Here is a 72,089-nt window from a genome sequence, read left to right as displayed (position 1 = left end):
ACAAACAATAAGAGGGTCCAAGAAAAGTTGTTGACGAAGAACCCTGATTTGAAAGAAGCCATTGCAATTGTTGAGGGAATGGAAAGTACCAGCAATTGGATTGAGGAGATGAATGACCATGAGGAGGACAAGTTGTGCATGGTACAAACACCCCAGATACGGGAAGAAGTTTTGAGGGTCAGCAATGACAGCAAAACACCGGTACCCACTCTGGAGAAAAGAAAAGAAGCCACATTTCAGCGTTGTTATCGCTGTGGAAACTCTGGACAAACAGCGAACAGCTCAAATTGTTTTGCAAGAAATTCTTTGTGTAGGAAGTGCGGGAAAAAGGGCCACTATGCTAGGGTCTGCAATAGTGACAAATGTAACGTAGATTCTGTCACTGATAATATTAACAAAATGATTTTGTGTATTGAACCTGAAATTAACCATATTGAGAACAATGGTGGAGTGGTAGATATTGGGCCAGTCGTCTTGCCTGAGTGTGCCATTAGGCTTGATGGCAGAATAGTTGCAGTTTTAGCAGACTCAGGATCTCCTTACACCATCGTGGGGGACAAGAATTGGCAAGCGATTTTTGGGGAGGACCTTCATTTCCTAATTAAGCCTGATATCAATCCTGTCAGTTATGGTGGTTCTAAGATAGAAGTAATTGGGTACAAGGTCATGAAGATTCAATTTCAGAACAAAACCACTGTGGGGAAAGTTTATGTAGCGAAGCGTGGAAATAATCTGCTAGGTTGGCGTCACCAGCGTGACATGGGAATTAAGTTAGACCCCAACTCTGAGTGCCAGGTTATGGCGGTGAATGATGAGAACAATAATTTTGAGATCCTTAAGGAGTTCCCCCAAGTGTTTAGTGACAAATTAGGATGTCTAACTAATTTCGAACACAGAATTATCCTGAAGAAAGGTGCTATTCCTACTGTGCACAAGGTGAGGAGAGTTCCTAAGTTGATGTTAGAACCACTCAGAGCAGAGTTGAATAAGCTTCTGTGCGCTGGTGTAATTGAAGAGATAGAATCGTCTGAGTGGTTGGCTCCCATTGTCCTAGCACCGAAAGACAATGGGAGACAGATCCGTATGTGTGTGGACCTTAGAGATCTTAAAAGGCATATATGGGTAGATCGCCAGCCCTTACCCAACATTTCTGAAGAGTTGTCGGGTTTGGGTGGTCCGAAGGTGTTTAGTGTGTTAGATCTGTCCTCAGCCTATCACCAAATTGTTTTGCATCCCGATTCCAGACATCTCACATCATTTGTGACGCCAGTGGGAGCCTACAGATTTTTAAGAATGCCCTTTGGGTTGGCCTCCGCGGCTGCCTGTTTACAACGGATTATGAAGAAGATCTTAGGGGAAGTCTCTGGAGTCTTATTTTTCCAAGACGATATCTTAGTCCATGGCAGTATTGTAGAAGAACACAACAAAGTTCTTAGAGAGGTGTTGAGTAAGCTAGCCCGTTCAGGTCTTACTGTGAAGAGGGAGAAGTTTAGAGTCTCTTCTGTAACTTACTTGGGCCATACTATAACCAATGAGGGAATCAAGCCCAAGTTAGAATTGGTTGATTCCATTATCCGAGCACCTCAACCCAGAGACAGGGATGGAGTAAGATCCTTTCTAGGTCTAGCAGAGTATTACTCTAAATTTTTTGCCAACTTTTCGAGTGTGACTCAACCCCTGAGATCTCTTCTAAAGAAAGGGTGTGAATTTGTTTGGACAGATGAGTGTACAGCTGCCTTCACTTTTGTGAAGGACTGTATTGGGAAGATGCCCACTTTAGGACATTTCGATACACATGCCAAAACCTTCTTCTACACAGATGCCAGTATTAAGGGGCTGGGAGCGGTTTTGATCCAAAGGGTTAACCGAGAGGAGAAAGTAATTGCCTTTGCGTCCCGATCCCTCAAAGGAGCTGAACAACAGTATTCCGTTATAGAAAGAGAGGCACTCGCGTGCATGTGGGCAGTTAAGCACTTCAGATTCTACTTGTGGGGCTTACCTTTTATAGTGAGAACAGACCACAGGCCCCTTGTTCAAATATTTTCTTCTAAGAAAGGGGAAGAATTGACTCCCAGGATAAAAAGGTGGGTTGAAGGATTAATGGAATATAATTTCTCTGTTGAATATGTGCCTGGGACAAAGAATATGGTGGCAGATTTCTTGTCTCAAATGTCGGTTGAGGGTGATGACGAGTCTGAAGATGAGGGAGAAGTTAACTGGGTGAGGGAGATAGCCGTAAGTGAAGATGAATGGAAGACTGCAACCACTCAGGATTCTGACAGACATGATCTTGCAGAGTTCATAGGGAGAGGTTGGCCTGAGTACAAGAACGTTTCCGATTCTTTAAAGGGGTACTGGAATGTAAGAGATGAACTGTCTCTAAGTGGGGGTGAATTATTCTGTGGTACCAAGTCCATACCTCCTATTAGTCTGAGGAGTAAAATGATCAATTAGGCTCATGAGGGTCACTTAGGCAGGAATATGACTAAATCAAGGTTAAGAACCGTATATTGGTGGCCAGGCTTAGATTGGGATGTTGAAGCGGTGGTGAAGGATTGTTTGACCTGTGCACGCAATGACAAAAGCAAAGTTGTGGTGAAATCTCCACTTTCCCCAGTTGCAGTTCCAGAGAAACCATGGGTGAAATTAGGACTTGACTTTATGGGTCCATTCCATCTCCTACCTGCTAATGAGTGTTATGTCATGCTCATAGTGGATTACACCTCGAAGTGGGTGGTGACTAAATGTGTGAATTCTGTGGACACCAGAACTGTGATTGAGTTTTTAAAGGAAGAATTCTCTCTGGAGGGTGTACCTAGTCATTTAATCACTGATAACGGTGTACAGTTAACTTCTCAGGAAATGAAATTCTTTTTGGATTCCTTAGCCGTTGTGCATCTGAAGGCAGCCTTGTATTTACCTCAGGCAAATGGCCTTGCTGAACGCATGAGCAGATTGGTAAAATCCTGTGTCCAGGAAGCAATTGAAACCAGAGCTTCTCTGGCGGATCTTCTGAGGGACCAGTGGTGGGCATATCATAATACCCCCAATAGTATCACTGGCATCGCCCCTTTTGAATATATGAGGGGAAGGTCTGGATGTACCAAAATTGGTCTAGAAATAAGTTTGGTCAAGGGGATCTTGACCAAGAGAAACTTAGTAGGGAGTCTGATCGTAGAGGGAGTTACCAATGTAAGTACAAATTGCGGTATGATTGCAAATATGGTGTTTCCGGTGTTAAATGGAAGGTTGGTGACATGGTGTTGCTGAAGGATGCCGGGTTCAGAACCAAGGGCAAGTCAAGCTTCAAAGGTCCTTTCTGCATTAAGGAAGTTAGGAAGAATGTGGTTGTCCTTGATAATGGAGATGTGTGGAGCATGTCCAGAATAGTGAAATGGAATGACCGGGTGGCAGAGTCCCCTGACTCAGGAGAAGATCATCTCTTGAGTGGGTCTAAGGCAACACCATGCATCAAGGCTCCTTCCAGATTTTGCTCCAAACCATTGTGGTTGAAAGATTATGTATCTTGTTAATTTGTAACTTGTGATATTATATACCTTTATGTATTGCGGATATTGTTGGTTTTCACCACACAGTTTGTTATGTTATTATTCTTTTATCCTTTTTATTCTTAAATTTTTCTTCTTTCTCTGTTTCCGTGTAATATTTTTAATGTATGTAAAGGGGATGTGTTGTGGATACCTAGGAATGTTGGGCACTGTCTGGAATTTACATATCATCCAGGTTCCAGATGAGGTCACTGGATCTTGAGAGAGACTGGACATTTGGAGAGGGTTGGACGTGTTTGCACTTGCTGTTGGTTGGTGGTATTCAATAAAGCTCATCTTACAAAACTATGGGGGTCATTCTGACTTTGGCGGGCGGCGGAGGCCGCCCACCAAAGTACCGCCGTCAGAATACCGCTGCGGTAATTCTGAGTTTCCCGCTGGGCTGGCGGGTGACCGCCAGAAGGCCGCCCGCCAGCCCAGCGGGAAACCCCCTTCCATGAGGATGCCGGCTCCGAATGGAGCCGGCGGAGTGGAAGGGGTGCGACGGGTGCAGTTGCACCCGTCGCGATTTTCAGTGTCTGCTTGGCAGACACTGAAAATCTTGGTGGGCCCCCAGGGGCCCCACGACACCTGTTACCGCCAGAACCCGGCTGGCGGTAAGGGGGTCGGAATCCCCATGGCGGCGCTGCCTGCAGCGCCGCCATGGAGGATTCCCTAGGGCAGCGGGAAACCGGCGGGACACCGCCGGTTTCCCGTTTCTGACCGCGGCTGTACCGCCGCGGTCAGAATGCCCATGGATGCACCGCCAGCCTGTTGGCGGTGCATCTGCGGTCCCCGGCCCTGGCGGTAGTCAACCGCCAGGGTCGGAATGACCCCCTATATGTCTGAGCTTAACACTAACTATGGTTTTCTAGAATGTGCATTGACTAATTACCAGTAGTTCAGATTAGTTCAAATATTTTCTTCCATTACCTTTTGGGTTTCACATTGGTATTTTCCACAATAGCTTCCAGTTTACAAAGTTTAAAGCAATGTGTCTAGAGAAGGCAATCATTGATAACTCTGATACAAAAAAGTAGAAAATGAAATCCTAGTTAAATAAGACCACAAAATATCAGATCTCGAGATTCAGAGGATCCAGAGGATCCAGACATGGATGTGCATCTAGCCATTTTAAATATAACCATGTCTCTGCAGCTCATCACACATTGCTCACTTCATTGTCTACTTTTTAAGTATTAAATTCAGCTCAAGATCCTATGTTTAGCACATCAGACTTTTAACGAACGCTCCCAAGTTGCCCACCTCTCTCATCTCACCCTGTACTCCCCCCTCCAGGTCTTTCATATCCGGATCCTTTTCCTCAGTTTGAGGTTCTTCAACAATGCAAGGCCCACTAAGTGGGAATGTTCTTTAGGATCTTGGACCCTAACCTATGGAATGGCCACTCTCTTGATAAATTTCAGTCTACCTTTCAAGTTTCTTTTTGTAAAAAAAGCTGCAAACACGCCTAATCTGTGAATTTGCTTTTGCCTAATGCTCCTCTTCATCTGCCCTCTGTTTTTGGTGTCTCCTTGCATTTGGTAGGCCTTCGGGTTAGAGGTGTGCATTATAAATAACAGAAATTAGTGTTTTGTGTTCCATGTTTTTGATGTGAAAGCAGGTGTATGTTGTCAGAAGTAATACAAACTATCAGCTAAATACACCTGAATTTTCTCCAGAGAGAAGCACTGACTAATTTTAGTCTATGACCCTTTTAAGGTTAGATTGTTGTAATGACCTATGTAGAGCATCCCTTCCATTGCCTACAAACCATAAACTCTAGATTGACTACTAAGAATCAATGGCATGCCCACAATTCCCTAAATCCCCAGTACTTACTCAACACTTCTGTTCCGATTGGCTAGTCAGATAACAACATTCTTCTCTAAATGCTAATAGCTATTGGTGCCTTCATTGGAATGCTGCCGATGGGGGAAGCCAATCATATTCTCCAGAATCCAGGCTGTTACTACCGTACAGGTAGGGGTGGGCAGAATTTTTAATTTTTCCAGTAGAATTGGAGTAATTTAGTAATTCTGCATTACTCCTGTAACACGGAAATACTAATTAATTCTGTTGTTCCACCGGTGGAATTAAATCAGCACTGTTTGGTTTTGAACAGGGCTGGAAGAGGGAGCAGTCCCTCTATGTTTAAAAACCACTGCAGATTAAACTTTAATCTTCTGTGATTTTTAAACATAGAAAAATTGCTCCCTCTTCCAGCCCTACCACTGAAATGCTCTCTATACCCCTTGGTGCACTTACATAAGTATGTAGGGGCACCAAGGGGTATGCACTGCACTGTAGTGCATTGTATGCCCCACAATGCCCTTACATACTTATGAAAGATCACTGAGCGGTATGCACTTGAGTGGATACCCTGTAGTGCCCTTACATACTTATGCAGGGCACCGAAGGGTACGCAGTGCACATTCCGGTGCCCACTCTGCCCCTTGGCGGAACTCTGCAGAATTCTGCTGAATTTTAATGTGATTCCACAGAATTCTACAGAATGAAACTCTGGCAGTTTCACCCACCCCTACATACAGGCCCTAGCTGCAATTCGAACATCAGAATACTAATAGAAGGAAAGGAGAATGAGGATGGTGTCTGAAGTAGCCATGGAAAATGTACCTTTTGGCGAGTTAGTACTTCACATATTGTCCCTTGTTCGATTCTCTGTACTTGCATACACTTCAGCCCATAAATGTGGTGATGGCTTTCATAGAGAACTTGATTGTAGTACAAATTTCTGTGTTGGGACAGACATAGAAGTATCCCATGCAGTGGATGTGTTCTCTGCATTTCAGTATAGATTCAGTACATGTGTTTTGAGAAATTAAAACATTTCTCCTTATTAGCAGCTGTCTCACGGAGGTGTTAGCTTTTTAATTATACCCCTCCTGGCTATCTTGGTAGATTGCGATTGTGTTAAAACCTTTGAGTGTTTGCATCGAATCACCTAAATAATACACCAATAGTGCACCCTTGAGGCAAAATGACATGTTAGCTCATAGTGCATTTGAAGTTGAGATAAGAACACCTTTCCAGAGAAAAATGCTTTTGCCATGGAAAGCAAATACCATGGGCCGCTTTGTATCACTTTGCGCTGATGCAGAGCCTTAGTTAATGTGGGCCCTAAACTCTATAATCGAAGTTAAAATCATCTAAAGCAACAAGACAGGATATTATGTCCAAGGTAGACCCCACAAGGTCAGATAAATCAAATTCTGGGTACTAATAATGTAATAAGTTGTGGTGAAAAACACTACAAATTGGATAAGCTTGACATCTGTAGCCACCAAGGTCCCTTGTAGCTAGGCTCAAATTGCCACATTTTCCTTCTGGTGTTCCATACACTGATTTCTCTTTTGGAACTTGAAACTCATCAGGAGCATATAGAGGTACTCCAGTAGCAACCTTCTTATCTTCACCAAATTCCATCAGTCTTCTTATTTCCAGGTACTTCAAAACCCAAATCACGGTTGTAACACAACAGTGATTGGTGGAAATCCATGAACTAAATTCCTATGAAATTTGCATGTTGCTCCATCCTTAACTTTGCAGCACTTGCTCTACCTTATGGCTAAAATGTATTCTAGAAAACATACTCTCAGGGCCTCATTTAGAAGAACTGTTGGAATCGATGCAACAGATGTCTTGCGCCTGCCTCAAACACCTTAACTACGCCATGGAAGCGCTGTATTTACAAAACAGAGCTCCATGGTGCAAATTTTCACAGATGCATCAAAAATTCTGACGTATCTGTTGGCGCTAAAGTAATGCATTGCTGGTGTTGCTTTATAAAACTGACTCAACTCCAGCAATGTGTTAGAACACAGACGAGAGTACTATTTTAAATGCCCTGCGTCAATTTTTATGCCTGGTCTGAGCAGGCGAAATAATCTTGATGCAGTTAAGTCGCATAGTGATGCAGTGAAAAGTTGTAAATTGCAGTGCATCAGTTCTGTGTGACTTCTAACATGGATATGCCTACCCTGCATACATTATATCTGAAGTGGGTATAATGTGCAGCAGGCCTTAACAAACGGACACATTGGGCTCAATTTGTAGATATGGAGCAGTCTGGAGCACTGATTGCACCACAACTGCATAAAAAATGGCACAAAGGAAGTGCAAGCTCCTTGTGTTGTTCAAAATGGTGGAAGGCCAACGCAGCTGCCTACCCTTATCAAACCCATCCATTGACTTGCCAGGTAAAATATACCACCTTAATCCTATCAGTGGAGGAGCTATTCCAAATATTCGTCTGCCAATTGTGTCCCCTGGAGTTAGAGGAATAAGCCAGTGGGTCTATGACGAGGGCTTACTAAAAGCCTAATCCCATAATGTCCAGTCTTTGACATGCACATGCCAAAAGGTTTTGCATTTCTCAGTTTTGGCCAGGTTTCTCAATGTCCCTCCTTCGTCCCATTGCAACCTGATAAGAGCAGAGTGGTAATTTTTGAGAATGTGATCACCTACAATTATATCCCCTTGTGCTTCCAGCGGGGCTGCTTTACCAAAAAGATTTTGTTGTCCATGTGGATGACTTAATGACGGTATTTCATATCCTTCTGGGGAGAGATATGGGCTGAGGGAAATCTACAGATCCTACAGGAGGTGGGTTTCTGGCAGAACTGGTTTAGGGACTTCCAGTTCTGATGCAAACGTAACAACCTCTCTGGAATCATATTGGGAACGTTAACACTAAAATCGAAGTACACCCATTATTTCGATTTCTGGGTCATATTTATTAAACGTTGATTCTGTTCTCTCGCGACATTACTGCAGTTCTGGCTGCCTAGTGCCAGTGCCATGGTGTAAGGGTGTGTGCATTGTGTCCAGAATAAATTTTGTGCAGGAAGGCTTCAGCTCCTCAGAGATAAATGAAATCAATACTCCATTACCAATGGGATGTCAATAAACCGGTCCAAATCTAAAGTTATGGTAATTAGCAACCAAATCAAAAGCCATTAAAGCTAGTATCTTCAAGTTCAGCCCCTGGACATTGTGTCCGAATATAAATATCTGAGAGTGGTGTTCGATGAAAAGGCTCATTCCAACCTCAAAAGCAACAAATCTTACAGAATAGGTACTCTGTTCTTTGTACATCTTGCTGAAGGGCCCCTTCTTAAAGATCATTGACGCTAATCTATACTCAACATTGACCTACAACACCATAAACTCAAAGTTTAATGGGATCATCTTAAATATGCCATAAAATGCTTCATCAGCTCAAATTTGCGTAGAATTTGGAATTATTAAACAGACTCTAGCCAGACAAAGAGCCTACATCAAGACTTTCTACAGGCTAAAGATTCTATGTCTAATTTAGCAAACTGTTCCTCGATGCCTGGGAGAATGTATCTAGACCCCGCCATGCACACTTTTAGTTTGGACTCCTTTTGTCACCTGTGCATACCATACACTGCCCTAAAAGAACTTATGAATGGCATAACAAGGAAGTTGTGGGTAGGGGCAGATAAGGTAATACAGTCCAAAATATCTCATGCCTGGATAGTACTACAGAATCTCAAGCTCCTAAAATCTCAGCTCTACTTTGACTCTGGTTACTCATTGTTACTAAAACAGAAGTTTACTCTTTTCACTTTGGCCAATTACCCACCTTACAGCACAGATTTCCTTGGTTAAGGACCTGCAAACGAGGCTGCTGTCGTCTATGTGGTGCTTGCCAGCAGAATATGGTTCATTTGGTTTGCATATGTCTAGCTCACATGCACAGCGGAATCGAGTTCTCGAGGGTGGCTTTTTTTAGGGGAATTTGCACTCGCCGCCATGCAATTCTTGCTTGTCTCACCCAACAGAACCTATGTTAAATTGTTGTTTTATCAAGTATTTATTAAGGATAGACTGGGAAATCAAGTAACTTTTAACCATATTGTATTTTATGTACTGCTTGTTTTGCACTTTATTTTTCTTTTTTGTATGCAATGATTTTAATTATTCATGCACAATGAACTATTCATTTATTTATACCCTCCTCCACAAAAACTAATCTTAGAGGCTTATTCCTCTTTGTATCTGGGCTACGTAATGCACTACATGTGTAAAAAGAAAGAAATAAAGATACTTCTCCAAGTTACGCCAGCCTCAGGTAAGCGCATCATTTTGGTGACAACCTATTTACTGATTTTAGTAAAGATGAATTTACGTCAATAAACATGAATGAATGTGCAGGAACGCTAATGTTCCACATATGCAACGCCTCCACGACATAAAGTAAAACAAGTTTAGTTACTTTTTTTTATTTACAAAGCCATGCAAAGCTGTGCAAATTGTTGCATCAGCGTTTGCTGGCCTGGTAAATGCCAACAGGTGTTTTGCATTGGGGCTGCACCACAAAGGTGGCGCAATCCTCACACACAATTTTAGTAATTTTGGGCCAGAATTTCTATCCTGATCCTAAATCAAGTTACATAATATCACTTTTAAACATAACCTTGGATATGAAAAGGACAAAGTAGCTAAGCCTACCCAGTAAAGAGCACGTTTAGTCTTTATTTGAAGAGACATGAAAGTTAACATGCTTTACAGGTTCAGGATTTAAACATTATGCAAATATCCATGGTCAGTTTCAAAACATAGTTTAATGTTGGCTTATTTAATGTTAGAACCTAGATTCACTATCTTGAAAGTTTTCATCTGACATGTTGACGCTGCATCTTTGCTTGCATTGGTGCAAAACTGCTCTCTACCACAGCAAATATGTTTTTAACGTCTCCCATGTGAGTGGTGCAAAGCGACACTGCAGGCCACATGGGACATTTGACATTTATGTCACTTGAATAGTTTTTGTACAGTTTATAATGGGCATACCTGAAAGTTAACGTATCCTTTTAGCTTTTGACAATTTGTTGATATATTCAGGAATAGAGCACTAGTACCGACGGGAGTTTAGCAACCTCACATGGACCAGAGGTTCACTGTGTACCAACAGGTCGGTAAATAATATAAAAAAGATCATGAAAATTACTGTAGCTATGAAGTAAAGTTATTGGTTGACTTTACAGTCAGTAGTTCTGTAAACTGAGTCCTGCCTTTATGAAGAGGTTGTGGAGCGTGGATTTGCGCAGTGTTCCAAAGAATAATGTTATCTCTCAGAATATTATCCCCCATTACGCTAGCAACTCCAACAACCCTCAATCCGTCTGCCCTCCTTGTATCGCCCACACCACCTTTTTCAGTTGAGTAAATTGTAGTGATTATCTGAAAATCTCAGGCTCCTCCCTCTGGCTATTACGTCAGTCAGATATGGGCCAAACAAAATGCTCCACTCAAAACAATATGGCGATAATAATGTTTTTCCCCTCAAAGAACATATTGGGCCAAGGCAGTGCCTAATTTGTAAATAAAAAGGTTCCGGTGCCCAAAGCCCTACTCTTAAACACGCGGCTGCTGCAATTAAATTTGTGAACACTAAACACTGGGGCGGAATCCTGAAACCGTCTCTGGCCTCTTCAATCCGCATAAAACCAGTCCCTGCCCCTTCAGCTCACTCTTACAGCTTTCTACTTTCTTCCTTTATGACGCTATTTCGTGTTTTCCCTTCCTCCGTCTTTCCCATATGTGTCTTTGCTCGCAGCAAATGCTTGAGGCAGAAGAATAAGCCCCGGCCCTAAAAAAATAAGTGCCGGTGCTCAGCACCGGAAACAACAAGCAGAAATTAAGCACCGGGCTAAGGTTGTTGGAACAGTACTGTGGGCGATGGTTCTCGGATATTAAGAATAAGTAATCGCCCTTTCTCCATAGTGTCATGTATATGTTCTCTCTTTAAATCCTAATTTTTGTCTCACCTGCTCTCTCGCTCTCTCTCTTCTCCATTTTTGCTTCTCTGTTTCTGTCGTCCTCGAATACCGCTTAAGTACTTTCTCCTTCCATTTTCCTCTCTCTCATACTTTACCTTTCCAATGTTATACTTCTCTCTCTCTGTTTCCTATCCTCTCCACCCTTTTTCTTTCTTCTCTTCCATCACTCTCCCTCTTTCTCATGTTGTATTCCTTCACTTTCTCTCTAGCTATCTCAGTGACCGCTCTTTCTTTTTGGGCTATGCTGTGAATGGAAGTGTACGAGTAAACTGTAGCCCACCTTGCTGTATAAGCAAATATATTTTAGCACTGAGGCTAAATGCATCTCGTCAGGCCTTCCTTCGTAGCCTCAGATCTCACAGTGAATCGTTGCTGCATATTAAAATGAAATACAGATCAGCATAAAAACTGCAGTCCAGTTACAACGAGGCTTATATTTCAACGACTCAGCAAAACATCCTCTTTTCTCTGAAGGTATTGAACAGACATCTGACTCATGCAGATACTGTGATGGCTGGCATTCTGTTCCATAAATTATTCCCTCAAGACGATAAAAATACTCGGTGTTATTACAGTTTGAAAAGAAACCTATAAGCAAAGCAAAACATGCAATGTTCAAATATGGGCACATGAACATATTCTGCATATTACTGAATACACTGGAAATTAATATAAATGTATATTACTAGTTTGTTCTTACCTTATGAGAATGAGTTGAGACCGACAGGCGATCGCACTAGCCCTTTAAATCTGTCTAACATAGCCCCATTGCCTTCCTTTTACCACTCCCTGGACTCTCCACTCCCATGACATTAATCGCTGACCTTTCACCTGGAAGTGAAATTTGTTTTTTCCTTGAGGCAACCTGCACTGGAACCTGCTCTCTATCTAGGTAAGTTCCATTCTCTTATTTTAGATGGATAGCCCATATTTAATGACTGTGACTCTGGAAAATAATTAGATTTTCCCTTAGTTTAGCAGCATATAGACTAAAGATATTGACACTGGAGCAACAGATATTGCTATAAGCAGAAATATCAAGATATATTTATGGATTTATTGAGTGTTTTTATACAGCTTAAACCAAGATGCCATCTTTTAGCAGCTCTTTCAGAAGACTCAAGCAGTGAAAAAACTACTGCGCTATGGTAAGCAGAACAAGCATTGTATGCATAGGGTGTCCGGGGACTGCTAGGGGTAGGGGGATGTTGGGTCGGGGGCTTGGGAAGAGAATCACAATGTGAACTTTCCATTTTCTGAATTCATAGCATATTGGGGCACAAACAGCCCCAGGCCCCACTTGTCTGTCCAAACCTCGTCTGTAGTATGGGAAGGCCAATCAGCGCTCTGGCTTTCCAGGAGATGACTCCTGTGTGTTAGTCGTGGGCTACTGATATCACTTTAGTATTCCTATTTTAAAACCTGTCGACCTGAAAAGAAAATATAAAGACCAAATGCTTCGCACAACTGTAGCTCAAAATGATCTGTATTTTTAATTGTTGCTGAGTAAGTAAAGGTTTCATTTACTGGTTGGCTATTGCGGGCCATCTGTCAAAAAGTGCCAGATGTCCTGCCTGGCAATCTCAGATTTCCCCTACCCAGTTTAGAGGTGGGGGGACTGCAGGGCTTCCACCAGCAAAGCTTCTGTTAGTTCCTTCTAAGTCCAGTGACTTAATGCCCCATCTGCCACAGGGCCATCAGATCACCCTGAGGATCTTCCTACCAAATTTAGGACTTGGTGCCCATCATTGGATTTCACTGACAATGACTGTAAATTAATCTGCAACAATATCACAACAGTATAACAGCAAAGTGATCAATATGTTCTTCCGGAAACATTTAATCGTCCGTTTTCAGTTACAGCATTACTCACTATGGGCTTCGCTAGGAATGAAGCTACCAGTGCCTAATATGTGCTTGTTGTTTTCGGTGCGTGTTTCATAGGAGAGCTTTGGGCACGGCACGTTTTTATTTACAAATTAAGCACTGGAAGCTACTGAGCTTTGAAACAGCTAACGTCCAACAACTGCTTCCTCTTTCCTGCACCCAGCGCTTGGCCCGGAGTTTGAGCAGGGAAATCAGCCCAAAAGAACAACACTGCCACAACTTTCTGAACTTTGAGTCACATTGGAGGGGCCCGCGGAGAGAGAGACCCGGTCTAGTCTCTCCGCAGGTACTTTCGGGAAGGGGAAGTGACGCAGAGAGACAGGATTGGAGGTAAGTAAGTGGGGGTGGGACTGGGGAGGGGGTTTAAAAGGGCTCTGAAGGGAGGGACTGGCCTCTTTCCGCGCCGCTCATCGCGCTGTCAGGAATTTGGTCGGTCCCTGGGGGGGAGAATCTAATTTATCAGGCAAGTTCGTTTATTCTGTATTCTGCCTTCAGTTCCATGGCAACAAGGAGTGAGGGCCGTGCTTCGCGTGCTAGGCGAAGCCGGCCGAGCCGACTTGCTCAGGCCTGGTGTCTTCAACCAGGCGTTGGTCAGCATGATGCGCCCGACGCGCAGTGTGTCAGGCCAGGTAGCTGCTGCTCTAGCTGCTTGTTTGTCCCCTGAATGGGCGAAAAAACCCAAGAAAACAGCAGGGGCGGGCGCAAAGCGCATCAACCCCCTTGAGGCCACAATTTGTAGATGAGTCAGGGTAGGGAGAGAGGGAGACAGTGGAGGATGCTGGGGTTAGGGCCCACACGGATGGGGGCCTTTTGGGCCCTAAAGGGCAGCTGATGATCACTGGGCCTGAGCAGGATGGGGATAATGGGGGCCAGGAAGAAGCAGGGCCCAGTACAGATATGGCGCCCTTGGACTTTTTCTTGCCCAGAGGTGGCATAGATATAGTTAAGAGTGGGTGGCCTCAACTGCAGAAGAAGGGCAAGAGTGCTGGCAAGACAGGGGGGGGTGGGCCAGTCAAGGCCAGGGGGCAGTAAGGAGTGGGGGCGATTGCCCCCTTTAAGGCAGGGAGTGGGCAGGCAGAGAAGGCTGGGGGAGGGCACAGAGTGGGGCAAGAGGGTGTAGAGGTGAGTGGGCCCATGCAGAGTAGATTGGACCTGGGTGATGCATGGGACCTAGAGGCTAGAATTCAGGAACAGTGGCGTATAGTGGCAGAGACAGAGGAGAGGTGGGCTCAATTGTGTAAGGACAGGGAAGGGGCATGGGTGAAGGGCAGGCAGCTAAAGAGGGCAGCTGAAGTAGTGGAGGGTCTGGGACCTCCGATGCAGGCACTAGGTCGGGGAAGCTGGGTTTGGGTACTGCAGGTAGATTTGGGGAGGGGCCAGGAGGCCTGTGCAGCCCGAGGGTCTGGCGGCACGATGAGCATGAGTGACGCACACAGCCATGAAGGGCGCGGAGGGACAATGCCAGTGCTTGAGACCTGGCAGAAAGAAGGTGATGCCAACGGGGCACAACACAGCCTCAGCACGTTGGTCAGAAGCACTAGAGGGGTCTTCGGCAGCCTTCTCTATGATGCAGAATCGGGGTCAGCGCAGAGATGGTGTGCGCCATGCAGGTCTTGCTCAAGATTCGTCGAACAATGTGCTGATGAATGGTTGTGTTGACAGCAGGTGGGAGATGGATGAGGATGATGTGGTGGAACTCGATTATGATGAGGAAAAGGATGAGTGAGAGGACGGGGAGATTCGTGAGGCAGCGGTGAGCAGCTGCAAAGGGAGGGGGAGAGGGCGCAGGAGCGGCGCAACCCCTTCTTCTTTTTCTATCTTGCAGGATCACAAGGCTGGTGGTGAACCAGAAGAGGTGCTGCAAGGGCTGGCATGTGGTCGTGGGGCACAGAAGGGTTCATGGCTTTTGGTGACGCGAGGCAAAGGTATGGGTGAATATTGGTCGGTGTGGGGGGACTGTTCAGGCTCCAGTGGGGCCAGTACAATTAGGCGGTGATTCTAACCGCGGCGGGCGGCGGTCGCCGCCCGCCATGCGGTTACCGCCAAATGACCGCACCGCGGTCACAAGACCGCGGCGGCCATTCTGGCTTTCCCGCTGTGCTGGCGGGTGACCGCCAAAAGGCCGCCCGCCAGCACAGCGGGAAAGACCCAGCAACAATGAAGCCGGCTCCGAATGGAGCCGGCGGAGTTGCTGGAGTGCGACGGGTGCAGTAGCACCTGTCGCGAATTTCAGTGTCTGCAAAGCAGACACTGAAATTCCTTTTGGGGCCCGCTTACGGAGGCCCCTGCAGTGCCCATGCCATTGGCATGGGCACTGCAGGGGCCCCCAGGGGCCCCGCGGTACCCCCTACCGCCATCCTGTTCCTGGCGGGAGACCCGCCAGGGACAGGATGGCGGTAGGGGGTGTCAGAATCCCCATGGCGGCGGAGCGCGCTCTGCCGCCATGGGGGATTCTGCAGGGCAGCGGGAAACCGGCGGGAAACCGGCGGGAGACCGCCGGTTTCCCACTTCTGACCGCGGCAGAACCGCCGCGGTCAGAATGCCCAGCGGTGCACCGCCAGCCTGTTGGCGGTGCTACCGCGGTCATTCGCCCTGGCGGTTTTTACCACCAGGGTTAGAATGACCACCTTAGTCTATTGGGGGAGGAGATTTTTCGGTTCATAATACACTTGCGGAAGGGGTCACACAGGTCAGTGACAGTACAAAGGCTAAGGGCGCCGGTGCGTCAGCTGGGAGCGAGTCAGGAGACAAGGTGGCTGGGGAGGCTCTGGGGTCTGAGGACAAGTAAGGGGGGACACAAGAAGCAGCTTCCATATATTGGTTTAGCTATGCCATTGGGCTCTCATGTAGCGACAAAACAAAGGCTAGGATATGGAAGCATGAGTATGTAGATGTCTTTAAGATCTTACATAGGGATATACAAGCCAAGGAGGGCTCTAAGGAGGAAGAGTGAGAGTTGACTCGTAGGCTGGGAGTCCCCATTACGATGGATAACTGGACCTTGGCATTTTTTATTTTTTGCGAGTATATACTGTGAAAAATTCTCAGACAGGGCCATAGAGCCCCTTAAATACATGGATATTATACGGAAAGCCCAGATGCGTTTCGGGGGTTTCGCTCGGTTGAGGAGTTTTGGGCAACAGTGAGTGTAAATCTTGCTAAGCCTTGCGGAGATGTAGATCCGAAGTTGTGGATGCAGTGGATGGTGTTGTCGCAGTCCACGGCATCTACACACACCGCAAGTGGTCTTCCAGTGGTCTAGAAGCCATTTCAGGCCCGTCCCGCCCAAGGAGACGACGGTTAGTCAACGGACCCCAGTACCCACGACAGGTGCCTGCTGGAACTTCAATAAAGGTTTTTGTTCCAGGCAGCCCTGCAAATTTAAACACAATTGCTCCAAATGCGGGGGTCGACACCCAGTCACGCAATGTTTTTCCCTCTCTAGCCCAGCTGAGAAATGGAGAGCGTCCAAGGGAAGAGGCATGCAGGGCGCTCCCGAGCCAAAGGGCTCCTATGCCAATTAGGCTGGAGGCTCTTCTACCCTGGCTATACAGCTACCTGGATAAGGCCTCGGCTTGTAGGTTAGGTTTTCCGGAAGGCTTCTGGGTAAGTTACTAGGGTCGGAGAGTGAGGAGGTGGGCAGACAATTTGCAGTCTGCCAGAGAGATGCCACAAGTAGTAAGGGATATAGGGGGTTATTCTAACTTTGGAGGAGGTGTTAATCCGTCCCAAAAGTGACGGAAAAGTGACGGATTTACCACCAGCCGTATTACGAGTCCATTATATCCTATGGAACTCGTAATACGGCTGGTGGTATATCCGTCACTTTACCGTCACTTTTGGGACGGATTAACACTCCTCCAAAGTTAGAATAACCCCCATAGTGGCTAAGGAAGTGTCTTTGGGCAGAATTGCGGGTCCTCTCTATGAATGGCCAAGTAGGGACCTTATGATCTCCCCTTTGGGCGTGGTACCAAAAAAGGTGGCAGGTGAGTTTCGCCTAATTCATCATTTGTCATGGCCAGAGGGTGCGTTGGTTAATGATTTCATTGCACCAGATGATACTAAAGTGGTATACGCATCTGTGGACGATGCCATCAAACTGGTCAGGGGGTACGGCAAAGGAGCTGAGTTGGCAAAATGTGACATCCAATCAGCTTTCAGGCTGCTGCCGATACACCCAGAGGATGTTGATCTGTTGGGTATGCAATTTGGTGGGGCAATTTATGTTGACAGAGTTCTCCTGATGGGTTGCGCCATTTCTTGTGCGCTTTTTGAGGCATTCAGTCCCTTTTTACAGTGGGTTTTTGTCAAAATAAATGGTCATCATGTGGTGACTCACTATTTGGATGATTTTCTTTTTGTAGGAACAGCAGGATCTGGGGATTATGGGAGGGCCCTGGTTTCTTTTCAGGATTTGTCTCAACAGGTTGGGGTGCCTTTGGCTCCCCAAAAAAGGGAAGGACCACATTGTGTGCTGACTTTTCTGGGCATTGAACTGGATGCAGACGTTTTGGTTGCTAGATTGGCAGCAGCTAAGGTGGCTGAAATGTTGGAGTTCTTGGGAAGTGTGCGTGTATTGCATAAGTTTGACCTACACACAGCACAGAAGCTGTTGGGTTACCTCTACTTCTCTTGCAGGGTAGTCATGGGGAGTAGGACTTTTTGTAGGCGGTTAGGTTTAGCTATATCTGGAGTGGTACTGCCACACCACAGGATACGTCTGTCGGTAGGTTTGAGAGAGGATATCAGGGTGTGGGAAACCTTTTTGACACAGTTTAATGGTGTCTCTATGTTTTTCTGTGAAGAAGGCACAGTTTGGCAGGTACAGATTTTCTCGGATGCAGCGGGAGACACAGGTTTTGGGCTTTTTTGGGACAGGTGCACAGAGTCATGGCCACAGCAATGGTTACAGCAGGGTAGGAGCATTGCTTTTTTAGATTTTTTTTCCGCTCCTGGTGCAATTGGCGGTATGGGGTCACAAGCTTGCTAATAGGGCTGTGGTTTTTCATGTTGACAACATGACAGTTCTTCAGTTAGTAAACAGGCAGAGAGCAAAAGATCTCAGGATGTTACGTCTATTGCGTCAGTTCATGCTTGGATGCTTGTCATTGAATGTTATTTTCAAAGCTGCGCACATACCTGGGGTATACAATTAGATTGCAGATTCTCGGTCTTGTTAACAGTGGCAACGTTTTCGCAGCCTGGCACCAGGAGCAGAGCAGAACAAGACTACGGTCTTGGCATACATTTGGGAGTGGGGGGGGGGGATGATGATCACTGGGCTGGCAGAGATGTCTTTAGCGGAATCCACCCGGCAGAGTTACTGACTGGCATGGTTGGATCTTCAGTCCTTTGAGAATTTTTCGGGCAATTTTTGGTTACAGACTACTAAGGAGATTGAGCTGCGCGTGTTGCGCTTTGTGCTTTTCCTGATACAAAAAGGCCTGTCGCCTGCCACCATTGGTGGTAAATTGGCAGGGGTTTCCTTTTACAGAAAGCTGTTTTTGGCTATGATCCAGCTAAGGATGATTTGTTGGGGAAGATGTTGAAAGGTTGGGGTAGGGTCAGAGTAGGTTCGGTTAGGGCGGTAAGGGAACCCATAACGTTCGAATTGTTGCTTGATTATTGCACGTTTTGCCTGTGTGTTGTGTAAATGATTACGAGTTGGCACTTTTCCATTTATGCATGGTGTGGATGTTTCTTGGCACTTTTAAAGTGTCTGAGCTTTTGAGGGTAGGACGAGTGGTAGGTGTGAAGGTTAGGGAAGTTTGTCTGCGTGGGGAGCGTTTGGGCATCTGGCTCAGGCGATCCAAGACTGATCAGTTAGGGAAAGGAAAATGGGTGTGGTTGGAGAAAGGTGGTAACGTAGTGGCATGTCCGGTTTCGGAATGGCTAAGTTTCTGGAGTGTACGCGGGGATTCAAGAGAGAAAGGGGTTGTTATGCATAAGTCTGATGCTAAGCTTACGGCTTTCCAGCTTTTGCAAGTCTTAAGGATGGCTTCACGGCAGATGGGTCGCCAAGCTCTTGATTTTGGCACGCATTCATTCCGAATTGGGGCAGCTACTGCTGCAGCACATTTAGGTTGGGACTGGGCAAAGATCAGGAGTATAGGGTGATGGAAGTCTGGATGCTGCGAGCGTTATGTGAGGCCTTAGGGTGGTGCGACCAGTCTTGCAACAGCTTGCGTCAGTGCAGGGACAATGTATGGGGTTCGGGGTCTGAGAACATTTTTAAAGACCGATATTACAGTTTGTTTTCTTTACAGGATGTGTGTCCGCTCCACGGAAGGACAAGATGGTCATATTGCTGGTCGGCCATTCGTTTATCCATTGGGCAGTTAAATTTGCAGAGAAGCAGATTTACGGATGGGCATTGGGACTGCCTAGTAACCAGCATGACGTTTTTTGGTGGGGTAAAAGTGGCATGAGGTGGGGAAATCTGCAAACTTTCATAATTTATAGTTTGCCGAATTGGGATTGTCCTGATCTGCTGTTGATTCATCTGGTGGAAAATGATCTTGTGAAATTGTCGAGGCTTACACTACTGCAACACATGCAGAGAGACTTGGAGCTGCTTAAGCAAAAGTTACACGGCACATGCTTGGTTTGGACTGATTTTGTGCCTATACGAACATGGAGAGGGGCTATCAAACAGGGAGCGGGCTTGCAAGAAACTTAATCGAGCTATGAGGGTTTTCTTTTGGGCCCATGATATTAAGGTTTTAAAGCACAAGGACATCACGGAGCAGGATGAAGCACTTTTCAGGGCAGATGGTGTGCACCTGCCTGAATTGGGAAATGCTTATTACCTGACAAATGTTAAGCTGCTGGTTGGAGACTTGTGGGGTGAGAAGATGTGGCTCAGAGATCAGGTGTAATGAAGTCAGGTTGCAGTCGTGTTCTTTTCGTGGGGCAGCAAAACGCCAATTGGGTTTGTGCTGGATGACAGTAGATGGGGGAGGGTGGAAAGTCAGATGCAGGCTTGGCCACCCTTCCAAGAGAAAAAACAAACAGGTGGAAGATCAGAGTGTGGGGGATGCACGAAGCAAGTAGGGCATGAAATGAAAAAGGGGAATGTGTGGGGGAATGGAAGCGAAAAATGCTGGGTTGAGTAAAAGGATGAGCAAGGAAATGTTAAAGGGTCGGTTTCCTAAAGTTCGGTTTTGTTGAAAGTTTAAGATGATGTATTATGTTACAATCCTGTCCTAAATAAATGACCTTTTACACTAAATGGTTTGTGTCACTGAAGTATGTCCTTATCGTTCTTCAGCAGCTCCCTCTAACCACCTGCACACTCCTTACAGAACAGACAGGTGAACTCTCATTTCCACTGCTCAGTCGGGCAATTAATATGGGAGGTCACCCTTTGTACTGCGTACACTGCTCATCCTCCACTTGGCGGGAAGTTCTGGCTCCTCCTGAAGGTTTAAAACTGACTGGAGCACTTCTTCAGGTGCTTAATTTGTGCCTGTTGTTTCTGGTGCGGAGCACCAGCACTTATTTATCTGCCTCAAGCATTTACTGCGAGCCAAAGACACATATGGGAAAGTCGGAGGAAGAGAAAAACGAAAGCGTCACAAAGGGAGAAAGCTGCAAAAGTGAGCTGGAGGGGCAGAGAGTGGCTGTTCATGGGTTGAAGAAGCCCAAGATGGTTTCAGGGTTACGCTGCCTCAGTATTCGCACATTTAATTGCAGCAGCCGCTTGTTTCAGATGAGGGCTTTGGACACCAGAATGTTTTTATTTACAAATTGAGCACTGACTTCTTCTAACATATGTTTGAAACCCGATTATCTCTTCTCAAGTGCTACTCTGCACTTCTACTCACTCATAGGTATTACTTCCACTGCCAAGCCAATATGACAAAAACGTACTCAACATAGATCCAATTCCATTAACATGCGATTTTTACTGGGTAACTAATTTTCGTAATTCTAAAGTTCTCACACTAAATTAGTATTAGAATTTTCAACCCTCAGACATTATTTGGGCTTCCTCCTCCAGACACAGTACTTTTGGAAGCTAAGCAGCCTGCAGCCTAATCCCTTTTTCCACTGCTTCACAGTGGCCATGATTTCAAAAATAGCAAAATCTTAACACATATTTCCATGACATAAATGCAAGTAGACTCTTTCATGTTGCCATTTCACACTTCACCCTGTCATATATGCCAATTAATGCACACTTCCTCTAAGTACGCTGCTGAAAGAACTGCAGATATTTCCTTGGGATTTGGAAGTCAGGCTTATTTATGTGGTTTTATCCTACTGAGGAACTTATCTCTGTTGAGCACTAAACATCTCCATTAGTGTACTGAATTTTCAATGGGCCTCTCTTTAATAGCCCCTTAAAATGTGTTATTGAAACCAGAAACTTATGTTTTATGTGACATTTGCTAGTAGCAAGTCTCAGCAGTGACTAATAATTTAGCAGAGAATACTTTACACTTTTTTCCAGCAAATAGTTTAATTTCCACAAAACTGGATTAAAGGTATGGTTGGAAAATGGCCCTCTCTGAAGGGTCACCCCAGACTTTTTGCCACCCTCCTCCTCTTTTTCTGACCCTTTTCATTGGCTTTAGGACTCTGCACTTTACCACAGCTAATCAGTGTTGAAGTGCTCTCCCTACAATTTGGTAACATCAGCCTATCCACAATTGGCATATTTAATTTACTTCTAAGTCCCTTGTAAAATGGTATACAATATACCCCGGGCCTGTAAGTGAAATGCTACTAGAGGGCCTGCAGCACAGATTGTGCCACCCACACAAGTAGCCTGTCTAAGAACCCGTTTGAGGCCTGCCATTGCAGGGCGTGTGAGTGCAGGTCAAGCCTTAAACTCCCCTTTTATTACAGATAAGTCATCCCTAAGGTAGAACCTAGGTAGCCCTAAGGGCAGGGTGCTGTATAAGTAAAAGGTAGGACATGTATTTCTAAGTTTTAAATGTCCTGGTAGTGACAAACAGTAAAATTTGTTTTTCACTGATGTGAAGCCTACTCCTCTCATAGGCTAGCATTGGGAATTCCTTAATGCACTTTTAAGGTTAATTCCTGATTAGAAAGGAGTGGCTGCATCATGTTTCATATCTTTGAAATGATAATGATAAATCCTCTTCTATGGTAAAGTTGCATTTGACATTACTAGTTTAGAAATTCCCCTTTTAGAAAGTGGGCATTCCTCTGCTCACACTGCTCTGTGTGCCTTGCAGCCTGTCTCCAATACACGTCTGGGGTGGGTGACAGCAACACTTTGTGCATTCCCTCTAGACAGCCACAAACACAGGAAGGGTGGGATGTGACAGGGAACTCATCTGCATTCATCTGCACTCTGACAGCTCTTCCTGGGCAGGTAGGGGGAGCTGACACTTACACCTGAATATGGAGTTCCCATCCCCACACAAGAGCTGATTGCCCCTTAGTGGAGCCTTGGCTAGGAAGAAAGGACCTCCATGCACTCCAAAGACCCTTCTTTGGAGTGCATAGAGGTCTTAAAAGGCACATTTGGGTATAAGTAACTAGTCTCTGATCCACACCAAATCAGACACTTCTGGACCTGTAACTGGACTATGTCAAAATAATTGCATTGCTGCTTAAAGGATTCATCTGGTGGACTGACAGACCTTGTAAGCCTGTTTTTCTCTCGTGTTGCCCTGCTGCCTGCTGGAGTCTGACTATACTGAAGGAGAGATTGACTCTGCCTCCCACCTGAAGTGTGCTCCAAAGGCTTGTTGGCTTGCTTCCTGTTGTTTGAGACTCAGAAATATCAAAGTCTCTACCCCTCCTCCTTTGCCTGGTTCACTAGAAGTGAATCCAGATACTTGCATCAGGGAAATTGATGCATCTCCTTCCTGCATGTTACAGAACAAACGCATTAACCAGGTGCAGGAGCTGAATCTGGGCACCGCCCTCAAAACCGCTGCATCACCTTGAGAGCCCTATGCTACAGAACCATGCATTGCCGTCACAGCCTTCTATGAAGATTGACACATCCCTTGACTTTCTGGAGAAACCCGGCCCATCGCACTTTGAAACCAACACATCTTGGCTCCAGAGCCTGTTTTCAGAACTGACACATCGCCTTCACTGCGTGGGACATGTTGACTCATCACAAACCCGTTCGAGGTTCCGATTGATGCATCTCACCATATATTTTGCGGTTGCAACCAGGAAAGGTGCTTCGTTCACCGGGGCCAGCGTGGGGCCTTTAGCCGGCCTATGCTCCATCAAAGTCTGCCTGAACTTTGACTTAGCCCTGGTTCAGCATGACCTAAAGTAACTCCTAAAGCGGTATTTGCTTCTAAGCACTAGAACTCTTTTATTATTCTAAAATACATAACTCAAATTCTACTTATTGGATTTTTTTTTGGTCTTTATTCAGTTATAATATTATTGTCTATTTTTCTAAACTTGTGTGATGTATTTTTGTGGTGTTTTCATGGTGTTACTGTGTGTGTGTATTGTACAAATACTTTACACATTGCCTCTTTAGATAAGCCTGACTGCTCTATGCCAAGCTACCAGAGGATGAGCACAGGTTATCTCTAAGTGTTTATCTATCTTACCATTACAGCATCCATTTTAGGACATTCTCATTCCTCACTCCTCATTCCTGCTTCTCATTCATTATCCTTACTTCTCATCCATCCTACATCATCCCTAGTTCTCATATATCATACATTATCCCTAATTCTCATCCATCATCCCTGCTTCTCTTCCATCATCCCTACTTCTCATCCATCATACATCATCAATACTTCTCATCCATCATCCCTACTTCTCATCCCTGCTTCTCATCCATCATCCTTACTGCTCATCTATCATACATCATCCCTACTTCTCCTCCATTATCCCTGCTTCTCATCCATCGTGCGTCATCCCTACTTCTCATCCATCATCTCTCATTCTTTTGCACCATCCCTACTTCTCATCCATCACACATCATCCCTACTTCTCATCCATCATCCATACTTCTCATCCATCATCCCTGCTTCTCTTCCATCATCCCTGCTTTTCATCCCTCAACCCTGCTTCTCGTTCATCATACGTATTCCCTACTTCTCATCCATCATCCCTGCGTCTCGTCCATCATCCCTACTTCTCATCCCTGCTTCTCATGCCTACTTCTCTTCCATCATCCCTGCTTCTCTTCCATCATTCCTACTTCTCATCCTTCATCCCTGCTTCTTATCCCTACTTCTCATCCATCTTCCATAATTCCTACTTCTCATGCCTCAGCCATTATCCCTGCTCCTCATCCATCATCCCAACTCTTCATTCCTCATCCCTCACTCATACCAAAACATTTTCAGTTTTGTGAAACACACCTTCACACTGATTGGCTGGCAACAGCCAATCGAGTTATGAGAGAGGCCTGCATTCTATTTCACTGAAAAACAGCCTTCTCATTGTATGTGCTGGGTGAAGGCGGAGGAGAGGAATTGGAACTGTGTGTTTTTTTTCAGGTGAATTCAAGGCTGTACAACTTTTCATTTTATTTACCTATGTGTTTTTCTGTTTACACAGGCCTTTGCAGAAAGCTCTGCTGGTTTGGGAAATACAAGGAACCCACAGCTTGGGCCATAAATCAGCTATTGGAGAAAGGGTTATACAATTCATCTACAGTTCAATGAAAACCTTCCTGCTTTCAGAAAAAAAACATATTTCAGAGATAAAAGTAGCCTCAGATTTAAACATTGTGGCCCTCATTATGACATTGGCATTGTACTGACCACCACTGTTAAAATGGTGGTAACACTGCCAACAGGCTGGCGGTAATTACCGCTAAATTATGACCACAGTGGTGAGACCTCCCATAGCCAGCCAATGTACCACACCAATTGCCAGGGCGTTAACACCACCTACAGCCAGGCGAAGCTAAGGTACCGCCCACCATATTATGACATAGCAAACCACCAGGATTTCCAGGGCAAGAGCAACACCATCAAAGACATGACGGAACCACATAACAGAAAAGGAAAGACTCACCTTCAGGGACACAGAGGACTCCGCGGCGGCCATGGAACCGGAACTCCAACTCTTCCTGATGCTCTACCAGGCCATGGCTGTCCTGGAGCATCAACGCCGACGAAGACGACAACTGTGAGTATAGCCACCTAGCACACAAGGGAGGGAGGAAAAGGAGAGTGACACACACACATGCACAAAACACACCATACACACACACAACCAGCTGCGCAGTACATCGACAGTTACAGGTCCCAGGAGCAAAGAATGCAAGGACACATACCTGTAGTACAACCACTGTAATTTGCTGCCAACAGCCACCATAATGAATAAATAAATACCTATATATACAACAATGTACAGATTGGGCCAATGGCCAGTCCGAAGTGCCAAAGGGCCACATGGCCACAGGGCATCGTCCAAGCCCCAACTTGACTCCTGACATCACCTGGACTCCACTGTTCAGGGGCATCATGTTGGAAATGGGCAGGCACCTCAGGGGGAGGGGAGGTGTGGGGGGGCACCTCAGCTGGAGTGGGTATCATGCCCACTGGTTCTGGAGGGGGCTCGTGCCCACTGGTTCTGTAGGGGAGTCTTAGGCCACAGTCTCTGGAGTGGGTATCATGCCCACTGGTTCTGGAGGGAGCTCCTTGCCCACTGACCCTGGAGGGGAGTCTTAGGCCCCAGTCTTTGGAGTGGATATCATGCCCACTGGTTCTGGAGGGGGCTGCCTGCCCATTGTCCCTGTAGGGGATTCTTAGGCCACAGTTTCTGGAGGGGGGCTACATGGCCTCTGGTGGTGGATGGGGATCCTTGCCCTTCTTGGGTTCATTCCTGTGAGGGGGCCCCCTTGCCTTTGTTATGTGACATGTGTCATTACCTCCAGGTTTAGGAGGTGCCTTCACTGACCATGTCCTTTGTCTCTTAGGTTCTGCCACCCTAGACCTCAGTTTTTGAGGCAGATGTGTGTCCTTGCTGGAAGTGGCTGCCGCCCCACTCAGGGGCCCCTTAGTGCCAGCAGCAGATTTTTGGGTTGGAGCAGTGTCAGGCTGGTTGGCTGAAGTGCTGAGCTGGGTGGTTGGGACCATGCATGTATAGGCAGGACGGGTGGGTAGGGGTAGGGAAGAAGTCAAGATGGGCATGGAAAACCTTCTTAGGGATGTTGTGGTGGGATGTGGGAGGAGGGATGGGAGTGGAGGTAGAGGGAGTGGTAGTAGGAGGAGTAGGTGTGCTGGACTTTGGTGCAAGCGCATGGACAGTTGCATTTGTGAGGTGGATGGCTGTTGGGGGTCTGAGTGCGAGTGTTTGTGTTTTTTTGGGGGGGCAGACAGGGTGGGAGAGGAAAAACAGGTCGTGTGGATGGATGTTGTGGTGGTGTCTGCCAGTGAGGTGGGTATGCTGCATGAGGTGGTGATGGTGGTGATGACTGCGCATGTGGTGTGTGAGGTGAATGTCTGCGGCTCTGCTCTTGTGGTGTCTGTGGGCAAGGGTGTACAGGTGGCAGGGTCTGGGACTGTTGATGCAGTGCATGCAAGTGTGAGAGCGGATATGACTGTGGAGGAGGGGGAGACAGTGGAGGCAAAGGATGTTGTTGTGTGTGCATCTGTCTGTTGTTTGTGTGAGTGCTTGTGGCTTGAAGTTTGGTGCCTATGTTTGTCCGTGCCACTCTTGTGTGATGTTTTGTGTGCATACGTGTCTGTATGTGTGCATGGGATGGGATGGAGTTGAGGAGACTGGGACTAGGAAGTGGTAGTTGGAGGGGGGAACGGTAGGACCAGAGACACTGGCTGCCATCAGAGAGGAGGCCAAAGCCTGAAACAATCTCTGTAGGGCCACCAAGCAACTGTGAATGCCCTCCAGGAAGGCATTGCATTGCTGCATCTCGAATGCCAGCCCCTGGATGGCATTCACTATGGTTGACTGTCCTACAGAGATGGATCTCAGGAGGTCAATAGCCTCCTCACTGAGGACAGCAGGGCTGAAAGGGCAGGGCCTGAGGTGCCTGGGGCGAAGGAGATGCCCACCCTCCTGGGTGAGCGGGCACGGCAAGTCAGTGGGGGGCTACTGGGAGGGGGGCGGTGATGGTATGGGGGTGGCGGCTCTACCTGTAGCTGAAGTGGTTCCAGAGGTGTCCGCCACCAAAAGGGAGTTCCCACTGGGGGAGGTTTCAGAGTCAGTGTTGTCACCTACTGTCCCCGCCGTGGTGCTCCCCTCGCCCTCCGTCCCACTGGTCCCCTCGACGTTGATGGACTCAGCATTCTGGGTACCGTGGGCTGCAGCTCCCTCACTCGTCAGTGCTCCTGCTCATTCGTCAGATGATCCCAATGCACACATTGACAGGATGACAGAAGAAAATAGGGGGGAAGAAAGGGAGCACTGGGTCAATTACAGCGCCAACACCACAGATGGCATATACATCACCTTCACACACAGGGACCAAGATTGAGCAGTATGCACCACACTGGCATACCATTGGCTAGGTACCACAACAGGATAAGAGCCAAACACTGCCATCTGCACCCCTCCTGGGACCTACTAAGCCCTGTCTGACATGGAAAGCCACCAAGCTAGCTATCCAGATTTTGCTATTCACCCAATAACCCTGAGCTGGACCACACAGCAATGTATGAGCTGGCATAAAGGGAGATCCACTGACTAAACCCCACCACCAGAATCCCATGCCAGGCAACAAAGATGGTTGTCACACACACTAGACTTAGGCCCTCATTACAACATTGGCGGTAAGTGCCGCTTACCGCCGTGCAGAAGACCGCCAACACACCGCTGCGGCCGCGGAAATCCGCGACAGCTATTACGACCCACTGGCTGGAATCTGCCAAAATCTAGACACCCACACAAGTCGGCCACACCAAAGGTCAGTGATAAACTGGCGATAACAAAACCTCCACCGTAACGCCAACAGGAATACGCCCACACTATCACAACCCACGAATCCACACGGTGGTCTTTCAACCGCGGTATTCCATTGGCGGTACACACCGCCGCGCTCAAAATACACACACATTTACAAAACACAACCATATTGGACAAATCGAAATACACACACCTGATACACATACACACACCACACCCACACAATCAATACAATATAATACTCACATCACCCACAAACCCCTATGACAAAAATTGAGAAAGAAGCACAGAGAGAGACACCACCATGAACAAACTAGCATCCACAGGCACACAACACCATCACTCACACAACATCCACGCACCTCACACAACACACACAAACACATCCCCTCACACGTCACAATACACACCACCTCACACATCACCCACACCACACCATGGCACCGCAAAGACACCCCAGGTTCTCCGAGGAGGAGCTCAGGGTCATGGTGGAGGAAATCGTCTGGGTAGAGCCACAGCCATTCTGGCGGTCCACCACAAACGGAGCACACACTGCCAGAAAAGATGGGAGGACATTCGCCGCTGGAGGAAGAAGACGGCAGAGGCCCAGCTGGGGATGGCCTCCCAACGTAGGAGGGGTGCCGGTCGCACCATGACCCCCCTGATGTTGCGGATCCTGGCGGTGGCATATCTGGAGTTGGATGGGCGCTTGAGGGCATCACAGCAGCCACAAGGGGGTGAGTACCGTCACATCCATCTTACTCTGCGTGCATTACGAGGTGTCTGGGTGGGGGAGGTGGCCAGTGGATTACCCTAGGCCAGGGCGAGCTTTGTAGGCAAGGACCCTTTGTGAGGCAGGCTAAGTGGCACCCCAACCCCACCAGTGGTAAGAGACATCTACACCTAGTCAGGCTCCTGTGACTTCCATGTGTGCAGCAATCGGGCATAGGCCTTGTACCCCATGTCCCTAGGATTAATTAAGGAACTCTAAGTGCATGGCGTAGTGCAGAGGGCTGCTGTGTCTGTAGTGTCCGCCAATGGTAGCGGTATTGCATGCACTGAACATGTCCTTCTTTCTTCCCCCCCACTTTTTGTGGTCTCCCTGTTCTTGTGTGCATTAGCATCATCAGGCGGAGGAGCAGTGCCACCGGAGCAGGACGGAACTGCATCCCACGTGGCACTGGCGGGCGAGACAATGGAGTCTGAAGTCACCAGTGGGACGGAGGGCGAGGGGAGCTCCACAGCGGGGACAGGAGCAGAGACCAGCGACACCGACTCCTCCTCTGATGGGAGCTCCCTTGTGGTGGTGGGCCCCTCTGTGCCCACCGCATCTACAGGTACAGCCGCCACCCCCCCTACCAGCACCGCCCTCCCAGCAGCCCCTCAGCGTGTGTCCCGTGGCCGCTCACCCAGGAGGGTGGGCCTCTCCTTCGTCCCAGGCACCTCAGGCCCTGCCCCAGTCAGTCCTGATGCCCTCAGTGAGGAGGCTATTGACCTCCTGAGATCCCTCACTGTTGGGCACTCTACCATTTTGAATGCCATCCAGAATGTAGAGAGGCAGTTGCAGCAAACAAATGCATACCTGGAGGGCATTCATTCTGGCCAGGCAGTCCAACAGCGAGCATTTCAGGCTCTGGCCTCAGCACTGATTGCAACCATTGTCCCTGTGTCCAGCCTCCCCCTCCATTCTCCTCCAACCAGACCCAATCCCCTGTACTTCAGCCTATCCCAAGCACACCATCAGACCAGCATGCACACACCTCAACACACAAGGGTGGCTCAGGCAAACATAAGCACCACACATCCAACAGGCACTCACACAAGCACCATACCCATGCAGACATACCAACATCCACTGCCTCCACTGTGTCCCCCTCCTCCACGTCTCCCACCTCCCTCCATGTCTCATCTCCACTCACATCTGCCTGCACTACATCTTCAGCCACTACCTCCATCACCAGCACGCCCATCACCACACACCGCTCACGTGCACTCACCACCCCCACTACCATTCACACATCCCCTGTGTCCTCTCCCAGTGTGTCTGTGAGCCCTCCTCCCAAAGTAAACAAATGCAGTCACACACCCACCCAACAGCCATCCACCTCACAACAGCCTCCAGCCCATGCACCTTCACCCAAAGTCAGCAAACGTACACCTCCTACATCCACTACCTCTTCCTCCACTCCCAAACCCCCTCCATCTACCCATCCCAGTGTGTCTAAAAAGCTTTTCCTATCAAATTTTGACCTCTTCCCTACACCTCCCCCCCGCCCATCCCCTAGGGCCGCCTTTCTGGGTCCCAATGCAGCACCGCAGCCGCCACATCACCGGGCACAGTGGTGTCAGCAATAGCGGGATTTTGGAGTGCGCCAAGCAACAGGGCTGCAATTGTTGCAAGGAGCGAGGGCAAGGACATTCCCCCACCTCCAAAACAGAAAAAGTTGCCCACATCCCAGAGGGAGAAGGCGAAAACACCTGCCACCAAGGGTTCAGGCAAAACAAAAGTGGAAAGTGGGAAGACAGCTTCGCCACCATCCAAGGTGGGGAAGGGCCAAAAAATCAAAGGCAGGTCCACGTCGATGCCAACCTGCATGGCGGACAAGATCGGCACCGCCACCTGCACCGCCGCCACAGACACCGCCGCCAGCACCGCAGACACTGAGCCCTTCACCAGCACCGCAGTCAGTGAGCCCGCCACCAGCACCACCGCTACTGACACCGTCCCCAGCACCGCAGTCAGTGAGGCCGCCCCCAGCACCGCAGTCAGTGAGCCCGCCACCAGCACCGCAGTCAGTGAGCCCGCCACCAGCACCGCCGCTACAGAGCCGGCCGCCAGCACCGATGCCACAGAGCCCGCCGCCAGCACCGATGCCACAGAGCCCGCCGTCAGCACCGATGCCACAGAGTCCGATGCAAGCGCCGCTGCTGCTGACACCGCCACCAGCACCGCTGCTACTGACACCGCCGCCAGCACCGATGCTACTGACACCGCCACCAGCACTGCCAGCGGCCACGCAACATCCTGAGCCAGTGGCACCACCGCAGACATGGCTGCCAACCCCAGTGGTCAGTCGTACGAGGCTGGTGGTCAGTTCCAGGAGCCTGGCCAGCTTGCATGTTGCACCACCGTCAGTGGAGTGTCACATCCATCACCTCAGTCCTTGGCAGGTTGAAGCACTCTGGCACAAAGCCCCCTCCAGAACTAGTGGAGACAGGCATCCACTACCTCAGTCCTTGGCAGGATGAAGCACTCTGGGCACAAAGCCCCCTCCAGAACCAGTGGAAAAAGGCATCCACTACCTCAGTCCTTGGCAGGATGAAGCACTCTGGGCAAAAAGCCCCCTCCAGAACCAGTGGAGAAAGGCATCCACTACCTCAGTCCTTGGCAGGATGAAGCACTCTGGGCACAAAGCCCTCTCCAGAACCAGTGGAGAAAGGCATCCACTATCTCAGTCCTTGGCAGGTTGAAGCACTCTGGGCACAAAGCCCCCTCCAGAACCAGTGGAGAAAGGCATCCACTACCTTAATCCTTGGCAGGATGAAGCACTCTGGGCACAAAGCCCCCTCCAGAACCTGTGGAGAAAGGCATCCACTACCTCAGTCCTTGGTAGGATGAAGCACTCTGGGCACAAAGCCCCCTCAAGAACCAGTGGAGAAAGGCATCCACTGTGGCTTTGCACTCCCCAGGATAAAGCAGTGGGCAACCCACCCACTGAAAAGACTTGAGAGACTGTGGCTTTGCACTCCCCAGGATAAAGCAGTGGGCAACCCACCCACTGGAGAGACTTGAGAGACTGTGGCTTTGCACTCCCCAGGATAAAGCAGTGGGCAACCCACCCACTGAAAAGACTTTAGAGACTGTGGCTTTGCACTCCCCAGGATAAAGCAGTGGGCAAACCTCCCACTGGAGAGACTTGAGAGACTGTGGCTTTGCACTCCCTAGGATAAAGCAGTGGGCAACCCACCCACTGAAAAGACTTGAGAGACTGTGGCTTTGCACTCCCCAGGATACATCAATGGGCATGGAGCCCCCTCGTGGAGCTGGCGTCGTGCACTCATCCAGCTGAGGTGCCCCCCCTTCCCTTCCCCATGTTGTGCCTGTTTTATTTCGATCTGATGCCCCAGCAGTGTTCTCTCCGTTTGCAGTCTGGTATTGAGTGTGGGCCTCGCCCATGCATTTTGGGCCCAGTGGTCAACGGTCTTTGAATGGTGCACTATCCGGACTTGTATAGTTGGTGTACATAATTGTTTATACTGTATTTAAAGTTTTGACTAATGGATTTTTATTGATTACAATCGTTTCAATCATTTCCTTTTGTCATTGCGTTCTCCCATGGGAGGTTTGGGGGTGTAAATCTATTGTTGCAGCATGTATTGGTGTGTGTGTTGTTGTGGGTGAGGGTGGTGGTGTTGCGTGTTGCCTGTGTGTGTCACTCTCTTTTCCCTCCCCCAACCCCTGTGTTGTAGGTGCAGTACTCACCGTGGTTGTCAACGCTGTCGTTCGTGCTCCTGGTAGAGGAGCAGGAAAATGATTGCAGGGAGGATTTGGAGTTCTGGCTAAATGGCGCCCTGGTTCCTCGTGGGTTGTGTAGAGGTGAGTGTTTCCCCTTCCAAGTCCTGTTTTCGCTGTGTTTTTGTTTGCGTTGAATCCGCCCCGGAAAAGGTGGCGGATTGGCCTCTCATAATAGTGTGGGCAGTACATTGTCTTCCCCCTGTCTGTTGGCGGTGACCGCCATGCTGTTTGTTTGTACCGCCATGGCGGTCGGAGTGTTAAAGTGGCTGTCTATGTTGGCGGTTTCCGCCATGGTCGTGATTCACTTTTTTTTACCGCCGGCCTGTTGGCGGTCTTACCGCCGCTTTAACACCGACCGCCAGGGTTGTAATGAAGGCCTTAGCCCCTTATGGCTGCTGTGATGCCCTCAAGTGCCCATCCAGCTATGGATAGGCCACCGCCAGTATGCAGGCCATCAGTGGGGTCAGGTTCTGACGGGCACCCCTTCCTCTTTGGGACTCCGTCCCCAACTGGGCCGCCCATTGTCCCAGGTCCTCCCACCGTTTCCTGCAGTGGGTGCTCCACCGGTTATAAACCCCCCAGGTCCGCACCTACTTGGCGATGGCATGCCACAAGCCCTTCTTCCGATGGGCGCTGACCTGCAGGGTAAACACAAACAGAGGGACACCATGAATCCGAAAATCTAGCCTGTCACACATATGGCGTTCAGACATCAATTGCCCCTCAAATGGCCCACACATTGTAGGAAAGTACCATCTTGCCTGGCATGTTACCCCCATATTTCACTGTATATATGTTGTTTTAGTCTATGTGTCACTGGGACCCTGCCAGGCAGGGCCCCAGTGCTCATAAGTAAGTGCCCTGTATTTGTTCCCTGTGTGATGCCTAACTGTCTCACTGAGGCTCTGCTAATCAGAACCTCAGTGGTTATGCTCTCTCTGCTTTCCAAATTTGTCACTAACAGGCTAGTGACTAAATTTACCAATTCACATTGGCATACTGGTACACCCATATAATTCCCTAGTATATTGTACTGAGGTACCCAGGGTATTGGGGTTCCAGGAGATCCCTATGGGCTGCAGCATTTTTTTTGCCACCCATAGGGAGCTCTGACAATTCTTACACAGGCCTGCCAGTGCAGCCTGCGTGAAATAACGTCCACGTTATTTCACAGCCATTTACCACTGCACTTAAGTAACTTATAAGTCACCTATATGTCTAACCTTCACCTGGTGAAGGTTGGGTGCAAAGTTACTTAGGGCCTCATTATGACCCTGGCGGGCGGCGGAGGCCGCCCGCCAGGATTCCGCCCTCCATTATACCGCTCCGCGGTCAGAAGACCGCAGAGGGTATTATGAGTTTTTCCCTGGGCTGGCGGGCGGTCTCCAAAAGACCGCCCGCCAGCCCAGGGAAAAACTCCCTTCCCATGAGGATGCCGGCTCGTAATCGAGCCGGCGGAGTGGGAAGGTGCGACGGGTGCTACTGCACCCGTCGCGTATTTCACTGTCTGCTACGCAGACAGTGAAATACTAGCGGGGCCCTCTTACGGGGGCCCCTGCAGTGCCCATGCCATTGGCATGGGCACTGCAGGGGCCCCCAGGGGCCCCACGACAATCCCTACCGCCATCCTGTTCCTGGCGGGCGAACCGCCAGGAACAGGATGGCGGTAGGGATTGTCAGAATCCCCTCGGCGGCGCAGCGAGCTGCGCCGCCTTGGAGGATTCTTACGGGCAGTGGAAAACCGGCGGGAGACCGCCGGTTTTCCCGTTCTGACCGCGGCCAAAGCGCCGCGGTCAGAATGCCCAAGGGGGCACCGCCGGCCTGTCGGCGGTGCTCCCGCCCCCGTTGGCCCTGGCGGTAGAGAACCGCCAGGGTCAGAATGAGGGCCTTAGTGTGTGGGCACCCTGGCACTAGGCAAGGTGCCCCCACATCGTTCAGGGCAAATTCCCCGGACTTTGTGAGTGCGGGGACACCATTACACGCGTGCACTGTACATAGGTCAATACCTATGTACAGCGTCACAATGGTAACTCCGAACATGGCCATGTAACATGTCTAAGATCATGGAATTGTTCCCCCAATGCCATCCTGGCATTGGGGGTACAATTCCATGATCCCCTGGGTCTCTAGGATAGTACTCGGGTACTGCCAAACTGCCTATCTGGGGTCTCCACTGCAGCTGCTGCTGCTGCCAACCCCTCAGACAGGTTTCTGCCCTCCTGGGGTCCAGGCAGCCCTGGCCCAGGAAGGCAGAACAAAGCATTTCCTCTGAGAGAGGGTGTAACACCCTCTCCCTTTGGAAATAAGTGTCCGGGCTGGGGAGGAGTAGCCTCCCCCAGCCTCTGGAAATGCTTTGATGGGCATTGATGGTGCCCATCTCTGCATAAGCCAGTCTACACCGGTTTAGGGATCCCCAGCCCTGCTCTGGCGTGAAACTGGACACAGGAAAGGGGAGTGACCACTCCCCTGACCTGCACCTCCCAGGGGAGGTGCCCAGAGCTCCTCCAGTGTGTCCCAGACCTCTGCCATCTTGGAAACAGAGGTGTTTGTGGCACACTGGACTGCTCTGAGTGGTCAGTGCCAGCAGGTGACGTCAGAGGCTCCTTCTGATAGGCTCTTACCTCTCTTGGTAGCCAATCCTCCTTCCTTGGTAGCCAAACGTCCTTTTCTGGCTATTTAGGGTCTCTGCTTTGGGGAATTCTTTAGATAACGAATGCAAGAGCTCACCAGAGTTCCTCTGCATCTCCCTCTTCACCTTCTGCGAAAGGATCGACCGCTGACTGCTCAGGATGCCTGCAAAACCGCAACAAAGTAGCAAGACGACTACTAGCAACCTTGTATCGCCTCATCCTGCCAGCTTTCTCGACTGTTTCAAGGTGGTGCATGCTCTGGGGGTAGCCTGCCTCCTCCCTGCACCAGGAGCTCTGAAGAAATCTCCTGTGGGTCGACGGAATCTTCCCCCTGCAACCGCGGGCAACAAAAGACTGCATCACTGGTCCTCTGAGTCCCATCTCAGCACAACAAGCGTGGTCCCTGGAACTCAGCAACTCTGTCCAAGTGACTCCCACAGTCCAGTGACTCATCAGTCCAAGTTTGGTGGAGGTAAGTCCTTGCCTCCCCACGCTAGACTGCATTGCTGGGTACCGCATGAATTGCAGCTGCTCTGGCTCCTGTGCCCTCTTCCAGGATTTCCTTCATGCACAGCCAAGCCTGGGTCCCTGACACTCCTTCCTGCAGTGCACAACCTTCTGAGTTGTCCTCCGGCGTCGTGGGACTCCCTTTTCTGACTTTGGGTGGACTCTGGTTCACTTTTCTTCCAAGTGCCTGTTCAGGTACTTCTGCAGGCGCTGCCTGCTTCTGTGAGGGCTCCCTGAGTTGCTGGGCACCCCCTCTGACTCCTCCTCCAAGTGGCGACATCCTGGTCCCTCCTGGGCCACAGCAGCACCCAAAAACCTCTACTGCAACCCTTGCAGCTAGCAAGGCTTGTTTGCGGTCTTTCTGCGTGGGAACACCTCTACAAGCTTCATCGCAACGTGTGACATCTGTCTTCCAAAGGAGAAGTCCCTAGCTCTCTTCTTTCTGGCAGAACTACAAGCTTCTTCCATCCGGGGGCAGCTTCCTTGCACCCTCAGCTGCATTTCCTGGGCTCCTGCCAACTCTCGACACTGTCGCGACTATTGTACTTGGTCCCCTTGTCTTACAGGTACTCAGGTCCGGAAATCCGCTGTTGTTGCATTGCTGGTGTTTGTTCTTCCTGCAGAATCCCCCTATCACGACTTCGGTGCTCTCTGGGGGTAGTAGGTGCACTTTACACCTACCTTTCAGGGTCTTGGGGTGGGCTATTTTTCTAACCCCCACTGTTTTCTTACAGTCCCAGCGACCCTCTACAAGCTCACATAGGTTTGGGGTCCATTTGTTGTTCGCTTTCCACTTTTGGAGTATATGGTTTGTGTTGCCCCTATACCTATGTGCTCCTATTGCAATCTACTGTAATTCTACACTGTTTGCATTACTTTTCTTGCTATTACTTACCTAAGTTTGGTTTGTGTACATATATCTTGTGTATATAACTTATCCTCATACTGAGGGTACTCACTGAGATACTTTTGGCATATTGTCATAGTGCCTTTATTTTTAGTAACTCTGTGTATTGTGTTTTCTTATGATATTGTGCATATGACACCAGTGGTATAGTAGGAGCTTTACATGTCTCCTAGTTCAGCCTAAGCTGCTTTGCCATAGCTACCTTCTATCAGCCTAAGCTGCTAGAAACACCTCTTCTACACTAATAAGGGATAACTGGACCTGGCACAAGGTGTAAGTAACTCTGGTACCCACTACAAGCCAGGCCAGCCTCCTACACAATTCACCCGCAGCCCTGCATGTACACTACCACCAGCTATACCCTCCACCCAAATGACACACTGCCAGCAAACACACACATCTCCATGCAGCTTTGTCGCCTGCAATGTCCTGATGGTGTACTCACCTGTTGGACTGGAGGCCCATACAGCTGTCCATACACTGATGGGACCCCATCCACCAGGCACTCTAACTCCTCCGAAGTGAAGGCAGAGGCCCGTTCCCCTGTCGCACGGGCCATGGCAGGTTCCAGTCACAGGTCACAGCAGCACACGCAGTGGAGATGTTGTCCTGTGGAAAGTCAGGATTCAAGTGAGGTTATAGTCAGAAAATGGCAGTCACGTCCGCGGCAGTGTACACTGTCACCGCCGGCTGTAATCCTCATTAGATACTGTAATCCATAGAGCCCCATGTTAGCCAATGAGGAATTGCATGGTGGTGCAGACCACCTTCCGCCATGACGCCCAACGCCCGTGGAGTGAGATCACTTCCACCTGTCCTTATATACAGGACAGGCGGTTGCCATGTTATAGTGCTGGTACACAATTTCAGAATAAAAACTGCGTCATTGGTGTCGATTTTACATACATAGCCATGTACAGTGTCCAGTTACCTACATGCTCTATGTAAACAGATGCGGTGGATCTATTTTTTTTGTTGTCATTCCCTTCTCACTCCTCTGTCCCTTAGGTACCTACTACTGCGGAGGAATAGGAGGAGGAGGCAAGCCCGCGTGTACAGACCCCTAGTGGACTTGGCTACACTGGAGGACAGGCACATAATACTCACCTATAGACTGGACAGGGCCACAATCACAGAGCTGTGTGCTCAATTGGATCCTGATCTGATATCTCCTATCAGTCATTCCACTGGGATCCCCCTTCTTGTGCAGGTCCTATCAGTGCTCCATTTCCTGGCAACAGGCTCTTTCCAAGTGACAGTGGGCTTGCCAGCAGGACTGTTCTCAATGGTGCTGGCAAGGGGTTTGGCTGCCTTGCTGTGGGAAAGTACCACCTTCCTTAGCATGTTACCCCCATTTGTACCTGTATGTCGGTATGTTTTTGCCTGTCTCACTGGGATCCTGCTGGTCAGGACCCCAGTGCTCATAGTTTATGGCCTAATGTGTGTGTCTGTATAGTGCTTGACTGTTCACTGAGGCACTGCTAATCAGAACCTCAGTGTTTATGCTCTCTGTACTTTTAAATTTGTCACTGTAGGCTAGTGACTTCATTTACCAATTTCAACTGGCCCACTGGACCCCCCTTATAAGTCCCAAGTATATGGTATCTAGGTACTCAGAGCATTAGGGTTCCAGGAGATCCATATGGGCTGCAGCATTTCTTTTGCCACCTATAGGGAGCTTAGACAAACCCTTGCCATTGCAGCCTGCGTGAAATAACGCACACGTTATTTCACAGCCATTTTCACTCCACTTAAGTAACTTTTAAGTCACCTATATGTCTAACCGTCACTTGCTGAAGGATAGGTGCAAAGTTACTAAGTGTGAGGTCACCCTTGCACTAGCAAAGGTGCCACCACATAGTTCAGGGCCATTTCCCGGGACTGAGTGCTGGACGCCATTATACACGTGCACTACATATATTCAGCTTCACAATGGTAACTCCAAATATGACCATGTGACATGTCTAAGATCATTGAATTGTCCCCCCATTCCAAATCTGGTATTGGGGAGCCAATTCAATGCATCCTGGGGGCTCCACCATGGACCACCAGTACTGCCAAACCAGATTGCTGAGGCTTGCACTGCAGCTACAGCTGCTGCCACCTCAGACAGGGTTCTGCCCTCCTGGGGTCTAGGCAGCCCTGTCCCATGAAGGCAGAACAAAGCATTTCCTCTGAGAGCAGGGTGTTACACCCTCTCCCCTTGGAAATAGGTGTTACAGACTGGTGAGGGGTAGCCTCCTTCAGCCTCTGGAAATGCTTTGAAGGGCACAGATGGTGCCCTCTTTGCATAAGCCAGTCTACACTGGTTCAAGCACCCCTTGTCCCCTACTCTGGCGCGACACTGGACAAAGGAAATGGGAGTGACTACTCCCCTGTCCATCACCACCCTACGGGTGATACCCAGAGCTCCTCCAGTGTGTCCCAGACTTCAGCCATCTTGCTTTGCAAGGTGTAGAGGCTCTCAGGAGGGCTCTGAGTGGCCAGTACCAGCAGGTGACATCAGAGGCCCCTCCTGATAGATCCATACCTGATAAGGTAGCCAATCCCCCTCTCAGGGCTATTTAGAGTCTCTCCTGTGGGTTCTCTTAAAATTCTGCTTGCAGGTTTCCTTCAGGAATCTTCTGCAACTACTTCATCTTCCTCTGACCTCGGATCAACTGCAGCCTACTCCAGGAACCGCTGTAACAGCAACAAAGTATCCACAAGGGATACTTTTCCTCTGCAACTTCAGCTCCAGCCAGCCACTACAACAGTTTCAATGGTGTTCACGCTCTGAGGACTCCCTGTCTTCACCCTGCACCAGAAGGACTGAAGAAATCTCCCGTGCGGTGACAGTCACTCCCCTGCTCCAGCAGGCACCTTCTAAGATGACGACCGGTACCCTTGGACTCCTTTTACAGCAACAAGCATGCTCCTAAGGACACAGAGGTTGGACCCCATCAACATAGACTGTGCTGAGGTCCTGCTGACGAAATTTGGAGGAGGTAAGACCCTACCTTCCCTGAAACTGAAGGTACCCCTGTGTACTGCGTCTTCTTCACCTCCTGAGGCCTTTGTGCACTATTTGCAAAATTCCTTTGTGCACAGCCTGGCCCAGGTCCCCAGCACTCAATCCTGCATTACTCAACTCGCTGAGTTGATCTCCGGCGGTGTGGGACCTTCCTTTGTTGTGCTGCACCAACCACGTTTTGCACCTCCTTTGTCCCTGTGTCCTGGGACTCCCATGGGTGCTGCCTGGCATCCTAAGGGCTCTCTAAAGTGCTGAGAGCTCCCTTTTCCTCCTCACACAGAGTTGAGGCCCCCAGTTCCCTCCTGGGTTCAACCAGCACCATCTTGATGCAAAACACACTTTTTTCGTAACCAAGGCTTGTTTGTGACTTCCAACACAAAATCATGTCTGCATCCATCTTCACGTCGTGGGACATCCTTTGCATCATGCAGGAACCCACTGGCATCTTCCTATGGTGCATTCCTGGAGTCTTTGACTAAGCGGGGACTCTTTATGCACCCCCTTCTGAGTTGGCAGGGGCTCCTGTCCTTCATGGAACTTCTTTCGACTTCTGGACTTGGTCCTTCTCTTTTTTCAGGTCTTCAGGTCCAGGAATCCAGCAGTTGTTCTTTGCAGACTTGGTTGGTTACTGCAATATCCCAATCATGAGGTTTAGTGTGTCCTAAGGAAACTTGCAATACTTTACTCATGCTTTTCTGTGCTCTGGGGTGGTGTAATTTACTTACATTTACTGTATTCTTACTCTCACAGCGATTCTGCTCACACTACACTTGTCTAGGGGGAAATTCGGGCTTTACATTACACTTTCTCAGTTTATGGTTTGTGTTGCCCCTAGACCTATTTTCTCCCATTGCATTCTATAGCATTTACTATTGTTTGCACTGTTCTATGACTACTTATTTGTCTAATTTTGGTGTCTAGTGTATATGTTGTGTATAATACTTACCTCCAGAAGGAGTGTTGTCTCTAAGATATGTTTGGTACTGTGTCACCCAAATAAATACCTTTATTTTTGGTAACACTAAGTATTGTCTTTACTTGTGTATAAGTACTGTGTAGCTATGGGCCAGATGTACCAAGAATGCCTTTTGCGATTCGGAAATAGCGATTTTTAAGAAATCGCTATTTCTGATTCGCAAAATGCAATGTATCACATTTGCGATTCGGTAATAGCGATTTCTTAAAAATTGCAAATGCTATTACCGAATCGCAAATTGCGATACCGGCCCCATTCGCACCTGTGGGCCTGTAGGACCATATTTGCAAATTTTTTGCATTTTCCAAAATTGTGAATTCCTAACTGGAATTCGCAATTTTTTGAAATGCAAAGTCCAGGGTGCTGGGGGCCTTAGGCCTCCTCTGCTGCACCCAAAAAATCTTTTATACAACATGTAAGGTACACACATGCCCGCATGTGTGCAGCCAAAAGGGATGTGTGCTTTACATATAAATTTTAAAAATGCATTTTAAATGCATTTTCAAAATTTACACATCGTTACCACCAAGTTTAACTTGGTGGTAAATAGCAATTCCTAAATGCCCAATTCGCATTTAGGAATTGCTTCTTACATGTGCTTTAGAATTCGCAAATAAGGAATCCTTATTTGCAATTTCTTATTTAGAGAGTCGCAATTTGTGACTCTCTAAACAGGGTCGCAATTTTAAGGAATCACTATTTTAGTGATTCCTTAAATTTGCTTTCAGAATGCCTTTGATACATTCTGAAATGGCTTTTTGCATTCGCAAATGGGAATTCGCACCGTTTGCGAATGCAATAAGCTTTGATACATCTGGCCCCAAAAGTGGTATTGCATGAGCTTTGCATGTCTCCTAGTTCAGCCTAAGCTGCTCTGCCATAGCTACCTCTATCAACCTAAGCTGCTAGAACACTACTACATTTCACTAACAAGGGATAACTGGACCTGGTATAAGGTGGAAGTACCCAAGGTACCCACTACAAACCAGGTCAGCCTCCTACACTTGCTCAAACACATGTGCAGCTACATCGCTTTCCCCCAAGTAGAAGATTTAGGCACTGTGAAGGCTGGATTCTATGCAATTGGACATATTCCAAATGTTATTGGGGTCAATGATAGAACACAAATATGATTTGTTCCCCCACCCCCGGGCCAATGAACAGGTGTTTAGGAATAGGAAGAGTTTCCACTCACTCAATGTCCAGATGGTGTGCCTTGCTGAACAGTACATCTCCTACATCACTGCCAAGTATCCTGGGTTGGTGTATGACACCTTTGACCTGAGGAATAGCAGCGTCCCATAACTGATGGCACAACTACAGAGGCACAGAGTGTGGCTTATTGGTGAGCCTGAGAGCCCAACCAATGTATATCAGTGTATGCCTTCAGGAGTCATCCTCCATGCCATTGTACAAGGCTAATGTCTTTTCCTCACATCTTGCAGGTGACTCTGGCTATCCAAACCTGTCCTGGCTCTTGAACCCTGTAAGGAATCCAAGGACAGGGGCTGAGAATATGTATAATTATACTCATGGGTGTACCAGGAGGATTATTGAAAGGACCTTTGGTCTCCTGAAGGCCAGGCTTAGGTGCCTCCATCTGACAGGTGGATCCCTCTGCTACTCCCCTAAGAAGGTCGGACAGATAGTTGTTGTATGCTGCATGTTGCACAACCTGGCCATCAGACATGTGCCCTATCTGCAGAAGGAGGAGAGTGAAAATAAAATGCTCCTGTGGCAGCAGTGGACCCAGAGGACAGTGAGGATGAGGAGGAAGAGGATGAGGATGTGGACAACAGGACATCAGTTAAACGGCAGTACTTTCAATGACACACAGGTAAGAAAGTAGAACTGACCATTCCTCTAATAAATTATTTTTCTGTGTGGCTGTAGCATGATGGCAGTCTCTTCCTTAGCATCCCAACTGACTGTCACCTATGCCTTCCCATTTTGCAGATGTTGGTGTGATTACAACTGTGTACTGATGTGATGACTACAAACTGCTACAGGCCATTTGTTGGATGGAATTACAAAGTTCTGAACAATTGCACAGGATGATACAGTTCAATACATTGCACATTTCTGTCAGATAAAGCGCTATTGCTCCAGTTGTTTTCAAGGGTGTTTATTGAAGTGAAAACTTTGAAGGAATAGTGCAATGGAATGGGGTGATGGTAGAGGAATGTCCAGTGTAGTGGCCCAATATGTTTGTAGCACAGTTCCAGTGCCCAAGGGGCCATAGGAAGGGGAGCAATGGCAGTTCAAAGTGGACAATGTGACACAGTGGAACACAAGGGGGACATTCAGGAGGGGCTCATTTCCTGGCAGTGGGCTTGGTCTTGACTAGTGTTTCTGGTGTCTGTCTGGGTCGCAGGGAACGTTTGCGGGGTGGTTCACCTTCTGCAGTGGGAGGGGTGCTGGTGGCCTGTGGGTCCTGTGGCAGGGCCTCCTGCCTACTAGCTGCTGCAGATGTGGAGGGCTGGTCAGTTGACTGGCTAGTGGAATGGGCCCGCTGGTGTGATGTGTACTCCCTCATCATGTTGGCCATACCACCCAGCAGCCCTGCTATGGAGACAATGGTGGTGTTGAGGGCCTGCAATTCTTTCTTGATCTCCTGGTGGTGCTACTCCTGCAACCGCTGGTTTTCCTGCATGATGTCTATCACCTGACCCATCTTGTCCTGGGATTGTTGGGAAGCCCCCAGGACATTTGTGAGTGCCTCCTGGACATTCGGTTCCCTGGGCCTGTCCTCCCCCTGGCGTACAGCTGCCCTCTGAGTGTCCCTGGCCCCTTGTGCCTGTGTCCCCTGAACAGTGTGCCCACTAACCCCAGGACCCTCATTGTCTTGCCTGTGAGGGGTGGACTGGGGTCCCTGTACAGGTGGGCACACTGCTGGTTGACGTGTCCTGGGGACAGAGGTCTGTGGACGTTCAGTGGCTGCTGTGGTGTTGGATACTGAAGGGGGAGGGTCTGTGGTGGACTGGGTGTGGGCTGAGGTATCCGAGTGATCAGAGGTCCCTGATGGGCCAGGGACTTCATCCAGATACAGAAGTCCAGAGTTGCGGTCATCACTGGGGGCATCTTCTGGTGAGGGACTGGGTAGCTGTGGCACCTCCTCACCGCTGAGATTGGCTGGGGCACCTGTGGGGATATAAGTGGTGTATTATGCTACATATCTGTGACATATTCTGCATTCCTAGCTTCCCCTATAATGTTGCTGATGCCATGCCACCTTTGTTTGTGTATTGTGGGATTGTTAGTTCTCCAGGCTGTGCATGCATTGGTGGTGGGTGTACATGCAGAGCTGGGAGGGATGTTCATGCAGTGGGTATGGCATGCAGGGCTTGGCATTTAGGTTAGTTAATTGTGGTGGTGCACTGTGTGGGATGGAGGGGAGTGATGGATTTCAGGGTGAGGGGTAGTGGTGGCATGCAGGTATGGGGGGATGGGTAGTAAATATTGACTCACCAGTGTCCAGTTCTCCGGCAGCTCCACTGAATACCTCAGGATGCAGGATTGCCAAGACTTGCTCCTCCCATGCTGTTAGCTGTAGGGGAGGAGGTGGGGGTCCACCGCCAGTCCTCTGGATAGCAAGCTGGTGCATTGCTGCTATGGAACGTACCTTCCCCTGTAGGTCGTTCCACCTCTTCTTGATGTCGTCCCTTGTTCGTGGATACTGTCCTACGGCGTTCACTCGGTCCACACTTCTCCTCCATAGCTCAATCTTCCTGGCAATGGAGATCTACTGGATCTGTGCTCCAAACAGCTGTGGCTCTACTCTGACTATTTCCTCCACCATGACCCGCAAGTCATCATCAGTGAAACAGCGGTGCCTTTGTGGGGGCATGGGTGTTGTGTGTGTTGCACAGAGGGTGTTGAGTACTGTGGTGGGGTGTGGGGTGTGGAGTGCGTGACGGATGAATGGGTGGTTGTGGTGTGTGTGTGTGTGTAGTTGTCTCTGTGATTTGCGTGGCTAACTATTGCAGTCTTTTCCTGTTTGCAAAGCGTTGTAGGTAATGTGGGTATGTGTTTTATTGTGCTGTTGGTGGATGGGTGTGGTGTGTGTTTTTTGTATTGGCAAATGTTGTGTTGTTTTGTATTTGGGTGGCCATTATGACCGTGCCGGTTTTTACCGCCATTGAATGTCCGCTGTGGTGATTCGTGGGTCATAATGTAGAGGGCGTTTTTTTGTTGGCATAATGGTATGGGTGTTCGTACCAATAGTTTAACACTAACCTTTGGTCTGGTGGATTTGTGCTTGTGGCAGTATTTTGTCGGTTTGGTGTGTGTGTATCATTATATGGCGGTGTATCTTTGCCTCCACGACGGTATGTTGGAGGCCGTCACTGTTGCGTTAAGCGGGATTTACCGCCAATGTCATAATGAAGGCCTGTATTTGTTACAAATAAAAATGAAAGCAGAAAAGGTTTGGATGAATTGGATTGCACTGTCACCAGAGATCACCTTAAACAGTTTCTTTCTGCATATGAAACTGAAACCAGAAAGGTTTTTAGTTGAACTGTCCATGAACTGTAGAACCCTTTCTCCAAGAGCTGATTTATGGCCCAAGCTGTGGGCTCCTTGTATTTTCCAAACCAGCAGAGATTTCTGCAGAAGTCTGTGTAAACAGAAAAACACTTAGGTAAATAAAATTAAATGGTGTACAGCCTTGAAGTCACTGAAACAAACACACAGTTGCATTTCCTCTCCTCCCTCTTCACCCAGCATGTGCAATGAGGAGGCTGTTTTTCAATAAAATAGAATGCAACTCTCTCTCATAATTCTGATCAGCTGTTGCCAACCAATCAATGGGCCTGATTCTAGCTTTGGAGGACGGTGTTAAACCGTCCCAAAAGTGGCGGATATACCACCTACCGTATTACGAGTTCCATAGGATATAATGGACTCGTAATACGGTAGGTGGTATATCCGCCACTTTTGGGACGGTTTAACACCGTCCTCCAAAGTTAGAATCAGGCCCAATGTGTCTTTCACAAAACCGAAAATGTTTTGTATGACTGAGGGATGAGGAATTAGGAGTAGGGATGATTGATGAGGAGTAGGGATGATGGACAATGGATGAGAAGTAGGAATGAGAAGCGGGGATAAGCGATGAGAAGTATAAATGATGGAAGAGAAATAGAAACGATAGAAGAGAAGTAGGGATGATGGAAAATAAGTATGGATGATTAGTAGGGATGAGGATGAGAAGTGGAGATGATGGAAGAGAAGTAAGGATGATGGATGAGAAGTAGGGAATATGGATGAGAAGTATTGATGACAGATAAAGAGGAAGGATGAGAAGAAGGGATGATGGATGAGAAGTAAGGATGATGTATGATGGATGAGAAGTAGGGATGATGGATGAGAAGTAGGGATGACGGATGAATAGTAGGGATGAGAAGCAGGGATGAGGGATAATGGTTGAGAAATAGGGATGATCGACAAGAAGTAGGGATGATGTATGATAGATGAAAAGTAGGGATGATGCATGATGGATAAGAAGTAGGGATGTTGGATGAGAAGTAGGGATGATGTACGATGGGTAAGAAGTAGGGATGATGGATGAGAAGTAGGGTGATGGATGAGAAGAAGGGGTGATGTTTGATGGATGAGAAGTAGGGTTGATGGATGAGAAGTAAGGATGATGTATGATGGATGAGAAGTAGGGATGATGGATGAGAAGTAGGGATGATGTATGATGGATGAGAAGTAGATACGATTGATGAAAAGTAGGGATGATGGAAGAGAAGCAGGGTTGATGTATGATGGATGAGAAGTAGGGATGATGGATGAGAAGCAAGGATGAGAAGCAGGGATGAGAAGAAAGGATGAGGAGTGAAGAATGAGGATGTCCTAAAATGGATGCTGTATACCCTGACCAGAGTGGTGGTTCCTACTTGTACAGGATGCATACTCTGACAACCAGAAAGCCCACTTCTAGCAAATATCTTTACCCCATCAAGGGTTTTCTGTATGCAGATTTGTACAAAGCCATATTGATATGATCTTTTCATATGTTGCATTGTGGATGTGTGAATTTCCTACTCAAGCCCAACTTTACCCTTCCATTTGCACATTGCACTCTTCTTGCCAGAATTAATTGTAAGCTTACCGACAACCTCCTGCATAGACACCTCTAATTAATTAATATGGAAATGGAGACATAAATGCTGTGTATTTTGAGGAAAACCTTTCCAAATGTTTCTCGACTCCATTTGGTGTGGCTACTGAGAATGCTTATTGTTCTCACCCCATTATTGTAATGTCTCTAACATGAGGTATACATTCCTCTTCAATGCATTTGTTGCTTGCATTCATATGATTCATGCCATATCCTCAACTCAGATGTAATCTGCATGGAGCGGATGAAGGGATTCCAGACATTTTGGAACACCTCTGCAGTTTCCGGGTACTGCTAAATTTGTGAAAGTCAGAGGAGTGTCTTCTTAGTTTGCTAAACTGCTGACCAGGTAAGTAACCAGCATACTTTTTGACCTATTGGCTTTGCCAAAGTGTTTCGTTTTGTAATACAGTACATTTGGAAATGCCAGCTGTTGGAAGGTGGGTTATCAGTTGTGTGGCCTGCGCAAGTAATCACTTAAGGGAGGTGGTGTGGGCTAGTAATCCCCATTCACAAGCACACAAGCATGACACTCAAAAAAATATAATCCCACAACCCATCTGGTAAAACAATCCCCGGTATCCCAATGCAACATCTGACTGTAATGTAGAATGAGCGCACCTAAATCTGCAATTAAGTATATCTACCTTGCCAAGAGGTGGCTGTCAGTCTCATTACTCAAATAAGCATTAACAAGGAACCTGTAGAGACATGTTTAAACAATTTAAAGGTTAGGATTACTTTTGGATTACTTTCAAATTTCTCTTGGTTAACATTCAGATTACTGTTGATTAATATTATGTAACACCATCCTACACCCCTATAGAGTGCAGTGCCACAAGCCAGAGTAAAAGTCCAAAAAGCTTGTGCTTTCCCTAGCGTTGGAACCCTTGGGGGTTACTATTCTTTTGTCCCACCCTACCTCGGGTGGGGACACAAACTGCGCGGGTGGGAGGCTGCACTGCTTCTACAACTCACCTGGTACATGTGAACTTGTTTGGTGATGGCCCCATCTTCCTGGAGCCACCACAAGCTGTTTCGCTGCCTAGACCCATGCTGGTGCCCTGCAGGGCAAGCTGGGCCAGGCCCAAATTAAACGAGTGGCTCTCCCGCTGAGCCGGGGAGAGCCGAAGTGCAGCCGGAGCTGGTGTTCTGCTTTCAGGGTACCCAGTCCCATAGGGACACCCACACACCAGGTAAGTGCTCCCTTGTGGAGGGGTGGCCCTGGGAGCCCACCCCTGGCTGCCTCTGCCGGATCCTCGCACGGCCAGCACCTTCGTGTGCAGCCGCGGGAGCCGGCCTTTTTACTGTGGTGTCTGCCTGCTCCTGTGGGTAGACGCATGCAGGGGCTGTGGCAGGATGGGCCACTTGGGGGAGTGTAACAACACTCCCCCATCTCCTCTGCTGCTTCGGGGCCCCTCCTCACCTTCACCGGGAGCGCGAGGATGCTCCCTGACATCCTCCTCCTCATGGGTCCCCAAGATGGGGTCAAGGGCCCCTCCTGCGATTTTCACAGGGGTGCAACGACACCCCCGACTTGGTTTCTAGAGGGGCTCTGGGATGGGGTCTGTGGCCCCAGGTGCAATCTTCATGGGGAGCGTGACGGCACTCTCCGGGCTTCTTCTTTGGCTGCCCGCCCCTTCCACAGCTGGTGGATATCTTGCGGGTGGCCAACGCGGCCCCCACTCATCGTTCTTCATGGGGCCCCGGGATGGGGTCCAGGGCCCCTTTCGGCCATGTTCACAGGGAGTGCGATGGTGCTCCTCAACTTTACTTTGGCCTGAGGGGGCCCTGGGATGGGGCCTGGGTTCCCTACTCACCGCGGCAAGGGGGGGTGTGCAATAGCACCCCCCCATCATGTTGAATGAGCCAGGCTTCACGGGGCCCGGGATGGGGTCTGGGGCCCTTTCTTCTTCCACAGGGGGAGTGCGATGGCACTCCCCTGGTTACTCATCCTCTTGGAGCAGCCCCCAGGCCCTGGCCCACCCCTGGGGCACAGTCTGGAATAGCGGCGGAGCCCCACGCGCTTCGTTGCTGCCTTTGCAAAGGTCAAAGATCAGAATCATTCTCCCCTCAATATATCGGGCCCCCAAGGGCTGATTTTTATGATTCTGGCGTCTTTTCGCTCTTGGTGACAAGTCCTTGCCACCAGGAGCACTTTCCTTAGGCCTCCTGGCCTAGAAGGGTCCCAGATTATAGGGAGCCAGTCCCACTGACTCCCTGCACCAGCCTTTCCTTTGGGTGCCCTCTTTTCCTTCTGGGCATTGCGCTCTCCTTGTGCTAGCCCAGTTCTTCCCCCAACCAGCCCTTAGGGGGGTAACGGAGCCTGCTTACCTGGCCCTGGCATGCACCTTACTGGGCCTAAAGTCCTTCAGGGGCAGAGTCCCCACCCCAGGAGGCAGTCAGGCCCCTTCCAGTTGCCCATGATGCCTGTCTGCAGTCCCAGTGTCCAGCAGTGAAGCACAGCCAAGATAGAGAGCTGTCTCCTGTGCAGGACCTTTTAAGTGGGGCCGGAAGTGTCCAGCCGGTCTGCACCTCTGGCCTATCCAGATGTACCACATCACTTCCTTCCCCCTGTCCCCTCTTCCTGCACAGTCTTCTGGGATAGCTCAAAATGGCATCATCCAGGAGTTAGTTGCCATATGTGCTCTGAAAGTTTCAGCCACGCCTACCTGACATTCCTTCTAGGGCCTCCCCACCCTGCTCACTGCATTGAATGACAGCTGGCTGATTGATGCAAGGCCCTGCTGAAGCAGCTGGACAGAGCAGTAATTGGCCCTTATCCTGAGCTGAGTCAGATAAAAATGACTTCCCTGGATGACCCATAAGTTGTACAACTATGCTCTTGTAACCTACTGCATTATTCTTTTCCTACAGGTTACAGAGTACCTTGGTGTGACTCTGATCTCGAGGACTGAAGTTGCACCCTAGGTCATCCTTTCCCATTGACATTTAATGGAGTGTCCCTATAATGCAAATGCAGTAGGCACACTGACATTGGCATTTAATGGTGTCCCTACAGTGAAAAGACAGTAAGTACACTGACTATCCCTCACATATGTACACTCACCTTATGAGGCCTACTCCAGGTCACCACCCACTCTGCACAGTCTCTTCTGCGCGAGGCTTACCTAGCGCAGTTTTTAGGCTGCACACAACAGAAATCCTCCCCATGCAGCCCTCACATGGGTGCTGTTGCGAGTGCACACATGGTCACGTGTAACCTGCCCGGGGCCTCCTACTCTTGATGTGCCACAGCAGCCTTTCCGTAGCACAGCGACACCAGCGTTAAACATGCGCAGTCCATTTTACCATGAATTTACTGTGCGTGAGTCCCCGCCGAGGTGGCTTCCTCACAGTAAAAGGTAAAAAACCAAGTGGTCGTAAAGCACAAAATCAAGACGGACCCGATGGTCAACTCCGTCCTCTAACACCAGCATGAGATATAAATATACAAAATCTTGTAGCTGACAAACTACTAACAGACACTAACTGCTAGCAAAAGCTTACAAACCCCCCTACCAAAGATATTCAAATTGCAAGCTAAACCAAACTAGATAAATGGGAGAACTGCTGTTTTTCCATCTATGAAAATGGTAGTGTGAATATGACTGCTGGTCTATCCTGTGTAGCCTGGTTGCTGCAATGTAAAACCTGCAAAGCGACCTGTTAAAATACCTTTTTTTTACATGTAATACTTCCCATTTTAAATATTAGTAAGTCACCCCATGTAAGTCTTGTAGCTCTCAAAGAAGGTGTATGGTATTTAAAAATGGGCCATGTAGAAAATTAATATAACCACATCCCTACAGTGACGTGGTGGTTTTTGTAAGAAGGGGCAAAGCTTTTCTTGTCCATCATCAGAACCACTGCATGGCCTGGCACAACCACCAGATTACAGGACTGAGACAATCCCTGGCCCAGTAGTGAGGACCTGGTATATTGTGCTCACTGCAGATCATTTCCTCCGATCCTTCAGAATGAACCCATTCTCACTCCCTATACTCTCAATCCCTATAGGGTTGCATTGATATATCTTCCCTACCAATACACTTAGGCCCTCATTACAACCCTGGCGGTAAATACCGCTTACCGCCATGCAGAAGACCGCCAACATACAGCTGCAGCCGCGGACTTCCGCTACAGGTATTACGACCCACATCACGGAATCCGCCATAAGTCAGACACCCACACAAGTCCGACACACCAAAGGCCAGTGATAAACTGGCGATAACAAAACCTCCACCGTCACGCCAACAGGAATATGCCCACACTATAACGACCCACGAATCAACCGCCGGTCCTTCAACCACGGTAATCCATTGGCAGTACACACCGCCACGCTCAAAATACACACACATTTACAAAACACAACCACATGAGACAATTCGAAATACACACACCTGATACAGATACACGCACTACACCCAAACACCCAATCCAATATAAAGCACACACCCACATCACCCACAAATCCTTACTACCAGAAATTTTAAAGCAGGCCACAGAGAGACACTACCTAAAAAACACCAGCATCCACAGACACACAACACCATCACTTACACAACATCCACGCACCTCAAACAACACACACCAATACATCCCCTGACACATCACAACATACACCACCTCACACATCACCCACACCACATCATGGCACCTCAACGACACCCCAGGTTCTCTGAGGGGGAGCTCAGGGTCATGGTGGAAGAAATTGTCCGGGTAGAGCAACAGCTATTCGGATCACAGGTGCAGCAGACTTCCATTGCAAGGAAGATGGAGCTATGGCGCAGAATTGTCGACAGGGTCAAAGCAGTGGGACAGCATCCAAGAACACGGGATGACATCAGGAAGAGGTGGATCGACCTATGGGGGAAGGTGCGATCCTTGGTAGCAAGACACCAGATTGCTGTACAGAGGACTGGCTGTGGACCCCCACCTCATCCCCCACAACTAACAACATGGGAGGAGCAAGTCTTGGCAATACTGCATCCTGAGGGCCTCGCAGGAGTAGCAGGAGGACTGGACTCTGGTAAGTCAAATCTTTATTACCATTTCCCCCCACCCCACCTGCATGCCATCACATACCCACACCCTCCCCCACAGCCCCATCACTCCAACACCTCACATATGCACAACTATCACAACCCAGCTATCCCAATACCAAGCCCTGCATGCAATACCAAAGCATGGACACCCATTACCAAAGCATGTCCACACAGATACCCACACAGACCCCAAACCAACTATCACACAAGGACCAAGCCAAGAATGAAAGCACTGGAGTACAGGGTCACTCTCCCATTGCACACGATGGCACACACAGATGCAATAATCATGCCTTTACACCCCTACAGGACCCCTACCCATCATCACTGGACAGGAGGTGCCAGACATATCCAGTCCCCACACAGAAGAGACCCACAGTGATGACAGCAGCTCTGCACAACTGGATCAAGATGACCAGCCCGGCCCATCAGGGACTTCGGGACAGTCGGTTCCCCTGACACTGGCACAAGCCACCACAGAGCCTCCCCCTCAGGAAACACCAGCACAGCACCCACCCAGCGGGCCCATCCCTCTGTCCCCAGGACACGTCAATCAGCAGTGTGTCCACCACTACAGGGAACCCAGGCAAACCCACCAACCCAAGAAAATCAGGGACCTGGGGTCAGTGGCAGTTGGCACACAGTTCAGGGGACAGAGGCACAGGATAACAGGGAAGCTGGGAGGACTGCTGTGTGACAGGGGGAGGACAGGCCCAGGGAACCCACTCTCCACGAGGCACTCTCAAACATCATGGGAGCTTACCATTATTCCCAGGAGACAATGGCAATGGTACTGGCCAAGTTTCAGGAGACCCAGCGGCTGAAGGAGGAACACTACCTTGGGATCAGGGAGGACTTAAAGTCCATTACCAACACCCTGGTCACCATTGCAGGGGTGCTGCAAGACCTTGTCAACACCAGGAGGGACACAATGGCACAGGAAGGGGCCCCTGACACTAGCCTGGACGATGAACAGCCCTCCACCTCTGCCGGCGCTAGTGGACAGGGGGCACCGCCACAGGAACACGACACCAGCACCCTACCCCCTGCAGATGGAGAACCACCCCACAAACAGTCCCTGAGATCCAGGAACAAGACAGAGAACATTGCCAAGACCCCCGCTAGGAAATGGGAGCCCCCTGAATGTCACCCTTCTGTCCCACTTTGTCACCCTGTCCATCCTTCAACTGCCACTGGTCCACTTCATATGCCACTTTGGACAATGCAACTGTGAAACAAATAGACTGGACTCTGCCATGGACATTCCTCCACCATCCCCCCAGACCATTTTACAACCCCCTGCAATTATTTGCACAGAAATAAACACACTTCAATTACAAAACAATCTGGAGTCAGTCTGTGCTTTCACAAACATGTAATTGCAATAACCATGGAATATAGCAATGTCAATTTACGTGTGCACATACCGATGTAACACAGCTGTAGGCCTGGAGGAAATATAGCAGAGGGCACAAAGTGGAACCACACATCTGTGAAATGGAAAGGCAAAGTGACAAGTCAGGGTCCATACACTGAGTGAAAAAGACAGACTTCTGCTAGCTCCAGAAATTGTATGACATGTGGGAGGCAGTGATATTTTATTACCTGTGTCTCACTGGAAGTATTGCATGACTATGTTGCTTTGGTTGTCGATATCCTCTTCTTCTGCCTCCTCTTCTTCACTGTCCACAGGCTCCACAGCTGCCACAAGACCATCAGCTGGCCCATCCTCCTGCAGAAAAAGCACCTGCCCGTCGCAAAGCCAGGTTGTGTAGAATACAGCAAGCCACGATTATCTGGCACACCTTCTTTGGTGAGTAGTAGAGGGAACCACCTGTCATATGGAGGCACCGGAATCTGGCCTTCAGGAGGCCAAAGGTTTGTTCAATCACCCTCCTAGTTCGCCCATGTGCCTCATTGTAGCGTTCCTCTGCCCTTGTCCTGGGATTCCTCACTGGGGTCAGTAGCCATGACAGGTTGGGGTAACCAGAGTCACCTGCAAATATCGAGGGACAAGTGTTAGACACACACCAACCCTTAGGGACAACCCCATACCCAGACACCTATTTACACTGTATTGGGTCCTTGGCCTCACCTATTAGCCACACACTGTGCCTCTGGAGTTGCCCCATCACATAAGGGATGCTGCTATTCCTCAAAATGTAAGCATCATGCACTGATCCAGGAAACTTGGCATTCACATGGGAGATGTACTGGTCTGCCAAACACACCATCTGCACATTCATCGAATGGTAGCTCTTCCGGTTTCTGTACACCTCCTTTGGGAGGGTACTAATGCCACATGTGTCCCATCAGTGGCACCAATGATGTTGGGGATATGTCCCAGGGCATAGAAGTCACCTTTCACTGTGGGCAAATCCTCCACCTGAGGGAACACGATGTAGCTGCGCATGTGTTTCAGCAGGGCAGACAACACTCTGGACAACACATTAGAGAACATTGGCTGGGACATCCCTGATGCAATGGCCACTGTTGTTTGAAAGGAACAACTTGCCAGGAAATGGAGTACTGACAGGACCTGCGCTAGAGGGGGTATCCCTGTGGGATGGCGGATAGCTGACATCAGGTCTGGCTCCAACTGGGCACACAGTTCCTGGATTGTTGCACGATCAAGTCTGTATGTGACTATTATGTGTCTCTCTTCCATTGTCGACAGGTCCACCTGCGGTCTGTACACCGGAGGATGCCGCAATCTCATCACCTGCCCCAGCAGACGTGCCGTATGGAGGAGAACAGCGAGCAGAGAGTCAGCCAACACTGATGTATCCCAAAATGTTATTTGCACAAATTTCTTAATCCGCAATGTGCCTGTAACTGTGTGTATGCAAGGCCTACATAGGTGTGACGCCGTTATTATTAATGCCATGTGGCCCTCTGAAATGGCAGCTGCCTGACCTGTAAGGTGGGGCAAAGGGATATGAGTTAACTGTGCTGGGGTTGTACACCGTTGCGGTGGGCGGTCAAAGACCGCGGCGCAATTCTGCATTGGTTAACATTGGGCCCTATCGGTCCGAGGAGCCAATGACGATGTACGCCGGCGGTGACGGTACGCACCGCCGTGGACATGACCGCCATTTTCGGTCTGTTTACTCACTTGATACCTGACCTTCAACAGGAGAGGACCTACACTGCAAGTGCTGCTGTGACCTCAGTCAGGAAGCGATGATGGCTCATGTGTCTGGGGAAAGGGCCCCTGCCTTCACTTCGGAGGATGGAGTCCTCCCCGAGTACACGCAACTGTACGGTTCTCCAGACAAACAGGTGAGCACACTGTGAGCATGCTGCATGGGCAATGCCTGTTTTGAGTGGTGTGAATGGAAGACACATGGGGGGGCTGAGGCCTGCCTGTGTGGATGGGGAGTGGATGTCCGTCGGGGCAAGGGTGGGAACAGGGCAATGAGTATGACTGTCCGGACAGGTAAGTAATTTCCTTTCCCCCTGTACCATTCCTCTAGCTCAGCGCCCACCAGAAGAAGGGTATTTGGGGTGCCATCGCCAAGGACATCTGGACCCTGGGGGTCCACCACAAACAGAGCACCCACTGCCGGAAAAGATGGTAGGACCTGCGCCGCTGGAGCAAGAAGACGGCAGAGGCCCAGCTGGGGATGGCCTTCCAACGTGGGAGGGGTGCCTGTCGCACCATGACCACCCTGATGTTGCGGATCCTGGCGGTGGCCTATCCGGAGTTAGATGGGCGCTTGAGGGCATCACAGCAGCCACAAGGGGGTGAGTACACTCTCATTCAGCTGACTTTGCGCGCATTACAAGGTGTCTGGGCGGGGGAGGTGGGCAGTGGTTTCCCCTAGGCCAGGGCGATCTTCGTAGGCAAAGTCTCTTGTGAGGCAGGCTATGTGGCACCCCAACCCCACTAGTGGTTAGAGCCATCTACACCTAGTGAGGCTCCTGTGATTTCCAGGTGTGCAGCAATTGGGCTTAGGCCTCGTACCCCATGGGCATGTGATTAATCTAGGAACTATAAGTGCATTGGGTAGTGCAGAGGGCTGCTTACTGTCTGTTGTGTCCACCAACGGTAGTGGTGTTGCATGCACTGAACATGTCTTTCTTCTGTCTCCCCCCCACTTTTTGTGGTCTCCCTGTTCTTGTGTGCAATAGCATCATCAGGTGGAGAAGCATTGGCACCGGAGCAGGAGGGAGCTGCATCCCACTTGGCCCTGGAGGGTGAAGCTACGGAGTTTGAAGCCACTAGTGGGACGGAGGGTGAGGGGAGCTCCACGGTGGGGACAGGAGCATACACCAGTGACAGCGACTCCTCCTCTGATGGGAGCTCCCTTGCGGTGGCTGGTCCCTCTGTGCCCACTGCATCAACAGGTACAGCCACCATTCCCCCCCACCAGCACCGCCCTCCCAGCAGCCCCTCAGCGTGTGTCCCGTGCCCGCTCAGCCAGGAGGGTGGGCATCTCCTTCACCCCAGGCACCTCAGGCCCTGCCCCAGTCAGCCCTGCTGCCCTCAGTGAGGAGGCTATTGACCTTGTGAGATCCCTCACTGTTGGGCAGTCTACCATTCTGAATGCCATCCAGGGTGTTGAGAGGCATTTACAACAAACAAACGCATACCTGCAGGGCATTCAGTCTGTCCAGGCAGCCCAACAGAGAGCATTTCAAGCTCTGGCCTCAGCACTGATGGCAGCCATTGTCCCTGTGTCCAGCCTCCCCCCTCCAACCTCATCCAACCAGACCGAATCCCCTGTACCTCAGCCTATCCCAAGCACACCATCAGACCAGCATGTACACACATCAACACACAAGAGTGGCTCAGGCAAACATAAGCACCACACATCTCACAGGCACTCACACAAGCACCATGCCCATGCACACATACCAACATCCACTGTGTCCCCCTCCTCCACGTCTCCCTCCTCCCTCCCTCTCAGTCTCATCTCCACTCACACCTGCAGGCACTACATCCTCAGCCACTACCTCCATCACCAGCACGCCCATCACCACACACCGCTCACATGCACTCACCACCCCCACTACCATTCACACATCCCCAGTGTCCTCTCCAAGTCTGTCTGTGAGCCCTCCTCCCAAAGTACACAAACGCAGGCACACACCCACCCAACAGCCATCCACCTCACAACAGCCTCCAGCCCATGCACCTTCACCCAAATTCAGCAAATGTACACCTCTTACAACCACTACCTCTTCCTCCACTCCCAAACCCCCTCCATCTACCCGTCCCAGTGTGTCTAAAAATCTTTTCCTGTCAAACCTTGACCTCTTCCCTTCACCACCCCCCCCATCCTTCCCCTAGGGCCAGGCTTTCCAGGTCCCAGCCCAGCACCTCAGCCACCAAATACCCAGGCACAGTGGTGCCAGCAACTGCGGGGTTGTGGAGTGTGCCAACCATCAGGGCTGCCAGTGTGCCACGTAGCGAGGGCAAGGACATTCCGCCACCTGCCAAGGTGAAAAAGGTTCCCACATCCCGGAGAGAGAAGGCGAAAACACCTGCCACCAAGGGGTCAGCGAAAACAAAAGGTGATAGTGGCAAGACAACTGCGCCACTATCAAAGGTGGGGAAGGACCAAAAACTGAAGGGCAGGTCAGGAGAGGGCATGGTGGCACAGACTGAAGGACCAGTGTCACACCTTCTGTCCATGTCCACGCCAACCTGTATGTCGGCGAATACCGCCACCTGCACCGCCCCTGGCATGTCACAGCTGCTGCGACAGTCCCCAGCCTCTTCCCCGGTGGGCAGCCATCTGAGGCTGCAGGAGACATCCTGCTTTCTCCCTCAGCCCCGTCACCACAGACCCCGCCGCCGCCACAGACCCCGCCACCAGCACCGCCGCCACAGACCCCGCCACCAGCACCGCCGCCACAGACCCCGCAGCCAGCCCCACCGCCACAGACCCCGCAGCTAGCATCGCCAAGGCAGACACCGCTGCAAGCACCGCCAGCGGCCCCGCGACGTCCTCGGACAGTGGCACCTCCGCAGACATGCCTACCATCCCAAGTGGTCAGTCGTCTGAGGCTGGTGGTGAGTTCCAGGACCCTGGCCAGATCCATGAAGCATTACTGTCATCATTGTTGTCACCTGCAGGTGGAATGCGAAGCTGCAGCAGTGTGGGGTATGTCACTGCCTCCATTGCGTATCATGCTACCTGTACCTCAGCAATCTCGTGGCACACACACACAGGTGAGGGAATTGTACCGGCCACACTGCACGTGGAGCACTCTGGGCACCAGGCCCCCTCCAGACCCAGTGGAGAAAGGCATCCACTACCTCACTCCTTGGCAGGATGAAGCACTCTGGGCACAAAGCCCCCTCCAGAACCAGTGGAGAAAGTGAGACCTTGTGAGACTGTGGCTTTGCACTCCCCAGGATACATCAATGGGCATGGAGCCCCCTCGTGCAGCAGTGACGTCATGCATTCATCTGGCTGAGGTTTCCCCCCTCCCCCTCCCCCTGAGGTGCCTGTTTCATTTAGATCTGATGCCCCAGCAGTGTTCTCTCCGTTTCCAGTCAGGTATCTGGGGGCATATTTATACTCTGTTTGCGCCAGAATTGCGTTGTTTTTTTTTACGCAATTCCGACGCAAAACTAACTCCATATTTATACTTTGGTGTTAGACCCTTCTAGCGCCAAAGATCTTGGAGTTTGCGTCATTTTTTTAGCGTGGACACCTACCTTGCGTTAATGATATGCAAGGTAGGTGTTCCCGTCTAAAAAATGACTCCGAGGCATGTGCGCCGTATTTACACTCCCGGGCAAAAATGACGCCCGGGAGTGGGCGGGTCAAAAAAAATGACGGCCAGCCGTTTTAGGGTCATTTTTTAACGCCTGGTCAGGGCAGGCCTCGGAAGGAGCCCAGAGGTGCCCTCCCATGCCCCCAGGGACACCCCCTGCCACCCTTGCCCACCCCAGGAGGACACCCAAGGATGGAGGGACCCATCCCAGGGAACTTAAGGTAAGTTCAGGTAAGTATTTTTTTTAAAAACACATTGTGGCATAGGGGGGCCTGATTTGTGCCCCCCTACATGCCACTATGCCCAATGACCATGCCCAGGGGACAGAAGTCCCCTGGGCATGGCCATTGGGCAAGGGGGCATGACTCCTGTCTTTGCTAAGACAGGAGTCATTTCAATGGGGGTTGGGGGTAAAAAAGAATGGTGCTAATCGGGTTGAGGCGAAAATTTTGCCTCAGCCTGACTTGCCCCATTTTTTGGCGCCCAAGCTCCATTTTCCCCTACGCCGGCGCTGCCTGGTGTAAGTCATTTTTTTGGACGCACACCAGGCAGCTCCGCCGGCTAACGCCGGCTTACGTCATTGAATAAATATGGCGCCCGTATGGCGCTTCAGAATGGCATTAGCCGGCGTTAGATTTTTTGACGCACAACTGCGTTGGCGCAGTTGTGCGTCGAAAAGTATAAATATGGCCCCTGGTGTGGGCTTCGCCCATGCATTTTGGGCCCAGTGGACCACGGACAATGATTGGTGCACTATCCAGACTTGCGTTGTTTGGTTTACATAATTGTTTTAACTGGATATTGAACTTTAATAATGAGATTTCACATGATTACATTCGTTCAAATCAATTCCTCTTGTCCTTGCATTCTTCCAGGGGGTAGGGGGGTGTATCTGTTCTGTTGCTGCATGTATTTGTGTGTATGGAGTTGTGGGTGGGGGGGGTTGTTGCATGTGTGTGTCACTCTCTTTTCCCTCCCCCCTCACCTGTGTTGTAGGTGCAGTACTCACCGTGGTTGTCACCGCCGTCGTTAGAGCTCCTGATAGAAGAGAAGGAAGACCAGCATCAGCAGTATCTGCAATTCGGGCTCCATGGCGTCCTGGTTCCTCGTGGGGTGTGGAGAGGTGAGTGTTTTCCCTTCTGTGTACTGTTTCTGCCGGGTTTTTGTTCGCATTGTTCCGCCCCGGAAAAGGTGGCAGATAGGCATCTTGTGACAGGGTGGGCGGTACATTGTCTTCCGCCTGTCTGTTGGCGGTTACCGCCGCGCTGTTTGTTTGTACCTCTGTGGCGGTCGGAGTGTTAAAGTGGCTGTCTATGTTGGCGGTTTCCACCGCGGTTGTTATCCCATTTTTCTTTCCCGACTGCCAGGTTTGTAATGAGGGCCTTAATCTTGGGCTCCCTTTATTGTTTGTTGACCCGCTTCCCAGCCACTGCTAGTTCCCTTTGTACATTAGTCTTCAACTTAACAGCCTCCTGTTTTAGTGATTGCTATTTCCTGATACAATTTCCATCAAGCAAGTCTCATTAGATTCTCCCCACTGTTTCCTTCATAGTGTTGCTGTGGCTATTGTTCTCGCAATGTCCCCTTATTAAGGTCATTTTGCCTTACACACAATTAATTAAACTCTATTTGATTTGGGATTCCCATGCACCAGGGACATACCCCCTCACCCACTTTGAGTGTTTTACTAACTCTTCACTACAGATTCCTTAGAGCTAGGAAGTTCCCCTTGGGTATAGCTGTTCACAGTTTTCAAATAATTCTTCAAAATTAGAGTACAGATTGACATACTAATATAAGATCTTGGCAGTGGGACCCACTAGAAAAGTAGTTGAGCAACTGTTTTTATCAGTTTGCAAACACAATTCAATGATTTTTAATAAATAAATATGCGGAAAAGTAACTGTTAAAAAGTCACCTGTTCCCTTTGTCCCTGTAGTTCTCTATCTTTTCACAACCTGTGAACTGCCTTGAATAGGTGTGAACGAGGTATGAAATGCTTCCCAGGAGCAAACAATAGGCTGACCTGAACGGCCAGAGATGATTCCTTTGAACTCCACAGAATAGTTGGCGTGAGGGCCGTGGTCATGTTGGGAACACCACACTGTCAACTCCCACTTGACAGGTCTGGTGAGCCACATGTAATTCTCGGAGCACACTTGAAAGGGGCAGAACAGGAAGGATGCCAGGACAATCTTTAAGGATTACCTGCAATTTTGAAGGTGGACCTGCATTTGTCATACCTGACTTTCGTCTGTGGTTTTGTTGTGGGTACAGTGCCTGCCTCAAACTGGATTGTAGTGTTAAATGTTGAGAAACACTGTTGATTTCCCTATGGCACTCCCACTCATCCCTGACCTCAGAGCCCAAGTATAGTTGGCCAAATTATTTTGTCGCGTGGGCTCTCATTATCCTAAATGAGACTACTGGATTTCTAGGCAGCAGGATCGATAACGGTGTGGGGGACTGAGTCTGACCCACGTGTAAGGAACTCTGTCACCCTAAATCCGTTTTTTGCTCCGGCTAACTAGCAGTGCCTCATTTCTCCCACGGGGAAGAAATGATTAGGCAGCCGAGCGCATGACATCTTTGGAATTTCTCAGGGAAATCGTGGTCACTCAGATCCAAACCAACTCTCTCATTTACAATATGGTCTCATATACAAATGACAAAGACAGTGTAGGTTTTATATAATGTTTTAATAAAACGACTGTATTTTAGATAATAAGGCGTGAGCCGCAATAACCAGAACAATACAACATAGTAGGATTGAAATAGTCACCAGGAGAGTAAAACATAAGAACAAAGCTATCCTATTTCCTAACAGTTTCTACTCTCCCTCTGCTTGATCTATTTAGAGCACAGCATGTTAAGCTTCTAGCTTGCCTTTCTGAATCACCGGGGAGACATAAGCCCTCATACCTGAGCAAAGGCCTGTGATCTGGTTCAGCATCTGCAACGAGGCAGTCAGCGTCTAGCTGTGGGTCTCTGGTCGGAATCTCCATCTTGCATGTATTGGGACAAGGAAGTGGTTTTATAACTAACATGTCATCGTGATCACAAAATGTCCCTATGCAGGAATGCCAAATCTAAACTCCTACCACGTCTATCGGCAATGTACCAGACTGTATCCTTGACTGAAGAACAGAGTGAATATGTTATGAAGAACTCCAGTGCTGAAGTAGGCAAAACAGTGTGATATGAATAAAAAACAATACCGTAGAACTGGCTATGTGAAAAATAACAGTACGAAGCCTAATAAAAAGCATGCAGAACAAAGTGCACAGAGGCTCTAAGCTGTCAGCAAATGAATAAAATACATTCAGGGCGAAGTGCACAAAGGCCTAAAGCCTGAAGCTAATGCGTAAAGTATACGTAAAACTAACCACACTACAATTTCACCATCTTGAAAATGCCCTGAAGCATAGCATTTTGGGCCGGTTTGTAGCAGCCTGTTTGAATTAAGGAAAATAGGAACTACTAAAAAAGTGGTTAGGGTTTGCTCAAGGAAATTTAACCTATTGGTTAGGGAGTGCCCAAGAGTCACCCACCCACTAGCTGGTGCCAAGCATAAATGCATCACCTCCAGACAGCCACCTCAGAACACCTTCTGGACCAGTGGAAGATCAGAAGAGGACTGTATCTGCTGTCTGCAACCTGAAAGAAACCCTGGAGGACTGGCCCTTTTCCCTCTTGTACCCAGGAGAAAGAAATGGACTTCATGGGTCAGCTAGCTGATGTGGCTACAGAAAGGCAACAGGCTACAAGAGGCCTCTCCCTGGAAGTACAAAGCTGACAATGGCAAATGGACCTCAGGCTGAGGATGGACTCTCAGCCTGATACAATGAGAGTCTCTAAGTGTCCTTCCGTGATGAGGTGGGAGTCCTTAGTCCTTAGAAGTGCACTCCTGTGGTTCATTAGGACTTAACAGAGTAAGTTAGAAGGTAAAATCTTTTACCATAACAAACCTAGTTAGAATATCCAACCCATGCTCCATTGGGGTCAGCCTCAAATCATGCCTAGGTCCTGGTCTGTTGTGAGCATTGATTGTCATTTGCTCTTTGTACTTCTGACACTATTTTTACTTAAAACTTTTTAAATTCATATCTCCGGTTCCTCTTATTTTGGTCTCATTTTGTTTATTACATTTTACCCTATTTTTACATCTAGGTTGGGTTTTTTATTGTTTATTAGTTTACTTTATTACTTTTTGTAACTGCATAAAAAGATTAGGTAGATAATTTAGTTGTATATAAAAAATAAGATATGAATAGATAATCCAATTATAAATAAAACAATTACATAAATACATTGACTGCATAATATATGAACAGTGCCTTGAATTAAGTGTGTCTGCTCTCTGACATAGGTACCAGGGGGTTGCGCCTAGGTTATTCTAGTGACTTTAAGAGTTCACACATGGTTAAAATAAATATATACAAATATTTTACATCATAAATTTGAAATCTTAAAATCTTGTCCAAATTTAACGAACATTTTAAATTTTCCCTGTATTTTAACATGCAGCGATCCATGCAACGATCTCTGCCACCACATATTAACTTCCATAAAGGGAAAAGTAAAATAGATTATTTGACTTCGAAAAAGTTTGTTAAAGTGATAATATAAATTATTTTTATATATTTATTAGGTTGTAGAATTAAATAAAAATGCAACAGCACTATCAAGTAAATTTTTTATAAAAAATTAAGGGCCTGATTGAAATCTTGGCGGACGGGTTACGCTATCACACACGTGGCGTTTACTCCATGTGCAGTACTACATATTTCCATAGGATATAATGGAATCGTAATACGTTTGTGACGGAGTAACATTGTTTGCCAAGATGTAAACCAGGCCCTTAATCATTTAAAATATATTAAATATATTACAATTGTTTTTCCCATTGTTAAGTTAAGAAATAAAATACCACCCAAAGAAATAAAATAAATGTTTTACTATGCATTAATAATTGGTAAAAGTTATTTCTAGAAATGATTTAGAGCAATTTAAGTATATTTAATACAAATTATTGTCACATTTATGTTGAAATGCAAACTATTAAAACATTTTGTACTTACAATAAAAATATGATCTATCTATCTATCTATCTATCTATCTATCTATCTATCTATCTATCTATCTATCTATCTATCTATCTATCTATCTATCTATCACTTCACCCCCGCCATGCACAGGTTTGTCATCAATGATGTCAGTTCAAATGTTGCAGCAATGTTATCAATGATGCAAATCATGAGTGATGTAATATGTGGGGTAATTAGCAGGGCATGACACGGGTGTGAGCTACAGTTACTTTAGGACACAGGTTATAGTTATTTGAGATAAATGTAACTGGTGAATTTCAGTCATTTTGTTCATTCAAAACTGTGGCCCTCATTATGACATTGGGGGTAAGTGCCGCTAACCGCCATGCTGACTGCCGTCAACATACCGCAACCGCGGCAGTATACCGATACACATACACACAAGTCCGCCAGTGCAAAGGTCAGTGATAAACTGGAGGTACCAAAACCCACACCGTAACGCCAATAGAAATACGCCCACAGCATTATGACCCACTAATCACTGCGGCGGACATTCAACCGCGGTAAACCTTTGGCGGTACATACTGCCGCGTTCAAAATACACACACACTAAAAAACAACACCACATTGGACAATTCAAACTGCACACACCTGACACACATACACACCCCACACCCACAAACCACTATAAAACACACACCCACATTACCCACAACCCTTTACCACTACAAACAATTTACAACAGAGAGAGAGACATACCAGGAGCACCCACAGAACCAGAGCCACAGAACACCATCACCCATACACCACCCACGCACCTCACAGCACACACCCCAACACATCACCTCACACACCCTCACATACACCACTCACACTACACCCATGGCACCACAAAGACACCCCAGGTTCTCAGAGGAGGAGCTAAGGGTCATGGTGGAGGAAATCATCTGGGTGGAGCCATAGCTATTTGGAGTACAGGTGCAGCAGACATCCATTGCTAGGAAGATGGAGCTATGGCGGAGAGTCGTGGACAGGGTCAACGCTGTTGGACAGCACCCCAGAACAAGGGATGACATCAGAAAGAAGTGGAACAACCTACGGGGGAAGGTATGTTCCGTGGTCACAAGATACCAGATAGCTGTACAGAGGACTGGCGGTGGACCCCCACCTCCTCCCCCACAAGTAACAACATGGGAGGAGCAAGTCTTGGCAATTATGCATCCTGAGGGCCTGGCAGGAGTAGCAGGAGGACTGGACTCTGGAAAGTCAAATCTTTACTACTTTCACCCCCCTCCACCTGCATACCATCACATACCCTCACCCCCATCACCCCACCACCTCACATATATCCCACCATCACAACCCACCCATCCCAGTAACCAGCACTGCATGCACCATCAATGCATGGACACCACTCACAGCCCTGCATGGACACCCATCACCACAGCATGCACACTAGTGACAATCTCTTAGCCAACCAAATCACAACTCACACAAGCCAAAGCTGCTTTGGTAATAACAACCATAGGGGGAAACATACCCATGCACAAGATATCACACGCAGTAACAATAACACTCCTTTCACATACCCACAACACCCCCCACACAACGTCACCAGAGAGGAGGTGCCAGCAACATCCAGCCCCCTCCCCCCGAAGAGGCCCACAGTGATGACAGCAGCTCTGCACGCCTGGATCTGGATGACCAACCTGGCCCATCAGGGACCTCTGAACAGTCAGTGACCCAGGCATAGTCCCATACCACCACAGAGCCTCCCCCCTTAGGAAACACCATCACAGCACCCACCCAGTGGGCCCATCCCTCTGTTCCCAGGACACGTCAATCAGCAGTGTGTCCACCACTACAGGGACCCCAGGCAACCCCACAAACACAGAACGATCAGAGACCTGGGGGCAGTGGCAGTGGCAGTCGGCACACGGTTCAGGGGATAGAGGCACAGGACAACAGCGAAGCTGGGAGGACTGCTGTGCAACACGGGGAGGACAGGCCCAGGGAACTAACTTTCCACAAGGCACTCACCAACATCCTGGGAGCATACCACCATTCCCAGGAGACCATGGGCCCGATACTGGGCAAGTTGCAGGAGACCCAGCGGCTGCAGGAGGGACAGTACCTGGGGATCAGGGAGGAGCGAAGGGACATCCACACCACCCTGGTCACCATTGTAGGGGTGCTGGCTGACATGGCCAACACCATGAGGGAGGCGATGGCACACCAATGGGCCCCTGACACCAGCCACACCGATGAACAGTCCTCCAACTCTGCTGACGCTAGTGGACAGGACGCCCCACCACAGGAACAACAGGCCACCAGCACCCCACCCGCTGCAGAAGGAGAACCACCCGCAAAAGGTCCCTGCGATCCAGGCAGAAGCCAGAGAACATTGCCAAGACCCCCGCCAGGAAATAAGACTCCCCTGAATGTCACCCTTGTGTCCCACTATGTCACCCTGTCCACCTTGAACTGCCATTGCTACACTTCCTATGCCCGCTTGGTCAATGCACCTGTGATACCAATAGACTTGACTCTATCCTGGACTTTCCTCCATCAGCAACCCAGCCCATTGCAATACCCTCACCACTTATTAGCACATAAATAAACACCCTTGGAACATATTCAAGTATGGAGTCTGTCAATTGATTGAAATATGTATTCGGTTAACAAGCTGTAAACATTGCAGTTCAACTGTACAGTTATGTATACATAGGTATGACTTGTAGTGGGTATCAGTAAACACACCAGGAGCCAGAATGGGGCACAGATATCTGAAAATAGAGATGCCAAAGGGTACAGTAAATGGCCATAGAATTTGGAAAATCAGGCTGCCATGTACAATGTCCAACACAAAACTGCAATGGAAGGTGAAGTTACAGTGTCTTACCTGTGTGTCACTGGAAGTACTGTTGAATTATAGTTGTTCTGTTGTCCACATCCTCTTCCTCTGTCTCCTCTTTGTCACTGTCCACAGGCTCAACCGCTGCCACACGACAATCTCCAGCCTCATCCTCCTGCAGAAAAGGCACCTGGCGTCTCAGTGCCAGGTTGTGCAACATGCAACGATGATCTGGCACACCTTCTTGGGTGAGTAGCACAGGGATCCACCTGTCAGATGGAGGCACCGGAATCTGGCCTTCAGGGGGCCAAAGGTGCACTCAATGATCTTCCTTGTTCGCCCATGTGCCTCATTCTAATGTTCCTCTGCCCTTGTCCTGGCATTCCTCACTGGGGTCAGTAGCCATGAGAGGTTGGGGTAACGAGAGTCTCCTGTAAATATTGAGGGATACTGGTTAGCCAGACCCTCACCTTTAGGGACAACCCCACACCCATATACCAACAGACACTGGGTGGGGACCATTGGCTCACCTATTAGCCAGACCCTGTGCCTCTGGAGTTGAGACATAACATGGAATGTAGCTATTCCTCTAGATAAAGGCATCATGCACAGACCCAGGATACTTTGCATTGACATGGGAGATGTACTGGTCCACCAGGCACACTATCTGCACATTCAGAGAGTGAAAGCTCTTTTGATTTCTGAAACCCTGTTCACTTCTCTGGGGGGGGGACAAAAGCAATATGTGTACCAACAATAGCACCAATGATGTTGGGGATATGTCCCAGTGTATAGAAGTCAGCCTTCACTGTGGCCAAATCCCCCACCTGAGGGAATACGATGGAGTTGCGCATGTGTTTCATCAGGGCTGACAATACTCTGGCAGCACGTTCGAGAACATAGGCTGTGACATCCCTGCTGCCATGGCCATTGACGCTTGGAATGACCCACTTGCCAAGAAATGGAGCACTGAGAGGACCTGCACAAGAGGGGGGATACTAGTGTGGTGGCGGATAGCTGAGATCAGGTCTGGCTCCAATTGGGCACACAGCTCTTGGATTGTGGCCCTATCAAGTCTGTAGGTAATGATAATGTCCCTGTCCTCCATTCTCGCCAGGTCCTCTAGGGGTCTATACACGGGGGTATGTCTCCATCTCCTATTCATCCTCAGCGGTTGAACTCTAGGGTGAGAAACGGTGAGCAGATGGTCATATTCAAAGATATCCTCAGAGTAAAATGCCTTGCATTTTGTTACAGAAAGAGTATGTGAACGTGTAGGTCCATTCATGTGTCTATGGCCCTCATTCTGACCTTGGCGGTCTTTTCGCGAGACCGCCGAGTTACCGCCGCGGTGAAGACCGCCGACCGCGGCGGTATGCCGCTGTGCGCATTCCGACCGCTGGGAGCGTTCCGCCGGGAAACCGCCAGCAGCCACACTGGCGGTCGGCGGAAAAGTGGAGACTGGTCAACCTCCACCGCCACGCCAGCAGAACACCGCCCACAGAATTACGACCCACATATCTGTGTGGCGGTCTTCTGTTGGCGGTGTTCTGTTGGCGGTCACCTCCCCATGGCTCCCGTCGCCTCCCGGAGGACCAACGCACAAGGTAAGTTGACCGTCCGTGAGGGGAGGGGGAGGGGGGGTGTTGTGTGATGTGGGCGTGCATGGGGGTGTGCGTGTGAGTGTGTAGAGGGGGTGTGTGAGTGCGTGTATGCGGGCGGGGGGTGCTGCTGTGTCTATGGGTAATGTGTGCTGTTCGGCAGGTGCGCATGTCTGCATGTATGTGTGCGGGTATGTGTCCCCGTTGTGTATGTGTGTGTAGGGGGTGTGTATATGTGCATGTTGGGGGTGTGTGCATGTCGGGGTGCATGTATGTGCATGTCGGGGTGGGGGTGGGGAGGGGGTTCGTACCACCTCTGGGGGGATGGCAGGGGGGTGGAGGGTGTGGGGGGAGGACTCGGGTGGGTAGTGGGGGAGACCCTTATCAGTGCCAGGGAAGGAATTCCCTGGCCCCGATAGTGCTTACCGCCATGGTTCGCATGGCGGTTCCCGACCGCCAGAAACCACGGCGGTAGGCAGGGTCATGATACCGTTGGCGGTCTTGGGACGACCGCCGGGCCGGAGTGCGCAAACTGCAGCCCGGCGGTCATGACCGCCGTGGCGGTCGGAGTGGGGAAGTGGCGGTCGATCGCGGCGGTGACCGCCACGGTCAGAATGCCATTTTTCTGACCGCCGGTCTGTTCGCGGTCCGACCGCCGCCTCTCCGCCGACCGCCAAGGTCAGAATGAGGGCCTATGTCTGCTGTGACGCAGTTAGGTGCCATGGCCTGTTCCCCCCCTAAAATGGCGGGGCAGGGGCACGTGAGGAGGGGCTCGTGGAAATGAGGTAATTCCACTGACGTTGTGTGCCATTGCAGGAGGCGGTCGACGACCGCCGTGCAACACCTCATTGGTTATCATTGGGGCCTACCGGTTCCAGGAGCTAATGGTGATGTACGCCGGCGGTGACGGTACACACCGCTGCGGACGTGACCGCTATTTTCTATCTGTTCGCTCACTTGCTACCTGACCTTCAACAGGAGGGGACCTACACTGCAAGTGCTGCTGTGACCTGTGTCTAGAAGCGACCATGTCTCAAGTGTCTGGGTAAAGGGCCCCTGCCTTCACTTCTGAGGAGTTGGAGAGACTGGTGGATGGGGTCCTACCCCAGTACCGTTTACTTTATGGTCCTCCAGACCAACAGGTGAGTACACTGTGAGCACAATGCATGGGGCATGAATGTATGGAGTGCTGTGTGTGTAAGCCTTGTGTAGGGGGGTTGGCTGAGGGGTCCTGGGCAGAGTGCTGCTTGTATGGTGGGCAATGTCTGTGCGTAAGGGGATGGGAGGGATATGGTGGGCCATAAGTGTAACAGGCCGGACGGTATGACTAATACCTTTTCTTAAGTATTATTTTCTGCAGGTCAGTGCCCATCACAAAAAGGGTATTTGACGTGCCATCGCCAAGGAGGTGAGGACCCTGGGGGTCTTTGACTGGTGGAACACCTACTGCCACAAATGGTGGGAGGACCTGCGCCTCTGTGCAAGGAAGACGGCGAGGGCCCAGCTACGATGAAGGGGTACCCATCGTACCCTGCCCTCCTGATGTTCTGCATCCTGGTGGTGGCCTATCCGGAGTTGGATGGGTGCTTGAAGGCATCACAGCAGCCACTAGGGGGTGAGTACAGTTTCAGAATCATGAAATTGAGCATGTTGAGGTGTTATCTGGGTGGGAGATGTTGGTCTGTGGGTGCCCCTAGGCCAGGACGAACAGGACAGGGTAGGTTCTATGATGGGCAGGCTCCGATGCACTATAACCCCAAAAATGCTAGTGGGCATCTACTACTGGGCAGAGTCCTGTGGGTTTTAGGTGTGCTGCTATTGGTCTTAGGCATTGTACCCCGTTGACTAGCATTGTAACTGGTAGTGCATGGCCTAGTGCATAGGGCTGTTCCCTGGGTTTTGTGTATGCCAACGGTGGTGTTGTTGCTGGCATTGACCAAGTGCATCCTCTGTCTCTTCCCCCCCTTTTTGTTTTGTCACCCTGTCCTTGTGTGCATTAGTATCACCTGGCGGAGGAGCAGAGGCACCAGCGACGGAGGGAGCTGCATCCCACATAGCCTATGAGGTCGAATCCACCAACGGTGATGGCACCAGTGGGACAGAAGGCAAGGGGAGCACTACAGCAGAGAATAGAGGGGACAGTTCGGACAGCGACACCTCCTCTGATGGAAGCTCCCTGGTGGTGGCGGACACCTCTGTGGCCACCCCAACTACAGGTACAGCCACCACCCCCCGTACCAGCACCGCCCTCCTAGCAGCACCTCAGTGTGTTACCCATGCCCGCTCACCCAGGAGGGTGGGCATCTCCTTCGTCCCAGGCACCTCAGGCCCTGCCCCAGTCAGCCCTGCTGCCCTCAGTGAGGAGGCTATTGATCTCCTGAGATTCATCTCTGTTGGGCAGTCAACCATACTGAATGCCATCCAGGGGCTGACAGGGCATTTGCAACAAACAAATGCATTCCTGGAGGGCATTCACTCTGGTGTGGCGGCCCAACAGAGATCACTCCAGGCTCTGGCCAAATCCCTGATGGCAGCTACTGTCTCTGTCTCTAGCCTCCCCACTCCAACTTCCTCTACCCAGTCCCAATCCCCTCAACCCCAGCCTATCCCAAGCATACCTTCAGACCAGCACGCACCCAAATCAACACACAGAAGTGGCTCAGGCAAACACAAGCACCACACTTCATCCCACAGGCACTCACACAAGCACCATCCAGATGCAGACAAAACAACATCCAATGCCTCCACTGTGTCCCCCTCCTCCTCCTCGTCCACATCCCTCCTAGTAGCATCCCCACTCACACCTGCATGCACTACATCCTCATCCACTACCTCCATCACGCATATCACTACACGCCCCGCACTGGCAGTCACCACCCCCACATCCATGTACACGTCCCCTGTGTCCTCTCCCACTGTGTCTGTGCCCTCTCCTCCCAAAGTACACAAATGCAAGCACTCAGACACCCAACAGCCATCCACCTCACAACAGCATCCATCCAATGCACCTACACCCAAACACCGTAGGCAGACCCCTCCTACAACCACTCCCTCTCCCTCCACTCCCAAACCTTTACCCTTTTCCAGCCCCAGTGTCCCTAAAAGGTTTTTCCTCTACATTCTTGACCTATTCCATGCCCCTTCCACTGTTCTTCACTTCGGGCCAGGTTGGGCAGAACCCAGGCAAGCACCTCAGCCACCCAGTCCAGGGCCACTGTAATTTCTGCAGCTGCTGCAGGTGTGAGAGGCTCCAAGGAGACACCCGTCAGCACTGCCCGCATGCCTGCACCAGCTGGCAAGGGCAAGAAGGGTCCACCAGCTATCAAGGGCAAAGACACAGCACCAGTTAGCAAGGGTAAGGAGGCACCATCAGCTAGCAAGTGCAAGGAAGCACCACCAGCTAGCAAGGGCAAAAAGGGACCACCAGCTACCAAGGGTAGGGAGGGAACACCAGCTGCCAGAAGCAAGGAGGCATCACCAGCTGTCAAGGGGAGGAAGGGAACACCAGCTGCCAAGTTCAAGGAAAAAGAAACAGACACCGCATGCAGGATGGATCTGGTGCCTGGTGCTGGTGCAGCATCTGGGCAAACAATACCAGCCCTGGCACTTCAGCCTTCTGAGGCTTCAGGAGAAGGGCTGGAGCATCCCCCCACCACTGACAGCACTGCTACCTGCACCGCCAGCAGCACCACTGCCAGCAGCAGCAGCCTCAGTGGGTAGCTGTCCGAGGCTGCAGGTGAAGGGCTGGAGCCTCCCCCCACCACTGACAGCACCGACACCTGCACCGCCAGCAGCACCAGTGCCAGCAGCCCCAGTGGCTAGCCGTCCGAGGCTGCAGGGTAAGGGCTGGGGCCTCCCCCCACCACTGGCAGCACCACCGCCAGCCCCCAACTGCCAACACTGAGCAGCCGTCACCGCCGGCGGGCAGTGTGTAGTCGTGCCTACATGGGCTGTAGTGTGTCCTGGCCCCTGCAACAACTGTAGGTGTGACACCCAGTTGAGAGACTGTGACCTTGCACCATCCAGGA

The sequence above is a fragment of the Pleurodeles waltl genome, chromosome 7 (genome assembly GCF_031143425.1).
Source record: "Pleurodeles waltl isolate 20211129_DDA chromosome 7, aPleWal1.hap1.20221129, whole genome shotgun sequence".
Lineage (NCBI taxonomy): Eukaryota > Metazoa > Chordata > Amphibia > Caudata > Salamandridae > Pleurodeles > Pleurodeles waltl.
This window is presented reverse-complemented; position numbering follows the sequence as displayed.